Source organism: Lepus europaeus, unplaced genomic scaffold (genome assembly GCF_033115175.1).
Source record: "Lepus europaeus isolate LE1 unplaced genomic scaffold, mLepTim1.pri SCAFFOLD_494, whole genome shotgun sequence".
NCBI classification, from domain to species: Eukaryota; Metazoa; Chordata; class Mammalia; order Lagomorpha; family Leporidae; genus Lepus; species Lepus europaeus.
This window is the reverse complement of record NW_026909370.1, coordinates 1-65254: the sequence shown is the minus strand read 5'-3', so window position 1 is coordinate 65254 and position 65254 is coordinate 1. Positions and strand designations below refer to the sequence as shown.

The following is a 65254-nucleotide window of genomic DNA, read 5'->3' as shown; positions in this document are numbered from 1 at the left end:
GACAGTGAAAGAGAGCGAGACTAAGAGAAAGGTCTTCCTTTTTCCGTTGGTTCACCCCCAAGTGGCCACTTTGCTTGTGAGCTTTCGTTATCCTCCTCCTCTTCTTAGTCTTGTGTGCCTTCTACAGTCTCATGTGATTGCCCTTACTCCTTTGCCTGATTCATTATTTATTGACATTCACCATATTATTACCTCATTGCTTTACTCCCATTCTTAAACACAACCCTCATCCCAACTTATTAGAGATGATACAACAGTTTTAAGGATAGATTCTGGAGCCATGTTGCCTGGCTTTGAACACAACAGGTCTCCCAGTGATTAGCTTTGTGACTTTGGAAAAGTTATTTAGCTTGGATTCAATCTCCTCATCTGTAAAGCTGGCTTAAAGAATTGTGCGATGGACGTAACAGAAAATAGAGACGGGTGACTCCACAGTCTTTCCCTGGATGACAGCGAGAATGATGGTGGTCTATAAGGCAGAAGCACAGCAGTCAGAAAGAAGAGCCCGTTTGCGGGAGATGTGTTCGGTGTTAGGCACTTTTTATTGGTGAGCATAAAGTAACCCGAGTGGACATATCCACCAGGCAGGTGAGCAGACAGGTATCTGTTTTATTGCTGCTCCTGCTTCTAGGAAAATGTGTACCTAAAACAAACAGGTTCATTGTTGCTGAGGACTGAGGACAGAGTGAAAGGTAAGCACTCACAGCAATTCAGAGTTGAAGCTAAATACAAGTCATTTAGCACCTTCTTGTAAACATGTGTCGATTATGAGTACCTTCCCACTTTTTAAAAAGTGCACAGAAGAATGCAGGATAAAATGTGAAAGTATGAACCCCCACACACCCTCATCACCCCCTGGTCCCCACTCTATCACCCATAACCCAGGTGTGCGTCTTTCCTTCCAACCTCCTCTCACTTTTTTCCCTATGGAGGTAATGCTTGGCTCCTGGCTCAGTGATCGGCACTTTTACCCTATGCCGTACTCCAAAAGGCTTTCCACATCAGCACATTAGTCCCTCTGATTTTAAATTGTCTGTATCCATTCCGTACTTGGAAAGATTTCAGCAGAGGGCGCTTTGCTAAAGCACTGGTATTACCTGTCATAGGGTTTCATTATTCTTATTTGTGACAATACATTTTGCCCATTTTTTTCTTGAATTATTTATCCTTTTCTCACTGATTTATGGAAGTCACTTTAGACACCTGAGTTATTTTGGTGAAAATACTTAATATTCAAAGTGATTGACTGTCTTCACTGTCAAAGAGACTGGACAGAGATGAAGTGAAGCTTCTGAGAGGATGCCTCACTGTCTGTGTCAGTGGCCCCACATTATTTATTGAGTGAGCAAACCGGGAAGCAGAGAGCTATGGACCTCAAGAGCACTGGTGTTTATTAGAAAACTGATAATATTTCTGTATTTCAGTTCTCCCCCATGAGGGTGCCATGATTTTCCCCTCGTTCTGTTCATTCTTTTCCAACCTATTCAAGGATGTGAACTGTGTTCCTTTACAGAAATTTCCAAGGAAACTCTATTTCTTTCATTGATGAAAATGTATGGGAAGCATACCGCTGGGCTGAGACACTGAGATCGGAAATGGGGCAGCTGGGACTCGAACCGGTGCCCATCTGGGATGCCCGTGTCACAGGCGGCAGCTTAACCCGCCGCTACACCACAGCGCCAGCCCTGCCTTGCGGTCTTGACAGGAGTTTGTCAGCCGCTTGCCTGGATGTCAGAGCTGAATGGAAAATAGCATGTTCATACATTTGGCCTGGGGCAAAAAAAAAAAGAGTTGAGCACTTTGTCGAGAGCTAATTCACTTACGCTGCAGGTCATTCTCTTTGGGTCAAATTCAGGGGGTTTTAGTACATTCCGATCGTGCACTCTGCATCACGCTCAATTTTGGAGCATTTCTGTCACCCCCAGAAGGAACTCTTACCCTGTAGTTATCATCTCCCCTTACCCTGTGCACCCTCCAGCCACGGGCAACCGCTACTGCCCTGTCTCCATTTCTAGATTCCTTTGCGTTGGACATTTCAGGTGCAGAGAGTGTAGTCTTTTAAAACTATATAGGGGGCTGCGCAGACTGATGAGGTCTTTGCTAATTATATACTGAAGTGATCTTCTGTATATAAAGAGAATTGGAAATGAAAAAAAAAAAAAAAACAACAACCTGGTGTTAAAATGGAAACGGCATAGAAAATTAATTATTTTGAAAAAAAAAATTATGTGGGATCTCTGTCTTTAATGTGCTGTACATTGCTATTTAATGTTATAATTAGTAATCCAATGGTAGTTTTTTCACTCGATGTTGCTATGGGGGCAAAATGTTGAAACCTTTACCTAATATATACTAAATTGATCTTCTGTATACAAAGAGAATTGAAAATGAATCTTTACATGAATGGAAGGGGAGGGGGAGCGGGAGGGGGGAGGGTTGCGGGCGGGAGGGAAGTTGTGGGAGGGGGGAAGCCATTGTAACCTACAAGCTATACTTTGGAAATTTATATTCATTAAATAAAAGTTTAATAAAAAAAAAAAAAAAAAGGAGGCAACATTTGAAAAAAAAAAAAAAAAAACTATATAGGGGGCTAATCCTCTGCCTTGCGGCACCGGCACACCAGGTTCTAGTCCCGGTTGGGGCGCCGGACTCTATTCCGGTTGCCCCTCTTCCAGGCCAGCTCTCTGCTATGGCCCGGGAACGCAGTAGCAGGTGGCCCGAGTCCTTGGGCCCCTGCACCCCCGTGGGAGACCCAAAGAAGCTCCTGGCTCCTGGCTTCGGATCGGCGCGGCGGGTTAGAGGCTCAGCTTGGTCACCTGGCTACACACACACAGCCCTGCTGCGCCCCCGGCCCAGGGAAACAGCGCAAAGAGACGGCCACTCCCGACGTCCCCCCGCCCCACCCCCAAACCCCGCTCCTGGGGGATCAGAGTCACCGCCTTCCACAGGCCTCCTCGGCTTAGGAGGCAGAGGGGTCGCACACAGGTTCAGGACAGACGGCTAGACACGGCCAGCAAGCTGCAGCCTTGACCTCTGCCCTGTGACCTTGGCCAAGTCCTGAGCCGCAGCCCGGACCTGCCGCGTTTGCAACCTCGGCTGACCCTCGCTTCCCGTAGCAGACGCCTCGTGCTCTCATTAACCACGCGAGCCCGGTCCCGCTGCCCGGCCCTGCCCGCCCCAAAGCTCGCTCTCAGCCCACCCCAGCCCGACGCGGCCCCTCACCTGTCGGCGGCGAGTAGGCCCGGGCCGGGGACCCCAGGGCTGGCCCCGGCCCCACGGGCCGAGTCAGGAGGCGGCGCCCCCGGTCCCGCAGCCGGAGGCAGCTCCTCCACATCTCCACAGGGAGCTGGGGAGCACGCGGGGCGCGAGACCAAGCCGCGCTGTCCGGCTGTCCGGACACCTCTCACGCCTCCCCGGATCCCCTCAGCCGCCTCTGGACGCCGCCATCTTCCGCATGAGCCCTACGGCGCCCCGTAGCCGCGGCGCGCCTCCTGCGCACACCTCGCAAACGCTCCTCGCCCCGCCCCTCCGCGCCGCGCCTCCGGAATAAGACTACAATTCCCAGAAGGCCGCTCGCGCTCCCCGCCACGTGTTTTCTCTGCTCGCCAATGGGCGGAAGCGCCGCGTGAGCTTGCTCCCGCCCTCCCCGGCGCTCCGGAGCCAAGTGGAGGGCAAGTGGGGTAGGGGGCCGAGCTCAGGACTGGGAGGCCTTGCCTGCGGGTTCCGGAGGGCGGGGGCGGCCGGAGCGCTCGGTGCGCAGCGAGCGGGCGCCCCCCCCCCCCCCCCAGCGCGCGAGCTCACTGTGCCCCAAACCGCCAGGCACCCGCGCGGCGGCGGCGGCGGTGGCGGTTCCTCTCCCCTCCCCTGCCCCCAGCCCTGGCTCCGGGGGACCCCGCAATGCCGGTGCGCACCGAGTGCCCCCGCCGGCCTCGCTCATCCCGCCGCCGCCCATCGCACCCAGCAGCCCGGCGTGGCCACCAGAAGAGCAAGGGGAATTCGTACGACGTAGAGGTGGTGTTGCAGGACCCTCTGGGCCGGGGGCCCCCCGCCTGCTAAGACCCTGAGGGAGCCTCCCCCACCCGAAACCAGAAACCCGCTGTCCAGGGTCCTCGTCTAGGGGGCCCTCCTCCTGCTGGAGTTTGTTGCTGAGAGAGCAAGATCTCCCTGTGCAGCCCACGACCGCTGGTTGCTCAGCCCGGGCACGTTCAGCCCGGGTGCTGTTAGCATCTTGCTTCCTGCCGTGCCGCCCCCCACCTCGGCTTCCGTCTCCTTGGCCTGGCCCCGGGCGGCCCCTGGGCTCCTGAAGACCCTCTCTTGCCTGTTGCCTGCACACAAGCCTCCTCCCAGCCTGGCCCAATCTGATTTCACGTCCACTCACCTCCCCGTCTTTGACCTGGATTTCTGAGTTCTGCCGCCAGTCCCTGACCCGCTTGGGAGCTGCAGTTTGACCTGCCTGGTCCTTGGTGGGTGCCACCCCCTCTCTCACATCGCTGGGAGCACCCCCTCCCCAGAACACACGCTGTTCCTTAGCCTGACACCCAGCTGCCTAGGCTGGACCTCAGAGCCCCCAGACCCCCAGACCCCTGTCCTCTTGAAAGCCCTTCCAGAAGCCAGGAGGCCCTGTGTGCTTCCTGCTCCCCATGTGAGAGTGATCTGTTTCTGGTGTTGGCCTTGTAACAGGTTTAAATCTTTTTTTATTTTTTTTTTATTTTATTTTTTTTGACAGGCAGAGTGGACAGTGAGAGAGACAGAGAGAAAGGTCTTCCTTTTGCCATTGGTTCACCCTCCAATGGCTGCCCGCGGTAGGCACGCTGCGGCCGGCGCACTGCGCTGATCCGATGCCAGGAGCCAAGTGCTTCTCCTGGTCTCCCTTGGGGTGCAGGGCCCAAGCACTTGGGCCATCCTCCACTGTACTCCCTGGCCACAGCAGAGAGCTGGCCTGGAAGAGGGGCAACCGGGACAGGATCGGTGCCCCGACCGGGACTAGAACCCGGTGTGCTGGCGCCGCAAGGCGGAGGATTAGCCTAGTGAGCCGCAGCACCGGCCACAGGTTTAAATCTTGAAAGGAAGTTTTCCCTTCCGCTAGCTGGCGTGCATTCCTCAATCTTTTTCTTTTTTTATCCTGTGTTTTGCGGGAATAAACAGTTCTCTCTGGTTTGGATTGGCAGAGCTGGGTCCTCCTAGCTTTGCTCTATAAGCTTAAAGGTCGATCATAAGCCGTGATGTCTCTGTTGTGGAGGCAAAACGATTGTGGCTGACGTTGTCGGTCCTCGGGACTGTATGTCTGGTCTGGTGGTCTCTTCTGCCTAAGACGTGAGACTGCAGGGTTGTAGGCTTCTGTTTTGTCTTAACTAATGACATTCAGGATGTACATTTTTTTTCAAGATTATTTATTTGAGAGACAGAGTTACAGACAGAGGGAGGGACAGAGAGATCTTCCATGTGCTGGTTCACTCCCCAAATGGACACAATGGCCAGAGCTGGGCCGAACTGAAGCCAGCAGCCTCTTCTGGGACCCCAAAGTAAGTGCAGGGACCCAAGCACTTGAACCATCCTCTGTTGCTTTCCCAGGTACCTTAGCAGGGAGTTGGATCAGAAGTGGTGCAGCCAGAACTCGAACCGGAGCCCATATGGGGTGCTGGCTCTGCAGGCGGAGGTCTAGCCTACTATGCCACAGCACTAGCCCCAAGTCATGCTTGCCCCAAGTCATGCATTTTCCATGAACTTTCTGAAGCACCCTTATGTTTCATCTCCTCAGAATAAAACTATTTGGGGCTGGCACTGTGGCGCAGTGGGTTAAAGCACTGGCCTGAAGCGCCGGCATCCCCTATTGGTACCGGTTCTAGACCCGGTTGCTCCACTTCCGATCTGGCTCTCTGCTATCGCCTGGGAAAGCAGTAGAAGTGGGCACAAGTCCTTGTACCTGCGTGGGAGAACTGCACTCCCGGGCCACAGCAGAGGGCTAGACTGGAAGAGGAACAACCGAGACAGAATCCGGGGCCCTGACCGGGACTAGAACCAGGGGTGCCGGTGCCACAGGCAGAGGATTAGCCTAGTGAGCTGCAGCACCGGCCAGAGGTCTGCTCTTAATTGTCCTTAGCCTGCATCTGTCTGTGCGGAGGTGCTCTGGGCACGCGTCCATCCTAGTCCTTTGGCCCCTTGCTGCCCGCCTGCGGAGGTGCTCCGGGCACGCGTCCGCCCTGGTCCTTTGGCCCCTTGCTGCCCGCCCTCACGGGCTGGAGTCCAGTGCTCTGACCCGAGTGCAGGGCTGTGGCAGTGGCCGGAGGGTCTGACCCAGGCTCCCCCGGGCATTACTGGGCTTTAGCCGCCCCATCAGGAGCCAAGGCCGCAGCTGGCAAGGCTGTGACCAGGTGAGTGCCCCCGGGCGCCCACAGCCAGCTCGGACACCAGGCCCCATCACCATCCTCTTTTTGCTTCCAGGGCAAGTTTCTGGCTTTTTACCAGTACGCAAAATCATTTAATTCAGATGACTTCGATTATGAAGAGCTGAAGAATGGAGATTATGTCTTTATGCGATGGAAGGTGAGCTCCCCCTTCCCCGGCCCGTGTTCTCCGCCGCCTCCCGTGGGCCAGCGCTGGTAATGCACCCCACACACATGCTCTGCCCCAGGGCGTGCCTGGGGGACTGCTGGGTCCTCCATGGCTCTGGTTAGTGGTTGGCTGGGGAACTCCTGCCTGGGTGCACGTGCTGACACTGTTGCATCTTCTCCCTCTCCCTGCTCTCACCCCAGGAATCCCTTTGAGCCTGCAGGCTGAATCACCCACGTGCACTGTAGATTTGGGGTGGAGCCAGACGTTTCTCTGAGTGTAGTCACCCATTGGACGGCCTTAATGCCATCAGAGTGACTGGTCTCCCCCCCAACTCCTTGCCACATCCTTTCCCTGGGGCCCTCTGCTCCCCTCCAGCTCAGGAAGTGAGGGACCAGGAATGGAATGTGGGTTTTCCACTCAGCCGCCCGCGGAGCGCTCCGTGTCGGCGCGGCTGTCGCCTGAGAAGTGGCTCTGTGCTCCCTGCCTGGGTAAGCGCGGGCAAAGCCGGGAAGCAAGCTTGTGAAGCTGCACCCAGCTCCTGCTCCTCCTGCTCCCGATCCGTGGGAGGACTCGGGAGGCCTCGCCAGCTCTCAGGCCGACGCGTCATCTAGGGTCCTCACGCAGGCCTCCTCGGGGGAGAGGGCAGGAGCGTCCCTCAGGCCGTCTGTGTTGCTGGGCACAGAGTCCGTGCCCAGCCTGCCCCTGTCTAGTGGGACGTGTGCCCGCTGAACCTGTTCAGCGCTCCAAGGGGCTGCCAGAATCCATCAGCTCCTGCTCAGGGCATACTGCGTGTGCCCCAGCAGCCTGAGTCACTGTATCCTGAAAACCCCGTCAATGACCCATCTGTGCCTGTGGGTCCCGTGGCTCCTCTTCAACTGGCAGCCTTTGTGGCTACCAGTCCAGGCGACTCAGCCTCTGGAGAGGGCCCAGGACCTGGGCCAGCTGACCTCCAGCCTCCCTTGGCTCTCTAGCCCTGGTCTTCCCACTCCTCGAATGCGCCACCTGAATCACCTGATGCTCTCACACCCCAAGCAGACCCCGGTGGCTTTGATGACCTGGGGTCTTCTGCTCCCTCCCAGATGCTGGCCTCGCTTCGAGAGTCCACTGTGAGTTTGGTTGCTTTTCTGGACATGGATTCAGCTCGAGGGCTGCCCCCAGTCCAGAACAGCTTGCTGCTCCGTACCAGTATTTCAATAGGCTTACTCGACAACAAAGGCTACCAGTGCCCACTCCCGTGCTAGACAGGGATCAGGATCAGCCCCTGGCTCTGCCTCCTCGACTGGAAGGAAAGGTTCACCCGTCATTTGAAGCACTCATTCCGCCTCTACACAGAGTTCACAAGCAAACAAGTTGACTGTTTCACCCCTGATCCCCAAGAAAGATCTAGCTCGGCGTCGACGACTTCCTAAGGTTGGTGTTGGAACTCCAGACAAAGCGGCAAAGCTTCAGGGTCAAAATCAAGTTTTGCCGGCTGACTATGTGGTCTATCCTGGTGGTTTTCCTAAGGAATCCCAGGAGAACCCAGGGGAACCTGCACAGCTCTCTGAGCAGGCAGAACCATCTCAATTCCTGCTAGAGGGCCAGACTCCAAATCCAGAGACTCAGGAGCCCATCCAATCCTCCTCCCCACAGCAAGAAGCCCAAGCTCCACCTCCACAGCCCATTGAAACCGATGAACCTGCTTCAACCCAGCAAGAGGTCCCAGTTCCAGAACTACAGCAGCCCGAGGAAGAAGCATCTCCATGGCAGCAGGAGGCCCCAGCTCAGAATCCATTTGCTACTGCAGAAGTAGTAGGTCAGGCATCAGTGTATCACGATCTTCACACTCCATCCTCACCTCAGATTGTAGCTCTCCAAGCAAACTTCCACAGCGTCACTCTGAAACCTGCAGACACGGAGCTGACAGCAGCCTCAGAGGCCGGTGAGGAAGTTCAATCTACTCCAAGCACGGAGCAGGCTCCAGCGCAGCCTCTGGAGCATCCTGAGGAAGTGGGCCTCCCCTCAACCCAACAACAGGCCCCAGTGCAGACTCCAGAATTCCCTGGGAAGGTGGAATCTTGGACTCAAGAGGGTCTAACTCAGACTTCAGAGCTCCCTGAGGAGACTGGGCCTTTCTCTACCCAAAACGATGCCACAGCTCAGCCTTCAGAGTATGCTGAGGAAGTCAGCCCAGCTGTAGCCCAGCAGGGGGTCCCAGCTCAGCCTCCTGGCCTGCCTGTGACCACTGAATATTCCCCCAGCAGTCAGGAGCAGCCTGTTCAGCCTTCTGAGTCTCCCAAGATCGAACCTTCTAGAAGCCAACTGGAAGCCCCGGAGAAGCCTTCGGCACTCCCTGTGGAAGTCAAATCTCCAGTACAGCAAGATCCCCGAGCTCAAGCGCTTGACTCTCCTGAGGAGAATATCATAGCTCAGACAACACAGATTCAGAAGGGGACGGACTGGTCTCTAGATCAGAATCAAGTTCACCGTTATAACTTGCCCAACGTTACCATCAAGCCTGCAGATGTGGCGCTGACCATAACTCCGGAGTCTACCATGGAGCAGGACTCTTCTCCAGTGCAGCAGGAGGGCTCTGCTCAGACTCCAGCCCCTCCTGTGGAGACAGAACCTTCTAGTGAACAGGAGCAGCCCGCTCAGTATGTTGAGTCTTCTATAGAGAAAAAACCCTCTCCAGCCCAGCAGGAGACCCCATATCAAACTCTGGGCCCTTCCCTGGAGACAGAAGCTTCTCCAGCCCAGCAGGAACCCCCAGAGCAGACTCTGATCCCTTCTGCAGAGACAGAACCTTCTCCATTCCAGCAGGGACCCAGAGCTCACACTCCACGCCCTTCCGTGGAGGCAGAACCTTCTCCCCGTGAACAGGAGCAGATAGCTCAGTATGCCGAGGCTCTGGTGGAGACTCAGCCTCCTCCAGGCCCTCCCGTGGAGACAGAGCCTTCTCTCAGAGAACAGGAGCAGATTGCTCAGTATGCGGAGGCTCTGGTGGAGACTCAAGCTCCTCCAGGCCAGCTGGAGGCCCTAGCTCTGACTCCAGTCCCACCTATGGAGACCGAACCTTATATCAGTGAGCAGGAGCAACCAATGCGGCCCTCTGAGTCTTCTGTCTTCTCTCCAGAAGATTCAACCTCTTCAGAAGTCCCAGCCCAGCATCCAAGTCCTCACGCAGTGACCATTTTACCTCCAGGTCACCATCAAGTTCAGCAGTACGACTTGCCCAGTGTGACTACTAAACCTCCAGACCTGCAGCTGACCCTAACACCAAAACCTGCAGCAGAAATGGAAACATTTCCAGTCAGCCATGAGGTCACAACAACTCAGGCCTCAGTCCCAGCTCTGCCTCCAAAGCCTCTTGAAGAGGTTGAACCACTGCCAATTCAGTCTCAAGAAGTTATTCAGGATGAGAAACCATATACGACCCAGCAGGAGGAAACAGCTGAAAATGTACAGACCCCCGAGGAGGCTGGACCTTCTCCAATCCATCAGGAAGCCCAAGATCAAGCCTCAGTGTTCCCTATGGAGCCTGAGCCTTTGAAAGACCAGGAGGCACACACAGCTCAGCAGCCAAAGCCCCCGGAAGAGGATGAGCACTCCCCAGTCACAGGGGTCCCAGCTCAGCCTGAAGAACTGAAGGAACCTTCACCAAGCCAGCAGGGGATTTCCGTTCCACCTCTAGACCACCCCATGAGTGCGTACCAATTACCGCTCCAACAGGGAGACACAAACCAGCCTTCAGTAATCTTCCCAGAGATTAGTGATGCTATTCCAATGAATATGACATTTTCACCTCTTATTCCGGAGGAAATACTCAGAACTCAGCATTTAAGGTTGTCCAAAACCACACCAAAACATGTGGATATTGACCTTGCCAGAACCCTAAAGCCCACTCCAGAAGTTGATCCTTACCCCAGTCAGCAGGAAGGACCTGCCCAGCCTACAGTTCCCACCAAGCGAGTTGAATTTTCTCCAACCCAGCGTGGGCCTCCTCTTGCCCAGCCTCCGGCACTGCATGAAAAGATGGAACCTTCTCCAGCTGAGCCTCTAGAGCCCCTCAAGAATGCAAAACATGCTCCAGTGCAAAATGTAGCCCCAGCCAAGCCACAAGACTTCCCTAACACTCAATCGTCCGCAACCCAGCAGGAGCTTCAAACTCAGCAACCAAACCTGACCAAAGTCACAGGTCAACTGATGCAGGCCAGCCGCTCCTGGCAAACGGAACCTGAAGGAGGGAGTGGGAATGAAAAGAGGGACAAGGGCGCAGAGAATGGAGCCAAGACAAAAGTCTGATCAAGGCTCGTTTATTCCAGTGTCTCTGCGATATTTTATACATAACCAGCTGCAGCTCAAGGCAACACAGAAGTGAACAACACAGGCAAGCAACTTAACAGGCTTTTTGCAACACAATCATAACATAGTTAATTTTGGCGGAGTGTTCTTGTTTGATCGTTCTCCTGGAGCATGGGAATAGGTGACTTCTTTTCCTCCCAGGAATTCCACAAGCCAAGACTGACCTTGACTTGTCTATGACTTGTTTATGGGCTGCCTACAGTCAACCTGTGGACGTGGAGCTCACCATAACTACACAACCTGGAATGGAAGGTGGACTTTCTCCAATCATGCAGGAGGCCCCAGTTCAGCTTCCAGGGCCATCTAAGGAGGGTATAGCACAACCCCCAGGATATCAGGGCGTGGCAGTTCCACCACCAGCTCAGGATCAAGCTCAGTTTCCAAAATCGCCCCACATCACATTTCAACCTTTTGATCTGGCGCTTACAATAACTCCGCAGCCCATTACAGAGGCTGGACTTGCCACAAATGTGCAGGAGGCTCCACCTAAAGGAGCTGTAGCTCAGCCACCAGTGCATCATGGGATGACAGTTCCAACATTAGGTCAGGATCAAAATCAACCTCCACTATCACCCAATGTCACAAATCAACCTTTGGACCTGACACTTACCATTACTACAGAACCTACTACAGAGGCTGAGCATCCTACAGACCTGAGCAAGACCACAGCTCCATCTCCAAACCTGACTCCAGTCACAACGCAACCTTTGTTCCTGGGACTTACCATAACTCCAGAAACCAGTAGTATGGTGACTGAACCCTCTGCAGACATGCAGGAGACCTCAAGTCCACATCCCAATCTCCAATACATTAAGAGGTGACATTTCCTGCGCTGGGTCAAAATCAAGCTCAATGTCCAACATTGCCTAATATCACAGTTCAGCCTTTGGACACAGCACTTACCATAAATGAAAAGCATACCAGGAAGGCTGAACATTCTACAGCCCTGAAGAGGACTAAAGTACCTCCCGTGCACCATGAGGAGGTACTTTCACAACCAGACCAGGTTCAGGTGCAGCATCCAACCCTGACAGAAGTCACAGTTCAACCTTTGGATGTAGAACTTACCCTAACTCCAGAATCCATTGTGGAGGGTGAACCACTTCCAACCACCCAGGAGACTCCAGGGCAGCCTCCAGGGCCACAAAATGAAGCGGTCTATCAGCCTCCAGTTTATTATGAGATGGTAGTTCCAAAACCAAGTCAAGATCTAACTCCGCATCCAATGTCACCCAGTGCCACAGCTGAACCTTCGAAGCTAGAGGCAATCATAACTCAGGTACCCACTACACAGGATGAACATTCTACAGCCTTCAAGTCTGTATCTCCTCCTCCTTATCCAATGTACCCTGAGGTGACATTTTCACCTCCAGTCCAGATTCAGACTCAAACTCAGCATACAAACCTGCCTCAAGTCACAGTTAAGCCTCTGGGCTTGGAAATTACCCACACCACAATGTACTACAGAGGTTAAACCTTCTACTACCACGCAAATGACCCTAACTCCTTCTACAGAGCCACTAAAGGAGCTCGTACCTCAATCCCCAGGGGACAATGAGATGACAGTTCCAACAGCAGGTCAGCATCAAGTTCAGCACCCACTATCACCCAGTGTCATAGCTCAGCCTTCCAAGATGGAGCTTACCAGAACTCTGGTACCCACTACAAAAGCTGGCCACTCTCCATCCCTGAAGAAGACTACAGATCTACATCCAAGCCAGGTTCAGACTCAGCACCCAACCCTAACTGAAGTCACAGATCAGCCCCTGAATGCGGCTGCCACCATAAATGCATGTGAGCTCTGTTCCTGCAGAAATGAGACACTTTCATGCACTGGCCTCAGCCCAGTGCAGAAGCTTCACAAAGTTCCTGTACCAGAGCCCAACAGCTACAACGGCACCTTCAGCACATTGTAAGAATCTCCCTTCCTCATAGTTCCCTACAGCCAGCCTGTCTCAGCAGCTTTTCCTCAAGATCTTCTGAGCCTTCCTCAAGTCCCCACCTTATGTTGACTGTGTGTGTGTGTGTGGGTTGTTTTTTTTTGGGGGGGGCGCGGGGGGGGACAGGCAGAATTAGACAGTGAAAGAGAGCGAGACTAAGAGAAAGGTCTTCCTTTTTCCGTTGGTTCACCCCCCAAGTGGCCACTTTGCTTGTGAGCTTTCGTTATCCTCCTCCTCTTCTTAGTCTTGTGTGCCTTCTACAGTCTCATGTGATTGCCCTTACTCCTTTGCCTGATTCATTATTTATTGACATTCACCATATTATTACCTCATTGCTTTACTCCCATTCTTAAACACAACCCTCATCCCAACTTATTAGAGATGATACAACAGTTTTAAGGATAGATTCTGGAGCCATGTTGCCTGGCTTTGAACACAACAGGTCTCCCAGTGATTAGCTTTGTGACTTTGGAAAAGTTATTTAGCTTGGATTCAATCTCCTCATCTGTAAAGCTGGCTTAAAGAATTGTGCGATGGACGTAACAGAAAATAGAGACGGGTGACTCCACAGTCTTTCCCTGGATGACAGCGAGAATGATGGTGGTCTATAAGGCAGAAGCACAGCAGTCAGAAAGAAGAGCCCGTTTGCGGGAGATGTGTTCGGTGTTAGGCACTTTTTATTGGTGAGCATAAAGTAACCCGAGTGGACATATCCACCAGGCAGGTGAGCAGACAGGTATCTGTTTTATTGCTGCTCCTGCTTCTAGGAAAATGTGTACCTAAAACAAACAGGTTCATTGTTGCTGAGGACTGAGGACAGAGTGAAAGGTAAGCACTCACAGCAATTCAGAGTTGAAGCTAAATACAAGTCATTTAGCACCTTCTTGTAAACATGTGTCGATTATGAGTACCTTCCCACTTTTTAAAAAGTGCACAGAAGAATGCAGGATAAAATGTGAAAGTATGAACCCCCACACACCCTCATCACCCCCTGGTCCCCACTCTATCACCCATAACCCAGGTGTGCGTCTTTCCTTCCAACCTCCTCTCACTTTTTTCCCTATGGAGGTAATGCTTGGCTCCTGGCTCAGTGATCGGCACTTTTACCCTATGCCGTACTCCAAAAGGCTTTCCACATCAGCACATTAGTCCCTCTGATTTTAAATTGTCTGTATCCATTCCGTACTTGGAAAGATTTCAGCAGAGGGCGCTTTGCTAAAGCACTGGTATTACCTGTCATAGGGTTTCATTATTCTTATTTGTGACAATACATTTTGCCCATTTTTTTCTTGAATTATTTATCCTTTTCTCACTGATTTATGGAAGTCACTTTAGACACCTGAGTTATTTTGGTGAAAATACTTAATATTCAAAGTGATTGACTGTCTTCACTGTCAAAGAGACTGGACAGAGATGAAGTGAAGCTTCTGAGAGGATGCCTCACTGTCTGTGTCAGTGGCCCCACATTATTTATTGAGTGAGCAAACCGGGAAGCAGAGAGCTATGGACCTCAAGAGCACTGGTGTTTATTAGAAAACTGATAATATTTCTGTATTTCAGTTCTCCCCCATGAGGGTGCCATGATTTTCCCCTCGTTCTGTTCATTCTTTTCCAACCTATTCAAGGATGTGAACTGTGTTCCTTTACAGAAATTTCCAAGGAAACTCTATTTCTTTCATTGATGAAAATGTATGGGAAGCATACCGCTGGGCTGAGACACTGAGATCGGAAATGGGGCAGCTGGGACTCGAACCGGTGCCCATCTGGGATGCCCGTGTCACAGGCGGCAGCTTAACCCGCCGCTACACCACAGCGCCAGCCCTGCCTTGCGGTCTTGACAGGAGTTTGTCAGCCGCTTGCCTGGATGTCAGAGCTGAATGGAAAATAGCATGTTCATACATTTGGCCTGGGGCAAAAAAAAAAAGAGTTGAGCACTTTGTCGAGAGCTAATTCACTTACGCTGCAGGTCATTCTCTTTGGGTCAAATTCAGGGGGTTTTAGTACATTCCGATCGTGCACTCTGCATCACGCTCAATTTTGGAGCATTTCTGTCACCCCCAGAAGGAACTCTTACCCTGTAGTTATCATCTCCCCTTACCCTGTGCACCCTCCAGCCACGGGCAACCGCTACTGCCCTGTCTCCATTTCTAGATTCCTTTGCGTTGGACATTTCAGGTGCAGAGAGTGTAGTCTTTTAAAACTATATAGGGGGCTGCGCAGACTGATGAGGTCTTTGCTAATTATATACTGAAGTGATCTTCTGTATATAAAGAGAATTGGAAATGAAAAAAAAAAAAAAACAACAACCTGGTGTTAAAATGGAAACGGCATAGAAAATTAATTATTTTGAAAAAAAAAATTATGTGGGATCTCTGTCTTTAATGTGCTGTACATTGCTATTTAATGTTATAATTAGTAATCCAATGGTAGTTTTTTCACTCGATGTTGCTATGGGGGCAAAATGTTGAAACCTTTACCTAATATATACTAAATTGATCTTCTGTATACAAAGAGAATTGAAAATGAATCTTTACATGAATGGAAGGGGAGGGGGAGCGGGAGGGGGGAGGGTTGCGGGCGGGAGGGAAGTTGTGGGAGGGGGGAAGCCATTGTAACCTACAAGCTATACTTTGGAAATTTATATTCATTAAATAAAAGTTTAATAAAAAAAAAAAAAAAAGGAGGCAACATTTGAAAAAAAAAAAAAAAAAACTATATAGGGGGCTAATCCTCTGCCTTGCGGCACCGGCACACCAGGTTCTAGTCCCGGTTGGGGCGCCGGACTCTATTCCGGTTGCCCCTCTTCCAGGCCAGCTCTCTGCTATGGCCCGGGAACGCAGTAGCAGGTGGCCCGAGTCCTTGGGCCCCTGCACCCCCGTGGGAGACCCAAAGAAGCTCCTGGCTCCTGGCTTCGGATCGGCGCGGCGGGTTAGAGGCTCAGCTTGGTCACCTGGCTACACACACACAGCCCTGCTGCGCCCCCGGCCCAGGGAAACAGCGCAAAGAGACGGCCACTCCCGACGTCCCCCCGCCCCACCCCCAAACCCCGCTCCTGGGGGATCAGAGTCACCGCCTTCCACAGGCCTCCTCGGCTTAGGAGGCAGAGGGGTCGCACACAGGTTCAGGACAGACGGCTAGACACGGCCAGCAAGCTGCAGCCTTGACCTCTGCCCTGTGACCTTGGCCAAGTCCTGAGCCGCAGCCCGGACCTGCCGCGTTTGCAACCTCGGCTGACCCTCGCTTCCCGTAGCAGACGCCTCGTGCTCTCATTAACCACGCGAGCCCGGTCCCGCTGCCCGGCCCTGCCCGCCCCAAAGCTCGCTCTCAGCCCACCCCAGCCCGACGCGGCCCCTCACCTGTCGGCGGCGCGTAGGCCCGGGCCGGGGACCCCAGGGCTGGCCCCGGCCCCACGGGCCGAGTCAGGAGGCGGCGCCCCCGGTCCCGCAGCCGGAGGCAGCTCCTCCACATCTCCACAGGGAGCTGGGGAGCACGCGGGGCGCGAGACCAAGCCGCGCTGTCCGGCTGTCCGGACACCTCTCACGCCTCCCCGGATCCCCTCAGCCGCCTCTGGACGCCGCCATCTTCCGCATGAGCCCTACGGCGCCCCGTAGCCGCGGCGCGCCTCCTGCGCACACCTCGCAAACGCTCCTCGCCCCGCCCCTCCGCGCCGCGCCTCCGGAATAAGACTACAATTCCCAGAAGGCCGCTCGCGCTCCCCGCCACGTGTTTTCTCTGCTCGCCAATGGGCGGAAGCGCCGCGTGAGCTTGCTCCCGCCCTCCCCGGCGCTCCGGAGCCAAGTGGAGGGCAAGTGGGGTAGGGGGCCGAGCTCAGGACTGGGAGGCCTTGCCTGCGGGTTCCGGAGGGCGGGGGCGGCCGGAGCGCTCGGTGCGCAGCGAGCGGGCGCCCCCCCCCCCCCCAGCGCGCGAGCTCACTGTGCCCCAAACCGCCAGGCACCCGCGCGGCGGCGGCGGCGGTGGCGGTTCCTCTCCCCTCCCCTGCCCCCAGCCCTGGCTCCGGGGGACCCCGCAATGCCGGTGCGCACCGAGTGCCCCCGCCGGCCTCGCTCATCCCGCCGCCGCCCATCGCACCCAGCAGCCCGGCGTGGCCACCAGAAGAGCAAGGGGAATTCGTACGACGTAGAGGTGGTGTTGCAGGACCCTCTGGGCCGGGGGCCCCCCGCCTGCTAAGACCCTGAGGGAGCCTCCCCCACCCGAAACCAGAAACCCGCTGTCCAGGGTCCTCGTCTAGGGGGCCCTCCTCCTGCTGGAGTTTGTTGCTGAGAGAGCAAGATCTCCCTGTGCAGCCCACGACCGCTGGTTGCTCAGCCCGGGCACGTTCAGCCCGGGTGCTGTTAGCATCTTGCTTCCTGCCGTGCCGCCCCCCACCTCGGCTTCCGTCTCCTTGGCCTGGCCCCGGGCGGCCCCTGGGCTCCTGAAGACCCTCTCTTGCCTGTTGCCTGCACACAAGCCTCCTCCCAGCCTGGCCCAATCTGATTTCACGTCCACTCACCTCCCCGTCTTTGACCTGGATTTCTGAGTTCTGCCGCCAGTCCCTGACCCGCTTGGGAGCTGCAGTTTGACCTGCCTGGTCCTTGGCGGGTGCCACCCCCTCTCTCACATCGCTGGGAGCACCCCCTCCCCAGAACACACGCTGTTCCTTAGCCTGACACCCAGCTGCCTAGGCTGGACCTCAGAGCCCCCAGACCCCCAGACCCCTGTCCTCTTGAAAGCCCTTCCAGAAGCCAGGAGGCCCTGTGTGCTTCCTGCTCCCCATGTGAGAGTGATCTGTTTCTGGTGTTGGCCTTGTAACAGGTTTAAATCTTTTTTTATTTTTTTTTTATTTTATTTTTTTTGACAGGCAGAGTGGACAGTGAGAGAGACAGAGAGAAAGGTCTTCCTTTTGCCATTGGTTCACCCTCCAATGGCTGCCCGCGGTAGGCACGCTGCGGCCGGCGCACTGCGCTGATCCGATGCCAGGAGCCAAGTGCTTCTCCTGGTCTCCCTTGGGGTGCAGGGCCCAAGCACTTGGGCCATCCTCCACTGTACTCCCTGGCCACAGCAGAGAGCTGGCCTGGAAGAGGGGCAACCGGGACAGGATCGGTGCCCCGACCGGGACTAGAACCCGGTGTGCTGGCGCCGCAAGGCGGAGGATTAGCCTAGTGAGCCGCAGCACCGGCCACAGGTTTAAATCTTGAAAGGAAGTTTTCCCTTCCGCTAGCTGGCGTGCATTCCTCAATCTTTTTCTTTTTTTATCCTGTGTTTTGCGGGAATAAACAGTTCTCTCTGGTTTGGATTGGCAGAGCTGGGTCCTCCTAGCTTTGCTCTATAAGCTTAAAGGTCGATCATAAGCCGTGATGTCTCTGTTGTGGAGGCAAAACGATTGTGGCTGACGTTGTCGGTCCTCGGGACTGTATGTCTGGTCTGGTGGTCTCTTCTGCCTAAGACGTGAGACTGCAGGGTTGTAGGCTTCTGTTTTGTCTTAACTAATGACATTCAGGATGTACATTTTTTTTCAAGATTATTTATTTGAGAGACAGAGTTACAGACAGAGGGAGGGACAGAGAGATCTTCCATGTGCTGGTTCACTCCCCAAATGGACACAATGGCCAGAGCTGGGCCGAACTGAAGCCAGCAGCCTCTTCTGGGACCCCAAAGTAAGTGCAGGGACCCAAGCACTTGAACCATCCTCTGTTGCTTTCCCAGGTACCTTAGCAGGGAGTTGGATCAGAAGTGGTGCAGCCAGAACTCGAACCGGAGCCCATATGGGGTGCTGGCTCTGCAGGCGGAGGTCTAGCCTACTATGCCACAGCACTAGCCCCAAGTCATGCTTGCCCCAAGTCATGCATTTTCCATGAACTTTCTGAAGCACCCTTATGTTTCATCTCCTCAGAATAAAACTATTTGGGGCTGGCACTGTGGCGCAGTGGGTTAAAGCACTGGCCTGAAGCGCCGGCATCCCCTATTGGTACCGGTTCTAGACCCGGTTGCTCCACTTCCGATCTGGCTCTCTGCTATCGCCTGGGAAAGCAGTAGAAGTGGGCACAAGTCCTTGTACCTGCGTGGGAGAACTGCACTCCCGGGCCACAGCAGAGGGCTAGACTGGAAGAGGAACAACCGAGACAGAATCCGGGGCCCTGACCGGGACTAGAACCAGGGGTGCCGGTGCCACAGGCAGAGGATTAGCCTAGTGAGCTGCAGCACCGGCCAGAGGTCTGCTCTTAATTGTCCTTAGCCTGCATCTGTCTGTGCGGAGGTGCTCTGGGCACGCGTCCATCCTAGTCCTTTGGCCCCTTGCTGCCCGCCTGCGGAGGTGCTCCGGGCACGCGTCCGCCCTGGTCCTTTGGCCCCTTGCTGCCCGCCCTCACGGGCTGGAGTCCAGTGCTCTGACCCGAGTGCAGGGCTGTGGCAGTGGCCGGAGGGTCTGACCCAGGCTCCCCCGGGCATTACTGGGCTTTAGCCGCCCCATCAGGAGCCAAGGCCGCAGCTGGCAAGGCTGTGACCAGGTGAGTGCCCCCGGGCGCCCACAGCCAGCTCGGACACCAGGCCCCATCACCATCCTCTTTTTGCTTCCAGGGCAAGTTTCTGGCTTTTTACCAGTACGCAAAATCATTTAATTCAGATGACTTCGATTATGAAGAGCTGAAGAATGGAGATTATGTCTTTATGCGATGGAAGGTGAGCTCCCCCTTCCCCGGCCCGTGTTCTCCGCCGCCTCCCGTGGGCCAGCGCTGGTAATGCACCCCACACACATGCTCTGCCCCAGGGCGTGCCTGGGGGACTGCTGGGTCCTCCATGGCTCTGGTTAGTGGTTGGCTGGGGAACTCCTGCCTGGGTGCACGTGCTGACACTGTTGCATCTTCTCCCTCTCCCTGCTCTCACCCCAGGAATCCCTTTGAGCCTGCAGGCTGAATCACCCACGTGCACTGTAGATTTGGGGTGGAGCCAGACGTTTCTCTGAGTGTAGTCACCCATTGGACCGCCTTAATGCCATCAGAGTGACTGGTCTCCCCCCCAACTCCTTGCCACATCCTTTCCCTGGGGCCCTCTGCTCCCCTCCAGCTCAGGAAGTGAGGGACCAGGAATGGAATGTGGGTTTTCCACTCAGCCGCCCTCGGAGCGCTCCGTGTCGGCGCGGCTGTCGCCTGAGAAGTGGCTCTGTGCTCCCTGCCTGGGTAAGCGCGGGCAAAGCCGGGAAGCAAGCTTGTGAAGCTGCACCCAGCTCCTGCTCCTCCTGCTCCCGATCCGTGGGAGGACTCGGGAGGCCTCGCCAGCTCTCAGGCCGACGCGTCATCTAGGGTCCTCACGCAGGCCTCCTCGGGGGAGAGGGCAGGAGCGTCCCTCAGGCCGTCTGTGTTGCTGGGCACAGAGTCCGTGCCCAGCCTGCCCCTGTCTAGTGGGACGTGTGCCCGCTGAACCTGTTCAGCGCTCCAAGGGGCTGCCAGAATCCATCAGCTCCTGCTCAGGGCATACTGCGTGTGCCCCAGCAGCCTGAGTCACTGTATCCTGAAAACCCCGTCAATGACCCATCTGTGCCTGTGGGTCCCGTGGCTCCTCTTCAACTGGCAGCCTTTGTGGCTACCAGTCCAGGCGACTCAGCCTCTGGAGAGGGCCCAGGACCTGGGCCAGCTGACCTCCAGCCTCCCTTGGCTCTCTAGCCCTGGTCTTCCCACTCCTCGAATGCGCCACCTGAATCACCTGATGCTCTCACACCCCAAGCAGACCCCGGTGGCTTTGATGACCTGGGGTCTTCTGCTCCCTCCCAGATGCTGGCCTCGCTTCGAGAGTCCACTGTGAGTTTGGTTGCTTTTCTGGACATGGATTCAGCTCGAGGGCTGCCCCCAGTCCAGAACAGCTTGCTGCTCCGTACCAGTATTTCAATAGGCTTACTCGACAACAAAGGCTACCAGTGCCCACTCCCGTGCTAGACAGGGATCAGGATCAGCCCCTGGCTCTGCCTCCTCGACTGGAAGGAAAGGTTCACCCGTCATTTGAAGCACTCATTCCGCCTCTACACAGAGTTCACAAGCAAACAAGTTGACTGTTTCACCCCTGATCCCCAAGAAAGATCTAGCTCGGCGTCGACGACTTCCTAAGGTTGGTGTTGGAACTCCAGACAAAGCGGCAAAGCTTCAGGGTCAAAATCAAGTTTTGCCGGCTGACTATGTGGTCTATCCTGGTGGTTTTCCTAAGGAATCCCAGGAGAACCCAGGGGAACCTGCACAGCTCTCTGAGCAGGCAGAACCATCTCAATTCCTGCTAGAGGGCCAGACTCCAAATCCAGAGACTCAGGAGCCCATCCAATCCTCCTCCCCACAGCAAGAAGCCCAAGCTCCACCTCCACAGCCCATTGAAACCGATGAACCTGCTTCAACCCAGCAAGAGGTCCCAGTTCCAGAACTACAGCAGCCCGAGGAAGAAGCATCTCCATGGCAGCAGGAGGCCCCAGCTCAGAATCCATTTGCTACTGCAGAAGTAGTAGGTCAGGCATCAGTGTATCACGATCTTCACACTCCATCCTCACCTCAGATTGTAGCTCTCCAAGCAAACTTCCACAGCGTCACTCTGAAACCTGCAGACACGGAGCTGACAGCAGCCTCAGAGGCCGGTGAGGAAGTTCAATCTACTCCAAGCACGGAGCAGGCTCCAGCGCAGCCTCTGGAGCATCCTGAGGAAGTGGGCCTCCCCTCAACCCAACAACAGGCCCCAGTGCAGACTCCAGAATTCCCTGGGAAGGTGGAATCTTGGACTCAAGAGGGTCTAACTCAGACTTCAGAGCTCCCTGAGGAGACTGGGCCTTTCTCTACCCAAAACGATGCCACAGCTCAGCCTTCAGAGTATGCTGAGGAAGTCAGCCCAGCTGTAGCCCAGCAGGGGGTCCCAGCTCAGCCTCCTGGCCTGCCTGTGACCACTGAATATTCCCCCAGCAGTCAGGAGCAGCCTGTTCAGCCTTCTGAGTCTCCCAAGATCGAACCTTCTAGAAGCCAACTGGAAGCCCCGGAGAAGCCTTCGGCACTCCCTGTGGAAGTCAAATCTCCAGTACAGCAAGATCCCCGAGCTCAAGCGCTTGACTCTCCTGAGGAGAATATCATAGCTCAGACAACACAGATTCAGAAGGGGACGGACTGGTCTCTAGATCAGAATCAAGTTCACCGTTATAACTTGCCCAACGTTACCATCAAGCCTGCAGATGTGGCGCTGACCATAACTCCGGAGTCTACCATGGAGCAGGACTCTTCTCCAGTGCAGCAGGAGGGCTCTGCTCAGACTCCAGCCCCTCCTGTGGAGACAGAACCTTCTAGTGAACAGGAGCAGCCCGCTCAGTATGTTGAGTCTTCTATAGAGAAAAAACCCTCTCCAGCCCAGCAGGAGACCCCATATCAAACTCTGGGCCCTTCCCTGGAGACAGAAGCTTCTCCAGCCCAGCAGGAACCCCCAGAGCAGACTCTGATCCCTTCTGCAGAGACAGAACCTTCTCCATTCCAGCAGGGACCCAGAGCTCACACTCCACGCCCTTCCGTGGAGGCAGAACCTTCTCCCCGTGAACAGGAGCAGATAGCTCAGTATGCAGAGGCTCTGGTGGAGACTCAGCCTCCTCCAGGCCCTCCCGTGGAGACAGAGCCTTCTCTCAGAGAACAGGAGCAGATTGCTCAGTATGCGGAGGCTCTGGTGGAGACTCAAGCTCCTCCAGGCCAGCTGGAGGCCCTAGCTCTGACTCCAGTCCCACCTATGGAGACCGAACCTTATATCAGTGAGCAGGAGCAACCAATGCGGCCCTCTGAGTCTTCTGTCTTCTCTCCAGAAGATTCAACCTCTTCAGAAGTCCCAGCCCAGCATCCAAGTCCTCACGCAGTGACCATTTTACCTCCAGGTCACCATCAAGTTCAGCAGTACGACTTGCCCAGTGTGACTACTAAACCTCCAGACCTGCAGCTGACCCTAACACCAAAACCTGCAGCAGAAATGGAAACATTTCCAGTCAGCCATGAGGTCACAACAACTCAGGCCTCAGTCCCAGCTCTGCCTCCAAAGCCTCTTGAAGAGGTTGAACCACTGCCAATTCAGTCTCAAGAAGTTATTCAGGATGAGAAACCATATACGACCCAGCAGGAGGAAACAGCTGAAAATGTACAGACCCCCGAGGAGGCTGGACCTTCTCCAATCCATCAGGAAGCCCAAGATCAAGCCTCAGTGTTCCCTATGGAGCCTGAGCCTTTGAAAGACCAGGAGGCAGACACAGCTCAGCAGCCAAAGCCCCCGGAAGAGGATGAGCACTCCCCAGTCACAGGGGTCCCAGCTCAGCCTGAAGAACTGAAGGAACCTTCACCAAGCCAGCAGGGGATTTCCGTTCCACCTCTAGACCACCCCATGAGTGCGTACCAATTACCGCTCCAACAGGGAGACACAAACCAGCCTTCAGTAATCTTCCCAGAGATTAGTGATGCTATTCCAATGAATATGACATTTTCACCTCTTATTCCGGAGGAAATACTCAGAACTCAGCATTTAAGGTTGTCCAAAACCACACCAAAACATGTGGATATTGACCTTGCCAGAACCCTAAAGCCCACTCCAGAAGTTGATCCTTACCCCAGTCAGCAGGAAGGACCTGCCCAGCCTACAGTTCCCACCAAGCGAGTTGAATTTTCTCCAACCCAGCGTGGGCCTCCTCTTGCCCAGCCTCCGGCACTGCATGAAAAGATGGAACCTTCTCCAGCTGAGCCTCTAGAGCCCCTCAAGAATGCAAAACATGCTCCAGTGCAAAATGTAGCCCCAGCCAAGCCGCAAGACTTCCCTAACACTCAATCGTCTGCAACCCAGCAGAGGCTTCAAACAGCAACCAAACCTGACCAAAGTCACAGGTCAACTGATGCGGGCCAGCCGCTCCTGGCAAACGGAACCTGAAGGAGGGAGTGGGAATGAAAAGAGGGACAAGGGCGCAGAGAATGGAGCCAAGACAAAAGTCTGATCAAGGCTCGTTTATTCCAGTGTCTCTGCGATATTTTATACATAACCAGCTGCAGCTCAAGGCAACACAGAAGTGAACAACACAGGCAAGCAACTTAACAGGCTTTTTGCAACACAATCATAACATAGTTAATTTTGGCGGAGTGTTCTTGTTTGATCGTTCTCCTGGAGCATGGGAATAGGTGACTTCTTTTCCTCCCAGGAATTCCACAAGCCAAGACTGACCTTGACTTGTCTATGACTTGTTTATGGGCTGCCTACAGTCAACCTGTGGACGTGGAGCTCACCATAACTACACAACCTGGAATGGAAGGTGGACTTTCTCCAATCATGCAGGAGGCCCCAGTTCAGCTTCCAGGGCCATCTAAGGAGGGTATAGCACAACCCCCAGGATATCAGGGGGTGGCAGTTCCACCACCAGCTCAGGATCAAGCTCAGTTTCCAAAATCGCCCCACATCACATTTCAACCTTTTGATCTGGCGCTTACAATAACTCCGCAGCCCATTACAGAGGCTGGACTTGCCACAAATGTGCAGGAGGCTCCACCTAAAGGAGCTGTAGCTCAGCCACCAGTGCATCATGGGATGACAGTTCCAACATTAGGTCAGGATCAAAATCAACCTCCACTATCACCCAATGTCACAAATCAACCTTTGGACCTGACACTTACCATTACTACAGAACCTACTACAGAGGCTGAGCATCCTACAGACCTGAGCAAGACCACAGCTCCATCTCCAAACCTGACTCCAGTCACAACGCAACCTTTGTTCCTGGGACTTACCATAACTCCAGAAACCAGTAGTATGGTGACTGAACCCTCTGCAGACATGCAGGAGACCTCAAGTCCACATCCCAATCTCCAATACATTAAGAGGTGACATTTCCTGCGCTGGGTCAAAATCAAGCTCAATGTCCAACATTGCCTAATATCACAGTTCAGCCTTTGGACACAGCACTTACCATAAATGAAAAGCATACCAGGAAGGCTGAACATTCTACAGCCCTGAAGAGGACTAAAGTACCTCCCGTGCACCATGAGGAGGTACTTTCACAACCAGACCAGGTTCAGGTGCAGCATCCAACCCTGACAGAAGTCACAGTTCAACCTTTGGATGTAGAACTTACCCTAACTCCAGAATCCATTGTGGAGGGTGAACCACTTCCAACCACCCAGGAGACTCCAGGGCAGCCTCCAGGGCCACAAAATGAAGCGGTCTATCAGCCTCCAGTTTATTATGAGATGGTAGTTCCAAAACCAAGTCAAGATCTAACTCCGCATCCAATGTCACCCAGTGCCACAGCTGAACCTTCGAAGCTAGAGGCAATCATAACTCAGGTACCCACTACACAGGATGAACATTCTACAGCCTTCAAGTCTGTATCTCCTCCTCCTTATCCAATGTACCCTGAGGTGACATTTTCACCTCCAGTCCAGATTCAGACTCAAACTCAGCATACAAACCTGCCTCAAGTCACAGTTAAGCCTCTGGGCTTGGAAATTACCCACACCACAATGTACTACAGAGGTTAAACCTTCTACTACCACGCAAATGACCCTAACTCCTTCTACAGAGCCACTAAAGGAGCTCGTACCTCAATCCCCAGGGGACAATGAGATGACAGTTCCAACAGCAGGTCAGCATCAAGTTCAGCACCCACTATCACCCAGTGTCATAGCTCAGCCTTCCAAGATGGAGCTTACCAGAACTCTGGTACCCACTACAAAAGCTGGCCACTCTCCATCCCTGAAGAAGACTACAGATCTACATCCAAGCCAGGTTCAGACTCAGCACTCAACCCTAACTGAAGTCACAGATCAACCCCTGAATGCGGCTGCCACCATAAATGCATGTGAGCTCTGTTCCTGCAGAAATGAGACACTTTCATGCACTGGCCTCAGCCCAGTGCAGAAGCTTCACAAAGTTCCTGTACCAGAGCCCAACAGCTACAACGGCACCTTCAGCACATTGTAAGAATCTCCCTTCCTCATAGTTCCCTACAGCCAGCCTGTCTCAGCAGCTTTTCCTCAAGATCTTCTGAGCCTTCCTCAAGTCCCCACCTTATGTTGACTGTGTGTGTGTGTGTGGGTTGTTTTTTTTTGGGGGGGGCGCGGGGGGGGACAGGCAGAATTAGACAGTGAAAGAGAGCGAGACTAAGAGAAAGGTCTTCCTTTTTCCGTTGGTTCACCCCCCAAGTGGCCACTTTGCTTGTGAGCTTTCGTTATCCTCCTCCTCTTCTTAGTCTTGTGTGCCTTCTACAGTCTCATGTGATTGCCCTTACTCCTTTGCCTGATTCATTATTTATTGACATTCACCATATTATTACCTCATTGCTTTACTCCCATTCTTAAACACAACCCTCATCCCAACTTATTAGAGATGATACAACAGTTTTAAGGATAGATTCTGGAGCCATGTTGCCTGGCTTTGAACACAACAGGTCTCCCAGTGATTAGCTTTGTGACTTTGGAAAAGTTATTTAGCTTGGATTCAATCTCCTCATCTGTAAAGCTGGCTTAAAGAATTGTGCGATGGACGTAACAGAAAATAGAGACGGGTGACTCCACAGTCTTTCCCTGGATGACAGCGAGAATGATGGTGGTCTATAAGGCAGAAGCACAGCAGTCAGAAAGAAGAGCCCGTTTGCGGGAGATGTGTTCGGTGTTAGGCACTTTTTATTGGTGAGCATAAAGTAACCCGAGTGGACATATCCACCAGGCAGGTGAGCAGACAGGTATCTGTTTTATTGCTGCTCCTGCTTCTAGGAAAATGTGTACCTAAAACAAACAGGTTCATTGTTGCTGAGGACTGAGGACAGAGTGAAAGGTAAGCACTCACAGCAATTCAGAGTTGAAGCTAAATACAAGTCATTTAGCACCTTCTTGTAAACATGTGTCGATTATGAGTACCTTCCCACTTTTTAAAAAGTGCACAGAAGAATGCAGGATAAAATGTGAAAGTATGAACCCCCACACACCCTCATCACCCCCTGGTCCCCACTCTATCACCCATAACCCAGGTGTGCGTCTTTCCTTCCAACCTCCTCTCACTTTTTTCCCTATGGAGGTAATGCTTGGCTCCTGGCTCAGTGATCGGCACTTTTACCCTATGCCGTACTCCAAAAGGCTTTCCACATCAGCACATTAGTCCCTCTGATTTTAAATTGTCTGTATCCATTCCGTACTTGGAAAGATTTCAGCAGAGGGCGCTTTGCTAAAGCACTGGTATTACCTGTCATAGGGTTTCATTATTCTTATTTGTGACAATACATTTTGCCCATTTTTTTCTTGAATTATTTATCCTTTTCTCACTGATTTATGGAAGTCACTTTAGACACCTGAGTTATTTTGGTGAAAATACTTAATATTCAAAGTGATTGACTGTCTTCACTGTCAAAGAGACTGGACAGAGATGAAGTGAAGCTTCTGAGAGGATGCCTCACTGTCTGTGTCAGTGGCCCCACATTATTTATTGAGTGAGCAAACCGGGAAGCAGAGAGCTATGGACCTCAAGAGCACTGGTGTTTATTAGAAAACTGATAATATTTCTGTATTTCAGTTCTCCCCCATGAGGGTGCCATGATTTTCCCCTCGTTCTGTTCATTCTTTTCCAACCTATTCAAGGATGTGAACTGTGTTCCTTTACAGAAATTTCCAAGGAAACTCTATTTCTTTCATTGATGAAAATGTATGGGAAGCATACCGCTGGGCTGAGACACTGAGATCGGAAATGGGGCAGCTGGGACTCGAACCGGTGCCCATCTGGGATGCCCGTGTCACAGGCGGCAGCTTAACCCGCCGCTACACCACAGCGCCAGCCCTGCCTTGCGGTCTTGACAGGAGTTTGTCAGCCGCTTGCCTGGATGTCAGAGCTGAATGGAAAATAGCATGTTCATACATTTGGCCTGGGGCAAAAAAAAAAAGAGTTGAGCACTTTGTCGAGAGCTAATTCACTTACGCTGCAGGTCATTCTCTTTGGGTCAAATTCAGGGGGTTTTAGTACATTCCGATCGTGCACTCTGCATCACGCTCAATTTTGGAGCATTTCTGTCACCCCCAGAAGGAACTCTTACCCTGTAGTTATCATCTCCCCTTACCCTGTGCACCCTCCAGCCACGGGCAACCGCTACTGCCCTGTCTCCATTTCTAGATTCCTTTGCGTTGGACATTTCAGGTGCAGAGAGTGTAGTCTTTTAAAACTATATAGGGGGCTGCGCAGACTGATGAGGTCTTTGCTAATTATATACTGAAGTGATCTTCTGTATATAAAGAGAATTGGAAATGAAAAAAAAAAAAAAAACAACAACCTGGTGTTAAAATGGAAACGGCATAGAAAATTAATTATTTTGAAAAAAAAAATTATGTGGGATCTCTGTCTTTAATGTGCTGTACATTGCTATTTAATGTTATAATTAGTAATCCAATGGTAGTTTTTTCACTCGATGTTGCTATGGGGGCAAAATGTTGAAACCTTTACCTAATATATACTAAATTGATCTTCTGTATACAAAGAGAATTGAAAATGAATCTTTACATGAATGGAAGGGGAGGGGGAGCGGGAGGGGGGAGGGTTGCGGGCGGGAGGGAAGTTGTGGGAGGGGGGAAGCCATTGTAACCTACAAGCTATACTTTGGAAATTTATATTCATTAAATAAAAGTTTAATAAAAAAAAAAAAAAAAGGAGGCAACATTTGAAAAAAAAAAAAAAAACTATATAGGGGGCTAATCCTCTGCCTTGCGGCACCGGCACACCAGGTTCTAGTCCCGGTTGGGGCGCCGGACTCTATTCCGGTTGCCCCTCTTCCAGGCCAGCTCTCTGCTATGGCCCGGGAACGCAGTAGCAGGTGGCCCGAGTCCTTGGGCCCCTGCACCCCCGTGGGAGACCCAAAGAAGCTCCTGGCTCCTGGCTTCGGATCGGCGCGGCGGGTTAGAGGCTCAGCTTGGTCACCTGGCTACACACACACAGCCCTGCTGCGCCCCCGGCCCAGGGAAACAGCGCAAAGAGACGGCCACTCCCGACGTCCCCCCGCCCCACCCCCAAACCCCGCTCCTGGGGGATCAGAGTCACCGCCTTCCACAGGCCTCCTCGGCTTAGGAGGCAGAGGGGTCGCACACAGGTTCAGGACAGACGGCTAGACACGGCCAGCAAGCTGCAGCCTTGACCTCTGCCCTGTGACCTTGGCCAAGTCCTGAGCCGCAGCCCGGACCTGCCGCGTTTGCAACCTCGGCTGACCCTCGCTTCCCGTAGCAGACGCCTCGTGCTCTCATTAACCACGCGAGCCCGGTCCCGCTGCCCGGCCCTGCCCGCCCCAAAGCTCGCTCTCAGCCCACCCCAGCCCGACGCGGCCCCTCACCTGTCGGCGGCGCGTAGGCCCGGGCCGGGGACCCCAGGGCTGGCCCCGGCCCCACGGGCCGAGTCAGGAGGCGGCGCCCCCGGTCCCGCAGCCGGAGGCAGCTCCTCCACATCTCCACAGGGAGCTGGGGAGCACGCGGGGCGCGAGACCAAGCCGCGCTGTCCGGCTGTCCGGACACCTCTCACGCCTCCCCGGATCCCCTCAGCCGCCTCTGGACGCCGCCATCTTCCGCATGAGCCCTACGGCGCCCCGTAGCCGCGGCGCGCCTCCTGCGCACACCTCGCAAACGCTCCTCGCCCCGCCCCTCCGCGCCGCGCCTCCGGAATAAGACTACAATTCCCAGAAGGCCGCTCGCGCTCCCCGCCACGTGTTTTCTCTGCTCGCCAATGGGCGGAAGCGCCGCGTGAGCTTGCTCCCGCCCTCCCCGGCGCTCCGGAGCCAAGTGGAGGGCAAGTGGGGTAGGGGGCCGAGCTCAGGACTGGGAGGCCTTGCCTGCGGGTTCCGGAGGGCGGGGGCGGCCGGAGCGCTCGGTGCGCAGCGAGCGGGCGCCCCCCCCCCCCCCAGCGCGCGAGCTCACTGTGCCCCAAACCGCCAGGCACCCGCGCGGCGGCGGCGGCGGTGGCGGTTCCTCTCCCCTCCCCTGCCCCCAGCCCTGGCTCCGGGGGACCCCGCAATGCCGGTGCGCACCGAGTGCCCCCGCCGGCCTCGCTCATCCCGCCGCCGCCCATCGCACCCAGCAGCCCGGCGTGGCCACCAGAAGAGCAAGGGGAATTCGTACGACGTAGAGGTGGTGTTGCAGGACCCTCTGGGCCGGGGGCCCCCCGCCTGCTAAGACCCTGAGGGAGCCTCCCCCACCCGAAACCAGAAACCCGCTGTCCAGGGTCCTCGTCTAGGGGGCCCTCCTCCTGCTGGAGTTTGTTGCTGAGAGAGCAAGATCTCCCTGTGCAGCCCACGACCGCTGGTTGCTCAGCCCGGGCACGTTCAGCCCGGGTGCTGTTAGCATCTTGCTTCCTGCCGTGCCGCCCCCCACCTCGGCTTCCGTCTCCTTGGCCTGGCCCCGGGCGGCCCCTGGGCTCCTGAAGACCCTCTCTTGCCTGTTGCCTGCACACAAGCCTCCTCCCAGCCTGGCCCAATCTGATTTCACGTCCACTCACCTCCCCGTCTTTGACCTGGATTTCTGAGTTCTGCCGCCAGTCCCTGACCCGCTTGGGAGCTGCAGTTTGACCTGCCTGGTCCTTGGTGGGTGCCACCCCCTCTCTCACATCGCTGGGAGCACCCCCTCCCCAGAACACACGCTGTTCCTTAGCCTGACACCCAGCTGCCTAGGCTGGACCTCAGAGCCCCCAGACCCCCAGACCCCTGTCCTCTTGAAAGCCCTTCCAGAAGCCAGGAGGCCCTGTGTGCTTCCTGCTCCCCATGTGAGAGTGATCTGTTTCTGGTGTTGGCCTTGTAACAGGTTTAAATCTTTTTTTATTTTTTTTTTATTTTATTTTTTTTGACAGGCAGAGTGGACAGTGAGAGAGACAGAGAGAAAGGTCTTCCTTTTGCCATTGGTTCACCCTCCAATGGCTGCCCGCGGTAGGCACGCTGCGGCCGGCGCACTGCGCTGATCCGATGCCAGGAGCCAAGTGCTTCTCCTGGTCTCCCTTGGGGTGCAGGGCCCAAGCACTTGGGCCATCCTCCACTGTACTCCCTGGCCACAGCAGAGAGCTGGCCTGGAAGAGGGGCAACCGGGACAGGATCGGTGCCCCGACCGGGACTAGAACCCGGTGTGCTGGCGCCGCAAGGCGGAGGATTAGCCTAGTGAGCCGCAGCACCGGCCACAGGTTTAAATCTTGAAAGGAAGTTTTCCCTTCCGCTAGCTGGCGTGTATTCCTCAATCTTTTTCTTTTTTTATCCTGTGTTTTGCGGGAATAAACAGTTCTCTCTGGTTTGGATTGGCAGAGCTGGGTCCTCCTAGCTTTGCTCTATAAGCTTAAAGGTCGATCATAAGCCGTGATGTCTCTGTTGTGGAGGCAAAACGATTGTGGCTGACGTTGTCGGTCCTCGGGACTGTATGTCTGGTCTGGTGGTCTCTTCTGCCTAAGACGTGAGACTGCAGGGTTGTAGGCTTCTGTTTTGTCTTAACTAATGACATTCAGGATGTACATTTTTTTTCAAGATTATTTATTTGAGAGACAGAGTTACAGACAGAGGGAGGGACAGAGAGATCTTCCATGTGCTGGTTCACTCCCCAAATGGACACAATGGCCAGAGCTGGGCCGAACTGAAGCCAGCAGCCTCTTCTGGGACCCCAAAGTAAGTGCAGGGACCCAAGCACTTGAACCATCCTCTGTTGCTTTCCCAGGTACCTTAGCAGGGAGTTGGATCAGAAGTGGTGCAGCCAGAACTCGAACCGGAGCCCATATGGGGTGCTGGCTCTGCAGGCGGAGGTCTAGCCTACTATGCCACAGCACTAGCCCCAAGTCATGCTTGCCCCAAGTCATGCATTTTCCATGAACTTTCTGAAGCACCCTTATGTTTCATCTCCTCAGAATAAAACTATTTGGGGCTGGCACTGTGGCGCAGTGGGTTAAAGCACTGGCCTGAAGCGCCGGCATCCCCTATTGGTACCGGTTCTAGACCCGGTTGCTCCACTTCCGATCTGGCTCTCTGCTATCGCCTGGGAAAGCAGTAGAAGTGGGCACAAGTCCTTGTACCTGCGTGGGAGAACTGCACTCCCGGGCCACAGCAGAGGGCTAGACTGGAAGAGGAACAACCGAGACAGAATCCGGGGCCCTGACCGGGACTAGAACCAGGGGTGCCGGTGCCACAGGCAGAGGATTAGCCTAGTGAGCTGCAGCACCGGCCAGAGGTCTGCTCTTAATTGTCCTTAGCCTGCATCTGTCTGTGCGGAGGTGCTCTGGGCACGCGTCCATCCTAGTCCTTTGGCCCCTTGCTGCCCGCCTGCGGAGGTGCTCCGGGCACGCGTCCGCCCTGGTCCTTTGGCCCCTTGCTGCCCGCCCTCACGGGCTGGAGTCCAGTGCTCTGACCCGAGTGCAGGGCTGTGGCAGTGGCCGGAGGGTCTGACCCAGGCTCCCCCGGGCATTACTGGGCTTTAGCCGCCCCATCAGGAGCCAAGGCCGCAGCTGGCAAGGCTGTGACCAGGTGAGTGCCCCCGGGCGCCCACAGCCAGCTCGGACACCAGGCCCCATCACCATCCTCTTTTTGCTTCCAGGGCAAGTTTCTGGCTTTTTACCAGTACGCAAAATCATTTAATTCAGATGACTTCGATTATGAAGAGCTGAAGAATGGAGATTATGTCTTTATGCGATGGAAGGTGAGCTCCCCCTTCCCCGGCCCGTGTTCTCCGCCGCCTCCCGTGGGCCAGCGCTGGTAATGCACCCCACACACATGCTCTGCCCCAGGGCGTGCCTGGGGGACTGCTGGGTCCTCCATGGCTCTGGTTAGTGGTTGGCTGGGGAACTCCTGCCTGGGTGCACGTGCTGACACTGTTGCATCTTCTCCCTCTCCCTGCTCTCACCCCAGGAATCCCTTTGAGCCTGCAGGCTGAATCACCCACGTGCACTGTAGATTTGGGGTGGAGCCAGACGTTTCTCTGAGTGTAGTCACCCATTGGACCGCCTTAATGCCATCAGAGTGACTGGTCTCCCCCCCAACTCCTTGCCACATCCTTTCCCTGGGGCCCTCTGCTCCCCTCCAGCTCAGGAAGTGAGGGACCAGGAATGGAATGTGGGTTTTCCACTCAGCCGCCCTCGGAGCGCTCCGTGTCGGCGCGGCTGTCGCCTGAGAAGTGGCTCTGTGCTCCCTGCCTGGGTAAGCGCGGGCAAAGCCGGGAAGCAAGCTTGTGAAGCTGCACCCAGCTCCTGCTCCTCCTGCTCCCGATCCGTGGGAGGACTCGGGAGGCCTCGCCAGCTCTCAGGCCGACGCGTCATCTAGGGTCCTCACGCAGGCCTCCTCGGGGGAGAGGGCAGGAGCGTCCCTCAGGCCGTCTGTGTTGCTGGGCACAGAGTCCGTGCCCAGCCTGCCCCTGTCTAGTGGGACGTGTGCCCGCTGAACCTGTTCAGCGCTCCAAGGGGCTGCCAGAATCCATCAGCTCCTGCTCAGGGCATACTGCGTGTGCCCCAGCAGCCTGAGTCACTGTATCCTGAAAACCCCGTCAATGACCCATCTGTGCCTGTGGGTCCCGTGGCTCCTCTTCAACTGGCAGCCTTTGTGGCTACCAGTCCAGGCGACTCAGCCTCTGGAGAGGGCCCAGGACCTGGGCCAGCTGACCTCCAGCCTCCCTTGGCTCTCTAGCCCTGGTCTTCCCACTCCTCGAATGCGCCACCTGAATCACCTGATGCTCTCACACCCCAAGCAGACCCCGGTGGCTTTGATGACCTGGGGTCTTCTGCTCCCTCCCAGATGCTGGCCTCGCTTCGAGAGTCCACTGTGAGTTTGGTTGCTTTTCTGGACATGGATTCAGCTCGAGGGCTGCCCCCAGTCCAGAACAGCTTGCTGCTCCGTACCAGTATTTCAATAGGCTTACTCGACAACAAAGGCTACCAGTGCCCACTCCCGTGCTAGACAGGGATCAGGATCAGCCCCTGGCTCTGCCTCCTCGACTGGAAGGAAAGGTTCACCCGTCATTTGAAGCACTCATTCCGCCTCTACACAGAGTTCACAAGCAAACAAGTTAACTGTTTCACCCCTGATCCCCAAGAAAGATCTAGCTCGGCGTCGACGACTTCCTAAGGTTGGTGTTGGAACTCCAGACAAAGCGGCAAAGCTTCAGGGTCAAAATCAAGTTTTGCCGGCTGACTATGTGGTCTATCCTGGTGGTTTTCCTAAGGAATCCCAGGAGAACCCAGGGGAACCTGCACAGCTCTCTGAGCAGGCAGAACCATCTCAATTCCTGCTAGAGGGCCAGACTCCAAATCCAGAGACTCAGGAGCCCATCCAATCCTCCTCCCCACAGCAAGAAGCCCAAGCTCCACCTCCACAGCCCATTGAAACCGATGAGCCTGCTTCAACCCAGCAAGAGGTCCCAGTTCCAGAACTACAGCAGCCCGAGGAAGAAGCATCTCCATGGCAGCAGGAGGCCCCAGCTCAGAATCTATTTGCTACTGCAGAAGTAGTAGGTCAGGCATCAGTGTATCACGATCTTCACACTCCATCCTCACCTCAGATTGTAGCTCTCCAAACAAGCTTCCCCAGTGTCACACTGAAACCTGCAGACACGGAGCTGACAGCAGCCTCAGAGGCCGGTGAGGAAGTTCAATCTACTCCAAGCACGGAGCAGGCTCCAGCGCAGCCTCTGGAGCATCCTGAGGAAGTGGGCCTCCCCTCAACCCAACAACAGGCCCCAGTGCAGACTCCAGAATTCCCTGGGAAGGTGGAATCTTGGACTCAAGAGGGTCTAGCTCAGACTTCAGAGCTCCCTGAGGAGACTGGGCCTTTCTCTACCCAAAACGATGCCACAGCTCAGCCTTCAGAGTATGCTGAGGAGGTCAGCCCAGCTGTAGCCCAGCAGGGGGTCCCAGCTCAGCCTCCTGGCCTGCCTGTGACCACTGAATATTCCCCCAGCAGTCAGGAGCAGCCTGTTCAGCCTTCTGAGTCTCCCAAGATCGAACCTTCTAGAAGCCAACTGGAAGCCCCGGAGAAGCCTTCGGCACTCCCTGTGGAAGTCAAATCTCCAGTACAGCAAGATCCCCGAGCTCAAGCGCTTGACTCTCCTGAGGAGAATATCATAGCTCAGACAACACAGATTCAGAAGGGGACGGACTGGTCTCTAGATCAGAATCAAGTTCACCGTTATAACTTGCCCAACGTTACCATCAAGCCTGCAGATGTGGCGCTGACCATAACTCCGGAGTCTACCATGGAGCAGGACTCTTCTCCAGTGCAGCAGGAGGGCTCTGCTCAGACTCCAGCCCCTCCTGTGGAGACAGAACCTTCTAGTGAACAGGAGCAGCCCGCTCAGTATGTTGAGTCTTCTATAGAGAAAAAACCCTCTCCAGCCCAGCAGGAGACCCCATATCAAACTCTGGGCCCTTCCCTGGAGACAGAAGCTTCTCCAGCCCAGCAGGAACCCCCAGAGCAGACTCTGATCCCTTCTGCAGAGACAGAACCTTCTCCATTCCAGCAGGGACCCAGAGCTCACACTCCACGCCCTTCCGTGGAGGCAGAACCTTCTCCCCGTGAACAGGAGCAGATAGCTCAGTATGCAGAGGCTCTGGTGGAGACTCAGCCTCCTCCAGGCCCTCCCGTGGAGACAGAGCCTTCTCTCAGAGAACAGGAGCAGATTGCTCAGTATGCGGAGGCTCTGGTGGAGACTCAAGCTCCTCCAGGCCAGCTGGAGGCCCTAGCTCTGACTCCAGTCCCACCTATGGAGACCGAACCTTATATCAGTGAGCAGGAGCAACCAATGCGGCCCTCTGAGTCTTCTGTCTTCTCTCCAGAAGATTCAACCTCTTCAGAAGTCCCAGCCCAGCATCCAAGTCCTCACGCAGTGACCATTTTACCTCCAGGTCACCATCAAGTTCAGCAGTACGACTTGCCCAGTGTGACTACTAAACCTCCAGACCTGCAGCTGACCCTAACACCAAAACCTGCAGCAGAAATGGAAACATTTCCAGTCAGCCATGAGGTCACAACAACTCAGGCCTCAGTCCCAGCTCTGCCTCCAAAGCCTCTTGAAGAGGTTGAACCACTGCCAATTCAGTCTCAAGAAGTTATTCAGGATGAGAAACCATATACGACCCAGCAGGAGGAAACAGCTGAAAATGTACAGACCCCCGAGGAGGCCGGACCTTCTCCAATCCATCAGGAAGCCCAAGATCAAGCCTCAGTGTTCCCTATGGAGCCTGAGCCTTTGAAAGACCAGGAGGCAGACACAGCTCAGCAGCCAAAGCCCCCGGAAGAGGATGAGCACTCCCCAGTCACAGGGGTCCCAGCTCAGCCTGAAGAACTGAAGGAACCTTCACCAAGCCAGCAGGGGATTTCCGTTCCACCTCTAGACCACCCCATGAGTGCGTACCAATTACCGCTCCAACAGGGAGACACAAACCAGCCTTCAGTAATCTTCCCAGAGATTAGTGATGCTATTCCAATGAATATGACATTTTCACCTCTTATTCCGGAGGAAATACTCAGAACTCAGCATTTAAGGTTGTCCAAAACCACACCAAAACATGTGGATATTGACCTTGCCAGAACCCTAAAGCCCACTCCAGAAGTTGATCCTTACCCCAGTCAGCAGGAAGGACCTGCCCAGCCTACAGTTCCCACCAAGCGAGTTGAATTTTCTCCAACCCAGCGTGGGCCTCCTCTTGCCCAGCCTCCGGCACTGCATGAAAAGATGGAACCTTCTCCAGCTGAGCCTCTAGAGCCCCTCAAGAATGCAAAACATGCTCCAGTGCAAAATGTAGCCCCAGCCAAGCCGCAAGACTTCCCTAACACTCAATCGTCTGCAACCCAGCAGAGGCTTCAAACAGCAACCAAACCTGACCAATGTCACAGGTCAACCTTTGGACGTGGAGCTCACCTAACTACACAACCTGGAATGAAAGGTGGACTTTCTCCAATCATGCAGGAGGCCCCAGTTCAGCTTCCAGGGCCATCTAAGGAGGGTATAGCACAACCCCCAGGATATCAGGGGGTGGCAGTTCCACCACCAGCTCAGAATCAAGCTCAGTTTCCAAAATCGCCCCACATCACATTTCAACCTTTTGATCTGGCGCTTACAATAACTCCGCAGCCCATTACAGAGGCTGGACTTGCCACAAATGTGCAGGAGACTCCACCTAAAGAAACTGTAGCTCAGCCACCAGTGCATCATGGGATGACAGTTCCAACATTAGGTCAGGATCAAAATCAACCTCCACTATCACCCAATGTCACAAATCAACCTTTAGACCTGGCACTTACCATTACTACAGAACCTACTACAGAGGCTGAGCATCCTACAGACCTGAGCAAGACTACAGCTCCATCTCCAAACCTGACTCCAGTCACAACGCAACCTTTGTTCCTGGGACTTACCATAACTCCAGAAACCAGTAGTATGGTGACTGAACCCTCTACAGACATGCAGGAGACCTCAAGTCCACATCCCAAGGAGGGTGTAACCCAATCTCCAATACATTAAGAGGTGACAGTTCCAACGCTGGGTCAAAATCAAACTCAATATCCAACATTGCCTAATATCACAGTTCAGCCTTTGGACACAACACTTACCATAAATGCAAAGCGTACCAGGAAGGCTGAACATTCTACAGCCCTGAAGAGGACTAAAGTACCTCCCGTGCACCATGAGGAGGTACTTTCACAACCAGACCAGGTTCAGGCTCAGCATCCAACCCTGACAGAAGTCACAGTTCAACCTTTGGATGTAGAACTTACCCTAACTCCAGAATCCATTGTGGAGGGTGAACCACTTCCAACCACCCAGGAGACTCCAGGGCAGCCTCCAGGGCCACAAAATGAAGCGGTCTATCAGCCTCCAGTTTATTATGAGATGGTAGTTCCAAAACCAAGTCAAGATCAAACTCCACATCCAATGTCACCCAGTGCCACAGCTGAACCTTCGAAGCTAGAGGCAAGCATAACTCAGGTACCCACTTCACAGGATGAACATTCTACAGCCTTGAAATCTATATCTCCTCCTCCTTATCCAATGTACCCTGAGGTGACATTTTCACCTCCAGTCCAGATTCAGACTCAGCATACAAACCTACCTCATGTCACAGTTAAGCCTTGGGACCTGGAAATTACCCAAACTCCACAACGTACTACAGAGGTTAAACCTTCTACTACCACGCAAATGACCCTAACTCCTTCTACAGAGCCACTAAAGGAGCTCGTACCTCAATCCCCAGGGGACAATGAGATGACAGTTCCAACAGCAGGTCAGCATCAATCTCAGCACCCAACCTCACCCAGTGTCATAGCTCAGCCTTCCAAGATGGAGCTTACCAGAACTCTGGTACCCACTACAAAAGCTGGCCATTCTCCATCCCTGAAGAAGACTACAGATCTACATCCAAGCCAGGTTCAGACTCAGCACTCAACCCTAACTGAAGTCACAGATCAACCCCTGAATGTGGCTGCCACCATAAATGTATGTGAGCTCTGTTCCTGCAGAAATGAGACACTTTCATGCACTGGCCTCAGCCCAGTGCAGAAGCTTCACAAAGTTCCTGTACCAGAGCCCAACAGCTACAACGGCACCTTCAGCACATTGTAAGAATCTCCCTTCCTCATAGTTCCCTACAGCCAGCCTGTCTCAGCAGCTTTTCCTCAAGATCTTCTGAGCCTTCCTCAAGTCCCCACCTTATGTTGACTGTGTGTGTGTGTGTGTGGGTTGTTTTTTTTTTTTGGGGGGGGGGGGCGGGGGGACAGGCAGAATTAGACAGTGAAAGAGAGCGAGACTAAGAGAAAGGTCTTCCTTTTTCCGTTGGTTCACCCCCCAAGTGGCCACTTTGCTTGTGAGCTTTCGTTATCCTCCTCCTCTTAGTCTTGTGTGCCTTCTACAGTCTCATGTGATTGCCCTTACTCCTTTGCCTGATTATTTATTGACATTCACCATATTATTACCTTGTTGCTTTACTCCCATTCTGAAACACAACCCTCATCCCAACTTATTAGAGATGATAGAACAGTTTTAAGGATAGATCCTGGAGCCAGGCTACCTGGCTTTGAACACAACAGGTCTCTCAGTGATTAGCTTTGTGACTTTGGAAAAGTTATTTAGCTTGGATTCAATCTCCTCATCTGTAAAGCTGGCTTAAAGAATTGTGCGATGGACGTAACAGAAAATAGAACGGGTGACTCCACAGTCTTTCCCTGGATGACAGCGAGAATGATGGTGGTCTGTAAGGCAGAAGCACAGCAGTCAGAAAGAAGAGCCCGTTTGCGGGAGATGTGTTCGGTGTTAGGCACTTTTTATTGGTGAGCATAAAGTAACCCGAGTGGACATATCCACCAGGCAGGTGAGCAGACAGGTATCTGTTTTATTGCTGCTCCTGCTTCCAGGAAAATGTGTACCTAAAACAAACAGGTTCATTGTTGCTGAGGACTGAGGACAGAGTGAAAGGTAAGCACTCACAGCAATTCAGAGTTGAAGCTAAATACAAGTCATTTAGCACCTTCTTGTAAACATGTGTCGATTATAAGTACCTTCCCACTTTTAAAAAGTGCAAAGAATGCAGGATAAAATGTGAAAGTATGAACCCCCACACACCCTCATCACCCCCTGGTCCCCACTCTATCACCCGTAACCCAGGTGTGCGTCTTTCCTTCCAACCTCCTCTCACTTTTTTCCCTATGGAGGTAATGCTTGGCTCCTGGCTCAGTGATCGGCACTTTTACCCTATGCTGTATTCCAAAAGGCTTTCCCACATCAGCACATTAGTCCCTCTGATTTTAAATTGTCTGTATCCATTCCGTACTTGGAAAGATTTCAGCAGAGGGTGCTTGGCCAAAGCACTGGTATTACCTGTCATAGGCTTTCATTATTCTTATTTGTGACAATACATTTTGCCCATTTTTTCTTGAATTATTTATCCTTTTCTCACTGATTTATAGAAGTCACTTTAGAGTTATTTTGGTGAAAATACTTAATATTCAAAGTGATTGACTGTCTTTACTGTCAAAGAGACTGGACAGAGATGCAGTGAAGCTTCTGAGAGGATGCCTCACTGTCTGTGTCAGTGGCCCCACATTATTTATTGAGTGAGCAAACCAGGAAGCAGAGAGCTATGGACCTCAAGAGCACTGGTGTTTATTAGAGAGCTGATAATATTTCTGTATTTCAGTTCTCCCCCATGAGGGTGCCATGATTTTCCCCTCATTCTGTTCATTCTTTTCCAACCTAATTCAAGGATGTGAACTGTGTTCCTTTACAGAAATTTCCAAGGAAACTCAATTTCTTTCATTGATGAAAATGTATGGAAAGCATACCGCTGGGCTGAGACACTGTGAGTACACGCTCCCAAACATGAATACAAAAAACTAACTGCATTGTAAGAGCTTTCTTTTTTTTCTTTTTTTTCTTTTGACAGGCAGCAGAGTGGACAGTGAGAGAGAGAGACAGAGAGGAAGGTCTTCCTTTTTGCCGTTGGTTCACCCTCCAATGGCCGCCGTGGACGGCGCATCTCGGTGATCCGAAGCCAGGAGCCAAGTGCTTCTCCTGCTCTCCCTTGCGGTTGTGTGCTTCTCCTGGTCTCCCTTGCGGGTGCAGGGCCCGAGCACTTGGGCCATCCTCCACTGCGTTCCCGGGCCATAGCAGAGAGCTGGCCTGGAAGAGGGGCAACCGGAATAGAGTCCGGCGCCCCAACCGGACTAGAACCTGGTGTGCCGGTGCCGCAAGGCAGAGGATTAGCCTGTTAAGCCACGGCGCCGACCAAGAGCTTTCTTGTTCAAGTATTTTGAGGTCAGTATGTCTGAGAAAAAGTATTCCCCTCTCCAGTCACATCAATGTCTGTTGATTATAATTCTATGGTTATTTTAACCAGGCACAGAATTTGAAATAAGAGGACGATGCTGCGGCTCCGGCACCGGCACTCCAGGTTCTAGTCCCCGTTAGGCTGCCGGTTCTGTCCCAGTTGCTCTTCTTCCAGTCCAGCTTCTGCTGTGGCCCAGCCAGCCAGTGGAGGATGGTGCTTGGGCCCTGCACGCGCATGAGAGACCAGGAGGAAGCACCTGGCTCCTGGCTTGAGTCAGCACAGCGCGCTGGCCGTGGCAGCCATTTGGGGATGAACCAAGGGAAGGAAGACCTTTCTCTCTCTCTCTGTCTCTCTCTCTCTCACTAACTATGCCTGTCAAAAAAAAAAAAAAAAAAAAAAGAAATAAGAAACTACTTATATTTATTTGTATTTATCAGTAATACCTGATTATATTCTTAGTAGCTAAAAAGTGATAGGGATAGTGAAAAGTTTTGTTGTGTCCTAACTCCCTACCTATGAGGTAATAATCACTGCTCTGAGTCTGGCATATATCCTTCCAAAAACTTACCTACAAGCATATTTACATAGAGCATAATAGGTGTGTTGTGTGGTTTAATAGGTGTGTTGTGTGGTTTCTTTCTTTTTTAACCTAAATAGTAACATCCTGCAACTTGGTTCTCCCACTCATGGTTTCTCCTGGATTTCTTTCCCTCCTGGTCCTCAGCTGGTTACCGTATTTATGTAAGCTCCTGCATGATATTCTATAGTATGGATGGCCATTTCACAGTTTACTTAATAATCCCTCTATTGATGGATTTTGGATTATGTCCACTTCTGATGCATTACTGCAATGAACATCCTTGTGCATACTTGTGGACATGGACAAGCATTTTGCAAAATAGAGGTCGAGAAAGAAAATGGAGAGGCTAGCGCTGAGGTGTAGTGGGAAAAGCCACCGTCTGCTGTGCCAGCATCCCATATGGGCGCTGGTTCAAGTCCTGGCTGCTCTACTTCTGATCCAGCTCTCTGCTATGGCCAGGGAAAGCAGCAGAAGATGGCCCAAATCCTTGGGCCCCTATACCCGTATGGGAGACCTGGAAGAAGTTCCTCGCTCCTGGCTTTGGAAATGCCTAGCTCCGGCCATTGCGATCTTTCGGGGAGTGAACGAGCGGATTCAAGACTGACCTCTCTCTCTCTCTCTCTCCCTCCCTCTTCCTCTCTCTGTAACTCTGCCTTTCAAATAAATCAAAAGTAATCAAGTATGAATACTTGATAAGACCTTAAGACGAAGGCAAAAAAGAGACAAGTGGGGTCTCATCAAACTAAAAACCTTCTTACAGCAGCGCAACAATCAATCAACAGAGCAAAGGCACAACCCACAGAATGGGAGAAAATACTTGCAAACTCTGCCCCTGATGAGGGGTTAATTACTGGAATACACAAAGAAGCAACTTCAGCGCAAATACAGCGCCCAAATGAGCCAGAGAGAGAGCAGGAGGTGTACAGACACCCCTCAGAGGAGGACACACAGACGCCCAGCAGGGACCCGAGCAAAGGCTCAGCACGGCGCATCGTCACGGGAGCGCAGAGCCAGCCCGGCAAGAGAGCGTCTCCCTTGTCGGATGCAGGAGATAACGCACACCCCGAGGAGGTGGAGGGAGGGCACCCTCGGAGGCTGTGGGTGGGAATCTGCGCAGTCGTGGTGCAAGGCTACACAAAGGCTTCTCCAGGAACTACAGCTAAAACCACCACAGGTGGCCAGCGCCATGGCGTAGTGGGTGAGGCTCCGCCCGCAGTGCCGGCATCCCATATGGGCACCAGATCCAGTCCCGGCTGCTCCACTTCCATCCAGCTCTCTGCTGTGGCCTGGGAAAGCAGTAGAAGATGGCCCAAGTGCTTGGGACCCTGCCTCCACGTGGGAGACCCAGAGGAAGCTCCTGGCTCCTGGCTTCAGCTCGGCTCAGCTCCGGCCATTGTGGCCAATTGGAGAGTGAACCAGTGGATGGAAGACGCTCCCACCCCCCACCTCTGCTTCTCTCTGTGTAACTCTTTCAAATAATAAATACATCTTTAAAAAAACAAAAAAAGGAAGAAACTCAGCCTGCTGCAGCTTTATTGAATTTCTGTCCAGCCCTGCTGAGACCACATGGTTCTGTGTTCCTTACACGGCTGTGGGCTGAAACCCTCCCAGCCCCGGGACTCCCATGGTAACTGATTTGAGTTCTCATGGCGTGTGCGATGCACTGAAACATCACATGGTACCCCGTAAGAGCATATAATATTTATATATCACCTAAAAAGGTTTTATAAATAGATTTTTTCAAAGATTTATTTATTTATTTGAAAGTCAGAGTTTGACAGAGAGAGAAGAAGTAGAGAGAGAGAGAGGTCTTCCATCCATTGATTCACTCCCCAGATGGCTGCAATGGCCGGAGCTGTGCCGATCCGAAGCCAGGAGCCAGGAGCTTCTTCTGGGTCTCCCACGTGGGTGCAGGGGCCCAAGGACTTGGGCCATCCTCCACTGATTCCCCAGGTCACGGCAGAGAGTTGGATGGAAAGAGGAGCAGCCGGGACTCGAACCAGTGCCCATATGGGATGCCGGCACTGCAGGCAGCCGCCTTACCCACTACGCCATAGCGCCAGCCCCCTATATAGTTTTAAAAGACTACACTCTCTCCACCTGAAATGTCCAACGCAGAGGAATCTAGAATGGAGACAGGGCAGTAGCGGTTGCCCATGGCTGGAGGGTGCACAGGGTAAGGGGAGATGATAACTACAGGGTAAGAGTTCCATCTGGGGGTGACAGAAATGCTCCAAAATTGAGTGTGATGCAGAGTGCACGATCGGAATGTACTAAAACCCCCTGAATTTGACCCAAAGAGAATGACCTGCAGCGTAAGTGAATTAGCTCTCGACAAAGTGCTCAACTCTTATTTTTTTGCCCCAGGCCAAATGTATGAACATGCTATTTTCCATTCAGCTCTGACATCCAGGCCAGCGGCTGACAAACTCCTGTCAAGACCGCAAGGCAGGGCTGGCGCTGTGGTGTAGCGGCGGGTTAAGCTGCCGCCTGTGACACGGGCATCCCAGATGGGCACCGGTTCGAGTCCCAGCTGCCCCGTTTCTGATCCAGATCCCTGCTGTAGCCTGGGAAAGCAGTAGCAGATGGCCCGAGTCCTTGGGCCCCTGCACCCCCGTGGGAGACCCAAAGAAGCTCCTGGCTCCTGGCTTCGGATTGGCGCGGCGGGTTAGAGGCTCAGCTTGGTCACCTGGCTACACACACAGAGCCCTGCTGCGCCCCCGGCCCATGGAAACAGCGCAAAGAGACGGCCACTCCCGACGTCCCCCCGCCCCACCCCCAAACCCCGCTCCTGGGGGATCAGAGTCACCGCCTTCCACAGGCCTCCTCGGCTTAGGAGGCAGAGGGGTCGCACACAGGTTCAGGACAGACGGCTAGACACGGCCAGCAAGCTGCAGCCTTGACCTCTGCCCTGTGACCTTGGCCAAGTCCTGAGCCGCAGCCCGAACCTGCCGCGTTTGCAACCTCGGCTGACCCTCGCTTCCCGTAGCAGACGCCTCGTGCTCTCATTAACCACGCGAGCCCGGTCCCGCTGCCCGGCCCTGCGCGCCCCAAAGCTCGCTCTCAGCCCACCCCAGCCCGATGCGGCCCCTCACCTGTCGGCGGCGCGTAGGCCCGGGCCGGGGACCCCAGGGCTGGCCCCGGCCCCACGGGCCGAGTCAGGAGGCAGCGCCCCCGGTCCCGCAGCCGGAGGCAGCTCCTCCACATCTCCACAGGGAGCTGGGGGAGCACGCGGGGCGCGAGACCAAGCCGCGCTGTCCGGCTGTCCGGACACCTCTCACGCCTCCCCGGATTCCCTCAGCCGCCTCTGGACGCCGCCATCTTCCGCATGAGCCCTACGGCGCTCCGTAGCCGCCGCGCGCCTCCTGCGCACACCCCGCCCCCCGCCGGAGAACCTGCATCACAAACGCTCCTCGCCCCGCCCCTCCGCGCCGCGCCTCCGGAATAAGACTACAATTCCCAGAAGGCCGCTCGCGCTCCCCGCCACGTGTTTTCTCTGCTCGCCAATGGGCGGAAGCGCCGCGTGAGCTTGCTCCCGCCCTCCCGGGAGCTCCGGAGCCAATCGGAAAGCGTGTTGTGTGTGTGTGTGTGTGTTGTGTGTGTGTGCGCCCGCGCGTGCTCCAGCGCAAGTGGAGTAGGGGGCCAAGCTCAGGACCGGGAGGCTCTGCTCGCAGGGCCCGGGGGCCGGGGGCGGCCGGAGCGCTCGGTGCGCAGCGAGCGGGCGGCCCCCTCCCGCGCCTGCCCCGCGCGTGCGCGCTCGGCCCCTCCCTCCCCGGTCCCCTCCTCGGCTCCCGCGCGGCGGCGGCGGCGGCGGTTCCTCTCTCCTCCCCCTGCCCCCAGCCCTGGCTCCGGGGGACCCCGCGATGCCGGTGCGCACCGAGTGCCCCCCGCCGGCCGGTGCGTCGGCCTCGTCCGCGGCCTCGCTCATCCCGCCGCCGCCCATCAACACCCAGCAGCCCGGCGTGGCCACCAGCCTGCTCTACAGCGGCTCCAAGTTCCGTGGCCACCAGAAGAGCAAGGGGAATTCGTACGACGTAGAGGTGGTGCTGCAGGTGAGCGCCGGCCGCGCCGGGGCCTCCTCGCGGCGCTCACGGGCCGGGCCGGCCTTCGGCTCCTCGAGCCCCGCAGAGCCGCGGCCCAGGCCCCGCACCGCCCGGGGCCTCCTGCACCCGGGACCTGCCCAGCTGGTGTCTCACACGCTGCGAGCCCTGAGCCCGATCTGCCTGGCCGGGACCCCAGCACTCTGCCAGACTTGAAACCCGTGACCGGCCCGCCTGGGGATCCGGAAGCCGGCACCCCCCGCGCGCACCTCCCCAACTCCCTTGGCAGGGCCGGTGGCCCTCTGGGCCGGGGCCTCCCGCCTGCTAAGACCCTGAGGGAGCCTCCCCCACCCGAAACCAGAAACCCGCTGTCCAGGGTCCTCGTCTAGGGGGCCCTCCTCCTGCTGGAGTTTGTTGCTGGGAGAGCAAGATATCCCTGTGCAGCCCACGACCGCTGGTTGCTCAGCCCGGGCACGTTCAGCCCGGGTGCTGTTAGCATCTTGCTTCCTGCCGTGCCGCCCCCCACCTCGGCTTCCGTCTCCTTGGCCTGGCCCCGGGCGGCCCCTGGGCTCCTGAAGACCCTCTCTTGCCTGTTGCCTGCACACAAGCCTCCTCCCAGCCTGGCCCAATCTGATTTCACGTCCACTCACCTCCCCGTCTTTGACCTGGATTTCTGAGTTCTGCCGCCAGTCCCTGACCCGCTTCGGAGCTGCAGTTTGACCTGCCTGGTCCTTGGCGGGTGCCACCCCCTCTCTCACATCGCTGGGAGCACCCCCTCCCCAGAACACACGCTGTTCCTTAGCCTGACACCCAGCTGCCTAGGCTGGACCTCAGAGCCCCCAGACCCCCAGACCCCTGTCCCCTTGAAAGCCCTTCCAGAAGCCAGGAGGCCCTGTGTGCTTCCTGCTCCCCTGTGAGAGTGATCTGTTTCTGGTGTTGGCCTTGTAACAGGTTTAAATCTTGAAAGGAGGTTTTCGCTTCCACTAACTGGAGAGCATTCCTTAATCTCTCTTTTTTTTTTCCCTGTGCTTTGCGGGAATAAACAGTTCTCTCTGGTTTGGATTGGCAGAGCTGGGTCCTCCTAGCTTTGCTCTAGAAGCTTAAAGGTCGATCATAAGCCGTGATGTCTCTGTTGTGGAGGCAAAACGATTGTGGCTGACGTTGTCGGTCCTCGGGACTGTATGTCTGGTCTGGTGGTCTCTTCTGCCTAAGACGTGAGACTGCAGGGTTGTAGGCTTCTGTTTTGTCTTAACTAATGACATTCAGGATGTCCCTGGCATGGGACAGGTTTGCAATGGTCTCTTTATTTTTAAATATTTATTTATTCTGAAAGGCAGGGTTACAGAGAGGCAGAGAGAGAGAAAGATCTTCCATCTGCTGGTTCTCTCTCCAGATGGCTGCATTGGCCGGAGCTGGGCTGATCCAAATCCGGGAGCCTGGAGCTTCTTCCGGGTCTCCCACACAGGTACAGGGGCCCAAGGACTTGGGCCATCTTGTACTGTCTTCCCAGGCCACAGCAGAGAGCTCGACCAGAAGTGGAACAGCCAATACTCGAACTGGCACCCACCTGGGATGCCGGCACTGCAGGCGGTGGCTTTACTCGCTGAGCCACAGCGCTGATCCCTGCTGTGGTTTGAAGTCTGTGCCCACTGTTTAATGTGGTGCTTTCCACTGCGGCAGGGGACAGCCACCAGGGTAGCCAGTGTCAGAGAAGTCTGCAGTGCCCGCCCTCTCCCACGGGGCGCCAGCCTCCTCCTGGACAAGTGGAAGTGGAGATGGAGTTGAGGCACAGCTGCTAGGTCCCAGGCGACCCAGAACAGAGTGGACACCTGGCCAGTGGCTGGCAGCCACCTGTGGAGGATGGCCGGTGCGGGGGTAGAGGCCACGCCCGGGAAGGTGGCCGCCCGCCTCTGGGCCAGCCAGCCTCTTGTTCATCACCAGGCCCAGGCCGCGGCGCGTGAATTGCCCCACCATCTGGTTTTGCAGCCGGGACGTGTCTGCCTGACTCAGCTCTCCCAGGCCTTCTCCTCTCCCAACACGGCCGCTCTCTTACTTGGAAGAAACCTTGGAATTCGAGATTCTGATTCACCTGTGTCAGGGGTGCGGTTGGGCCCCCAGCTGGTATTCTCGCGGAGTTGTGCAGCCGTCACCACAACTCCGTTTTAGAAAGTCTTCATCACCCCAAAGGGAGACTTCATCCCCTGTAGCCGTCACCTCCTTCCAGTCTTTGAAGAGTGCTCACTGGGGACATTTCGTGTACATGGACTCGACGCGCCACGTGTGCGTGTTCTTGACTGGTGTCTTTAGCGTGATGTTTCCAGGGTTTCGTTCAGACCATAGCGCGTGTCAGCACTTCGTCCCTTCTTATCATCGCGTTGTCCTTAGAGCCATTGTCCACTGACCACTTGATGGACATCGGGTCATATCCACTCTGGCTTTCTTGAATAATGCTGGTGTAACATTGGTATGTAGGATTTTTTAAAAAGATTTTTATTTATTTATTTGAAAGAGTTACAGAGAGAGAAGACAGACAGAGATCTTCCATCTGCTGGTTCATTCCCCAAATGACTGCAACAGCCAGAGCTGGGCCCAGCTGAAGCCAGGAGCTTCTTCCAGGTCTCCCACATGGGTACAGGGGCCTGAACACTTGGGCCATCTTCTACTGCTTTCCCAGGCCATAGTAGAGAGCTGGATCGGAAGTGGAGCAGCCGGGACGCGAACCAGCGCCCTTAAGGGTTGCCAGCACTGCAGGTGGCGGCTTCACCCACTACGCCACTGTGCCGGCCCTGGGAGTACAGGTTTTTTTATGGGGACGTATGCCTTCACTTCCCTTGGATAGACAGGCGCCAGGGAGTGGGATTTCGGGTCAGGTGGTAACTGTGTAACACTCTGAGAAGCGACTTCTGCAGCAGCAGTACCACTTCCCAGTCTGTCTTGCGGCTTGTCCGTGTCCCTGCTGGCACCTTGCTTCCTGTGGTCCTCCTAGCGGGTGTGCAGTAGCTTCTCTGGTTTCCGTTCTGACTTCCCCGATGGCTGCTGATGGGATACATCCTTGTTTTGTTTTGTTTTGTTTTGTTTTAGTTTCTGGTCTGTGAGGCTCTCAGTGGGTCTTGGTTCGACCCCTGTCAATAGGACGACTCTAACCTCTGCCATCTTGAGGTTTTGTTTTGTTTGTAAGACTTATTTATTTATTTGAAAGTCAGTGCTAGAGAGAGCCAGAGAGAGAAAGAGGGAGAGGTCTTCCATCCGCTGGTTCACTCCCCAAATGGCTGCAAAGGCCAAAGCTGGGCCAATCTGAAGCCAGGCGCCAGGAGCTTCTTCTGGGTCTCCCACACAGGCACAGGGGCCCAAGGACTTGGGCCATCTTCTGCTTTCCCAGGCCACAGCAGAGAGCTGGATCAGAAGTGGAGCATCCGGGACTCAAACCAGCACCCATATGGGATGCTGGCCCTGCTTGTGGTGGCTTTACCTACTGCGCCACAGTGCCGGCCCCGGCTCATAATTTTATTAGCAGGTGTCCCTGCCACCCGCCACCCTCTCTAGCGGCTGTGAAACTCCCAAACTCTATGGAATTCAGGGAGAATCGCCCACAGGACACGAGGCCGCAAGTCAGAGCTGTGGGTGTACGAGTGTGGCTCAGCCGTTCCAAACGCTTCCCCAGTGCCAAGGTCAGCAGATGACGGTACCTACAAGTGCTCTGGCAGGTTTCGCAGGGAACACCTTTGTCACCAGCACCAAGCCTGGAGGCACCTCAGCGTCCCTGCGGTGCTGGCATCCTCTGGCTGCCCGAGTTCATTGCCGCGTGGAAGCCTTGCCTTAGTGTCGGATGTATGGAGTTAACCAGAAGTAGTTGCCGTCTCAGACGTAATAAATGGCACAAAAACTTGTCCGGTTTCTTGGCCCGAGCCCTCGTGTATGTGAAACATCTCAGCGTGTGCTCCAGGGACCAACGTGCTTTAATCCGGGGGTTTCCTGTGCCAGGGATCCCGCTCAGGATGACACCACGGGTGCAGGTGGACCATGCGAGTTCGGCCACAAAGTAACCATGCTGGTCTCAGAGCCACTGGGGGTCCAGGGCTGTGGCACAGCTGGTTAACACCCTGGCCTGAAGTGCTGACATCCCATATAGGTACCGGTTCGAGACCCGGCTGCTCCACTTCCAATCCAGCTCCCTGCTATGGCCTGGGAAAGCAGTAGAAGATGGCCCAAGTCCTTGGGCCCCTGCACCCACGTGGGAGACCTGGAGGAAGCTCCTGGCTCCTGCCTTCGGATCGGCGCAGCTCAGGCTGTTGCGGCCAATTGGGGAGTGAACCAGTGGATGGAAGACTCTCTCTCTCTCTCTCTCTAACTGCCTCTCCTATCTTTGTGTAACTATGACTTTCGAATAAAAATAAATCTTAAAAAAAAATCACTGGAGTTGTCACATCACACCTCAAGGCACGTGGAGCTGGTGTTGTTGCAGGCTGGCCTCTGGCGGGGCCCGCGGTGGGCCCGGTAACCTTCCATCTTCCCTCACAGCCAACCCTGACATCCCTGGCCCGTCTGGCTCAGTCTCAGAGACTGGACCCTGCACGCAGAGCTGCCAGCCACTGGGTAGCAACAGCCCTTCCTCGCTTATGCGCCCCTTTGAAAGCTCTTGATCCCTAACCTAATGGCTCCAAGGGCAACAAGTTTACTGAACACCCAGCAGGGTTGACCAGGTCTCTCAGGGGCAGGGGAGGCCAGCATGGAAGAAGAGGAAATTGGCTGGTGGGTGGGCATCAGCTGGCGGCTGCCACCCTCAGAATCCACTGTGCCCTCCGCGCCTCTTCCTCCTGGGATCCTGGCTCTTGTCGTTAAGAAACACGAGCGTGTGGACAGGGCGGGCACTCACAGGGTGGTCAGGGTGCTTGACTGGCATCTTAGTTTGTGGCTGGCCCGTGGTGTGCCACGGGGGTTTGCTAAGAAGCTGCTCTGGAGTCTTCTGCCCATGTGTGGGGCGGTCACGCAGCACCGACGTAGAAATGGACTATGGAGAGAAGTGAGCTGGGGTCAGCGGTGGCAGGCACCACGTGCACGGGTCGAGAAGGCTCGTGCCACAGCCTGCAGCCCAGCCGGAGCCCTGAGTGGTCCGTGAGTGGTCCAAGGTCCTCAGCTGCAGGGAGCTGACAGCGTTCTGGGACCAGCTGGCTTTGTATACAGGCCATTTGGCGCATGTGTACAGGGGACTCCTGAGGGCCCCGGGGGCTGGTGGGGGAGCCTTGGGCTTGGGCTTCCCCAGCCTGGCCTGGCAGGATCTCGCAGCACCCCGGCGTGTCCCCCGCTGGATATGTTGTTCATCTGCGTGTCTTCTCTTTGCAGCACGTGGACACAGGGAACTCTTACCTTTGTGGCTACTTGAAGATTAAAGGCCTCACCGAGGTAAGCTTCTGTCCACTCCAACCAGAGCCCAGAAGGGGCCAACTTGCCGCAGCCTCGCAGGGAGAGGGGCAGGCCGTCCCCACCCGGGACCCGAGCAGAGCGCGTGGTCGGTCACCAAGCACCTGTACCGTGTGGGGAGCGGGCAGCATTGTGGTCCTGGCGTGTCCTGTTGGGAAGTCATTCAGAGGAAGCTCTGTAAATAATGTCCCAGTGTGACCGACACTGTCAGTGTTGTTTTTAAGTCCTTTTTTTTGCGGGGGAGGACAAAGGGTGCAAGAACACAGCTACTGCCTTCATCATAAGCTATTTTATTTGGAAGGCAGAGACAGGCAGAGATCTCTCTCCTATGCTGGCTCACGCGCCAAGTACTCACGGTATGTGTGGCTGAGCCAGGCCGAGGCTGAGAGCCAAGAGCTCAGTCCAGGTGCACCGCGTGGGTGGCTGAAACTCAGGTATCTGAGCCATCGCCGGCGGCCTCCCGGGGGTACAGCAGGAAGCTGGAATCAAAAGCAGAGTCAGGAGGTGAATCCAGGCCCCCTCCCACCCCGTATGGGATGTGGATGTCGCAAGTAGGGTTTTAACTGCCACTACACATGCTCTCCCCCTTGGAAGATTTTTTTTTTTTAAGATTATTTTATTCATTTATTTGAAATGCAGAGTTACAGAGAGGCAGAGGCAGAGAGAGAGAAAGAAAGAGAGACAGAGAAAGAGGTCTTCCATTTGCTGGTTCAATCCCCAGATGGCCGCAATGGCCAGAGCTGGGCCGACCTGAAGCCAGGAGCCTGGAGCTGCCTCCAGGTCTCCCACATGGGTGCAGGGGCTCAAGGACCTGGACTATCTTCTACTGCTTTCCCAGGCCATAAACAGAGAGCTGACTTGGAAGTGGAGCAGCCGGGTCTCGAACCGGTGCATATGGGATGCCAGCACCACAGGCGGAGGCTTAGCCTACTACGCCACAGCCCTGGTTCCTGAAGTTCTTTAAACCCCATAGTTCACTGGAACCATGAAAGTGACTGGTTTCCAATCTGCTGTGTGAGTAAAGTGTTTTACTTTCTTTGAACCAACTTTAAATAAGTGGGTGTGTGTGTGTTTGGTTGGTTTTTTTTTTTTTTTTTTTTTTTTTTTTAGAAAACGAGAGAAAGCTTCCATCCCCTGGTTCACTCCCCGAGTGCCTGCAGCAGCTGGGCCCGGGACGGCAGCAGTAGGAGGCAGGAGCACCACCCAGGGCTTCCCCGGGGGTGGCAGGACCCCTGTCACCTGAGCGTATCCCTAGCTGCCCCCCAGGGTCTACATTAGGCAGAAGCTGGAGTCAGGAATTGGAGCCGGGTATCGAACCCAGCAGTCAGAGCTGTGCCAATCCGAAGCCAGGGGCTTCTTCCGGGTCTCCCACATAGGTGCAGGGGCCCAAGGACGTGGGCCATCTTCTACTGCCTTCCCAGGCTATAGCAGAGAGCTGGATCAGAAGTGGAGCGGCCGGGTCTCGAACCGGTGCCCATATGGGATGTCGGTGCTTCAGGCCAGGGCGTTAACCCACTGAGCCACAGTGACAGCCCCCCTGAAAGACTTTTTTTAAACTATCCATCTAATATATGTTTACCATTGATAGTTAGCAAACTGCGGGAAACTGTAGCAAATCTTTGAACTAGTCTTACAATACCCATTATTTTGCTGTCTGTAAAGCATAGGATGTTGTATGAAATATGTTTTAATTAGTTTAAATGATTTGGGTTTAGTTAGTAGTCATCATCTTCCTCACGTGCATTGCATAAAAAAGTTTATTTTTTTAAAGATTTATTTGTTTATTTGAAAGGCAGAGTTACATAGAGGCAGAGATAGAGAAAGAGGGAGAGAGATCTTCTATCCGCTGGTTCACTCCCCAGATGGCCGCAACGGCCGGAGCTGTGCCGATCCAAGACAGGAGCCAGGAGCTTCTGCCAAGTCGCCCTTGCAGGTGCAGGAGCCCAAGCACTTGGGCCATCTTCCACTGCTTTCCCAGGCCACAGCAGAGAGCTGGATCGGAAGTGGAGTAGCCAGGACTCGAACTGGTGCCCACATGGGGTGCTGGTGCTGCAAACGGCAGCTTTTACCCTCTACGCCACAGTGCCAGCCCCCAGAAAATGTTTAAGTGGGAGATAAATTATGTCTTAAAATGTGTTTATGTACCCCCTAGAAAGCAAACCCCAAAGCTGTAAGGAATAGTGTGCTGTGTCTACATTTGGGGAGGGGAGCGCTTTCCTGGAGCCCCGCCTTGGGGGAGGGGTCATGGTCAGGGGTGGGTTTGGAAGCGCCAGCTGAGGTTGTGCCACACTTGCTCAGAAGCAGGGAGACTGACCACCCGAACCACACAGCAACCAAACCCACCGGAGACTACTGCGTCACGGGTGCCAGCTCCTCCGCAGGACAGGGAATGGAGTTCTCCTTGACATATCGGCTCACTCAGCGCCCCTCCCTGACAATCGGGGTCTGCAGGGAAAGCCATCAGCCACCGCCCCTTCCGGGTGAGCCCGGAGCCTGTGGCTTGGGCGACCTCAGCAGCTGCCCGTGGCAGGCAGAGCCTGCCTGGGGGATGGGGCTGGCTACAGCACTCCTGATGCTGGCGCGGGCTCTCCTTGGCTCTGTCAGTCATCCCCAGTTTGGCTGGAGTCCACTGCTTGAATTTACAGGGCCTGACCCAAGAAGTACAGTCGTCCGCTGGTACCCATGGGCGCCCCAGCGGCCAACATCCGCAGATGCTCCAGGCCCTGGCACCTCCTGCTCTATGCGCCAAGTTCCCTCTAAGATGGCGTACACGCAGTGCCACGCAGTGCTGTGGGAATAGTTGTGTTGTGTAGGGAACAGTCATCAAAAGAAAAATCTGTACTTGTTCAGCAGTGCCGTGATTGTGTTTTGTTTTGGTTAAATGCTCTGGTCCAAGCTTGGCTGACTGCATGGATGCACAGTCCGTGGATGGAGGGACACTGTCCATCTTTCTGGTGACTTCTGTGCATTGTTTAATCGTCAGAGTTTGGGGGACCTGGGCTGGGGTCACCTGTTAAAACACTACCTGAAGAGTTTGGAAGAGAGACATCCATGCAGAATCACTGGTCCAGGGCCGGCGCTGTGGTGTAGCGGGTAAAACTGCCTCCTGCAGTGCCACCATCACATATGGTCACCGGTTCAAGTCCTAGCTGCTCCACGTCCCATCCAGCTCTCTGCTGTGCCCTGGGAAAGCAGTGGAAGATGGCCCAAGTCCTTGGGCCCCTGCACCCACGTGGGACCAGGAAGAAGCTCCTGGCTTCAGCCTGGCCCAGCCCTGGCCATTGTGGCCATTTAGGGAGTGAGTCAGTGGATGGAAGATCGATCAATCTCTCTCTCTCTCTCTCTCTCTCTGCCTTTGGAATAAATACACAAATGAGCCTCTCAGAACTCAGAGTGCACTCTCAGAGCGCCCTGGAGGTAGGTGTCCTCACAGAGCAGGCCTTGTCAGCCAGCTGAGGCCGCAGCGGTGGCATCCTGTGTCCTGGAAGCCCCGAGCCGGGGGTTGCATGGCGGCAGCGGCTCCCCAGCAGGTCCTGAGCTGTGTTTGTGCACGGTCAGAGAGGCTTCTGTGGGGCCCGGAGGGGAGACACGGCCACACCTCTGTGGTCCTGGGACCCTCGCCTGCAGTTCCCGTGCCTAAATCTTGGGCAGCCCACTCCTGAGGAGCTGCAGGGGCGTGGCCAGCCAGGCCCAGGGCTGGTTTGGTTTTTCTGGGTGGGTGGCATTGACAAACGCAGAGAAATGGCAGATTTTTTTTAATGTGCTTTCTCTTAGGGTAATTTTTTTCCCCAAATCTTTCATGCCTGTTCATTAGCACATGAACAAATAGCAAAATAAAATTATGTGTTCTACAAAGCATTTCAAAGTCTAATTAAGCGTGGGACAGCTCGGTTATCAGCACTGGGATGCTTCAGGGTCGTGGTTTCACACTGCATACGATGAAATGAACACGGTAGCCCTGGTAGATCCAGCACCCGGGGTGGGGGTGTCTGCCAGAAGGTGTACCCCCCCGGGTTGGGGGGAGGAGAGCTGAGCCAGGCCAGGGAGCAGTGGGCTGCTCTCCGGAGAGCTGGACCGGAGGGGCCACAGGGCTGAGCCAGGCCAGAAAGCAATGGGCTTCTCTGGCCAGGGAGAGACTCGGCCGTCCAGGTTGTGATCTGGGTTTCCCGCACGGGCAGTGAGCGGGCGTGGCCCACATGTCTGAGCACTGGGAAGGCGCACCGGCAGGGTCGGTTCCCTGGGGAAAGGGTCAGAGGCTCAGGCAGCCCCTGTCCTCATGTCTGGTTTCCACCGTAGGAGTATCCGACCCTCACGACCTTCTTTGAAGGAGAAATAATCAGCAAAAAGCACCCTTTCCTAACTCGCAAGTGGGATGCGGACGAAGATGTGGACCGGAAACACTGGGTGAGTCGCGCTCCGGCGTCCCCGGCCCCGCTGGGACACCCCTGGAATTCCAGGCTCCCCACTGTGTAGCTGCCGAGGACAGAGCTGTCTCCGCTCCAGTGGCGCTGAGTCTCAGAACAGCTGAGCGCCGCTGCCCCGGGTCCTGCCAGCCTCTGTCTTCAGAAAGGTGGGCCACGAAGACAGCGGGTTTCTGTTTAACACCAGGGAGCCCAGCAGCCTTGCTGTGTGTAGACCAAGCAGAAAAGAGCGAGGCAGCAGCCGGATTCTAGAGCCCGGCATCTCGTCTCTGCCCGGGTCCAGCACCCGGCCTGCAGGGGGAGCCCTGGGAGCAGCCCCTTGTCTGCCCTTGTCTCCACACAGGAGCAGCTCTGCCTCTGACTACTGAGGGTTTTTTTTTTTTTTTGGGGGGGGGGTGGTTTGAGTTTGGAAAGGAATGGCTATGAACACTGAGTTACTATTATTCAATTGAAGTTTGAACTTTGTAAAACTTTTTTTTTTGAAAGCTCCACGTTTTGACTGTTGCAGCAAACGCGCACAGCTCAGTGGGTGCCTGTGTCTCCAGAGATGACAGAAGTACCCAAAGGCTCAGGCAGCCCAGGTGGTGTGCACTGGTGCATGGCATCGGCAGGCAGAGTCGGGAGGGCCCCTGGGTGCCATCTGCCCCACACCTGCCCGGCACGGAAAGGTCTTCCTAGGAGTAAAGCTGGCTGGTGCCCATTCCACTTAGTCTCTCATTTCAAATTGGTCCCGCGAAAGGCCGAGTGTTCGGGCCCTGCGATGACTCCCTGGTAGGTTAGGCTGCCTGCAAATCCAGCACTTGGAGAGCAGCTCTAATTTTCCCATCGGCTTCCACTAATATACTGTCCAAGACTCCGGCCTCCGTTAGGCCACACGGAAACCTTTGGAGCGAGAGAGGGACCAAGAAGGCCGCCAGTGGCGCTGGCACACCACTGAGTGTGGTTAGGGCGAGGGAGCCAGGCCGGCAGAGCGTCTCCTCCCTGCCGTTCTGGCAGCCCTGGCTTCGCTTGGCATAACCTCCCCAGCTCAGGAGGGCCCCACGTTCCCGGAGCTCTGTGCTGTGCCTTTGCCTGGGACTTAGGGTGTCTCCTAAACCTCCCCCGGCCTCATTTTCCCCCGATAAACTAGAATGAGAGACACATTGTGGTCCTCTCTCAGTGGTCTTGACACGGTGCTACTACAGAGTCAAGATTCCGTGCACAAAGGTACTGCAGAAGTGTCTGGAGAAGTGGGATTAAAGATAAGCTTTGCTGGGCGCAGGTGTTTGGCAGAGCAGTCACGATGCCCACATTCTGTCCCAAAGTATCAGGGTCTGTCCTGGCCGCACTTCTGGCCCCAGCTTCCTGCTCACACGCACGCTGGAAGGCAGCAGGTAGTGGCTCAAGTGTTACTGGGCTCGCCACCACCCATTGGGAGATAGGGATGGAGTTCCCAGCTCCTGGCCTTGGCCGGGCCCAGCCCTGGCTGTTAGGGGGCATTTGAGGAGTGAACCAGCAGAAGATCTCTCTCAGTCTCTGTCTCTGCCTTTCCAATAACTGAAAGTAAATAAATAAAAGATAGGTTTATTTGGTTCAAAGGTTTTTTATTTTACATGTATTATATTTATATGTATATTTGAGAAGCAGAGGTAGAGAGGACCCATCTTCTAGTTCATTGTCCAAGTACCTGCAACAGCGGAGGCTGGGCCAGGCCGAAGCAGGAGCTGGGAGCTCATTGCGTGCCCACCAGACAGTTGGCTGAGACCAGACTGCTTGAGCTACCCGCCATTGGGCACATAGCAGGAAGCTGGAATTGGGAGTGGAGCTGGGACTCTGATAACGGGATGCGGGCGACCCAAACAGCGTCTTAACCCCTAGGCAATTGGCAGCCCCCATGCCAACAGGCTTTAAACCCCACGTGTAGATTTTTCAAGATGTACATTTTTTTTTTCAAGATTATTTATTTGAGAGACAGAGTTACAGACAGAGGGAGAGATCTTCCATCTGCTGGCTCACTCCCCAAATGGACACAATGGCCAGAGCTGGGCCGAACTGAAGCCAGCAGCTTCTTCCAGGTCTCCAAAGTGGGTGCAGGGGCCCAAGCACTTGAACCATCCTCTGTTGCTTTCCCAGGTACCTTAGCAGGGAGTTGGATCGGAAGTGGTGCAGCCAGAACTCGAACTGGAGCCCATATGGGATGCCAGCACTGCAGGCAGATCCTAGCCCACTACTCCACAGCACTAGCCCCAAGTCATGCATTTTCCATGAACTTTTTGAAGCACCCTCATGTTTCATCTCCTCAGAATAAAACTATTTGGGGCTGGCACTGTGGCACAACGGGTTAAAGCACTGGCCTGAAGCATCGGCATCCCATATGGGCACTGGTTCTAGACTCGGCTGCTCCACTTCCGATCTGGCTCTCTGCTATGGCCTGGGAAAGCAGTAGAAGAGGGCTCAGGTCCCTGTATCCACGTGGGAGACCTGGAAAAAGCTCCTGGCTCCTGGCTTCGGATCGGCCCAGCTCCGGCCGTTGCGGCCATCTGGGGAGTGAACCAGCGGATGGAAGACCTCTCTCTGTCTCTACCTCTCTCTGTAACTCTTTCAAATAAATAAAATAAATCTTAAAAAAAAAGATATAACAGGATCTACAACTTAAATCTGTTTTTTATGTAAGATGTTTTCTTAGGAAATCAATACGTGCTGATTTTTAAAGATTTGAAGAAAATATGAAAGGAAAAAATACCACCTGTAGTGACAATACCTAAAGCTAAAACAGTGATTGATCTCTGCCTGAGTCGCTTCTGAGATACATACATACAGATATACACACTTTTTTTGTCTTTTTACAAAAATAGGATCAAAAGATACCAGTTCTGTTTTGTTTTGTTGTCATTTACTGAACTTGAAATATAGAAGTGACCCAAAAGAGATCCTGCAGCCATGGTTCACTCCCCAAATGACCCCCAGCAGGCAGGGCTGGACCAAGCCGCAGCCAGGAGCCAGGAGCCCTGCCTGGTGCTTGGGCTGCCCTAGGCTACCTCCCAGGCTGCACTGTTAGCAGGGGGCTTGGTCAGAGCTGAAGGCAGGACTCAACACTTGGCACTCTGATGCCGCGCGGGGGCGGGGCATTCCAAACAGCAGCCTAGCCCACTGCACCCCAGTGCCCGGCCCAGAAGGGTAGAGGTTTGCACCCTGTTGCTAGTCTCCTTTTGTGGCTTGGCCAGTTTCTAGCTAAGGCACAGGCCCAAACGCCCCTACTGCCGTGGGAGTCTGCGCTCCGCCGGCCCTCACCTGGGGCTGGCAGGCTCCCGACTCCTCCGCCTAACTCTTTGCTCCTGCAGATTACTTACAGAGGTCTGCTCTTAATTGTCCTTAGCCTGCATCTGTCTGTGCGGAGGTGCTCTGGGCATGCGTCCGTCCTAGTCCTTTGGCCCCTTGCTGCCCGCCCTCACGGGCTGGAGTCCAGTGCTCTGACCCGAGTGCAGGGCTGCGGCAGTGGCCGGAGGGTCTGACCCAGGCTCCCCCGGCATTACTGGGCTTTAGCCGCCCCATCAAGAGCCAAGGCCGCAGCTGGCAAGGCTGTGACCAGGTGAGTGCCCCCGGGCGCCCACAGCCAGCTCGGACACCAGGGCCCATCACCATCCTCTTTTTGCTTCCAGGGCAAGTTTCTGGCTTTTTACCAGTACGCAAAATCATTTAATTCAGATGACTTCGATTATGAAGAGCTGAAGAATGGAGATTATGTCTTTATGCGATGGAAGGTGAGCTCCCCCTTCCCCGGCCCGTGATCTCCGCCGCCTCCCGTGGGCCAGCGCTGGTAATGCACCCCACACACCTGCTCTGCCCCAGGGCGTGCTCTGGGGGACTGCTGGGTCCTCCATGGCTCTGGTTAGTGGTTGGCTGGGGAACTCCTGCCTGGGTGCACGTGCTGACACTGTTGCATCTTCTCCCTCTCCCTGCTCTCACCCCAGGAATCCCTTTGAGCCTGCAGGCTGAATCACCCACGTGCACTGTAGATTTGGGGTGGAGCCAGACGTTTCTCTGAGTGTAGTCACCCATTGGACCGCCTTAATGCCATCAGAGTGACTGGTCTCCCCCCCCAACTCCTCGCCACATCCTTTCCCCGGGGCCCTCTGCTCCCCTCCAGCTCAGGAAGTGAGGGACCAGGAATGGAATGTGGGTTTTCCACTCAGCCGCCCGCGGAGCGCTCCGTGTCGGCGCGGCTGTCGCCTGAGAAGTGGCTCTGTGCTCCCTGCCTGGGTAAGCGCGGGCAAAGCCGGGAAGCAAGCTTGTGAAGCTGCACCCAGCTCCTGCTCCTCCTGCTCCCGATCCGTGGGAGGACTCGGGAGGCCTCGCCAGCTCTCAGGCCGACGCGTCATCTGGGGTCCTCCTGCAGGCCTCCTCTGGGGGGAGGGCAGGAGCGTCCCTCAGGCCGTCTGTGTTGCTGGGCACAGAGTCCATGCCCAGCCTGCCCCTGTCTAGTGGGACGTGTGCCCGCTGAACCTGTTCAGGGAAGTGTCTTGTGCTCATTTTAAGAACAATTTTTGAAAACCACAATTTTTAGAGGCTGAATAGGGAGGGAGGTGAGGGTCTTAGAATTTTTAAATGGCAATGGAATTGTTCTGTGTCCAAAGGATTTCTTAGGATGACCGACCCGCGGGCCATGGGCCGTTAGCAGCCCTCCCGAGGCCTGGGGCCTCGGACCTTCTCTGTCCAGGAGAGCAGAGGCCAGGACACAGGCTTTCTGCTGGGCTCTGGCCGGAAACCCATGCTCGCCTCTTCTCCTGGAGTGCCCAGAGAGGGTGTCCGCGGGGCTGGTGGTGACCTAGCCACCCTGAGAATAAGCCGCAGGCCCACAGGTGATGGGAACCTGGCCCTTCCAGGCCGTTCCGTCCATGCTCTCTGAAGACAGACATCAGGCAGGTGCTGGTGTTTCCAGTGTTTGGTACTTGTTTTTTTTTAAGGTTGTTTATTCGAAAGGCAGAGCTACAGAAAGAGAGCTCTTCCACCCACTGGCTCATTCCCCAGTGGCTGCAACAGTCAGGGCTGGGCCAGCCTGAAGCCAGGAGCCCGGAGCCCTATCTGGGTCCCCCACATGGGTGACAGGGGCCCAGGCCTCAGGCCATCCTCTGGCGACTCCCTAGGCACATTAGCAGGGGACGGGAGACGGTACCCTTTGAGCGGCTGATCCAAATGAACTCACGGTGCAGCTTGCCGCCAGAGACCACATGCTCGTGTTTTTTCTCTTGCGTGTGTTCAGAGTGCCCCGGGGCTGAGCAGGGCGGCACCGGGAGTGGCAGAGGATGCTGCCTGCTAACGCCCCGGCCTTCGTCTGCCTGCAGGAGCAGTTCCTGGTCCCAGACCATACAATCAAAGACATCAGCGGTGCTTCCTTTGCTGGCTTCTACTACATCTGCTTTCAGAAATCGGCTGCCTCCATAGAGGGCTACTACTACCATCGGAGCTCAGAATGGTGAGGCCCCGGGGGCCGGGGGTCCCCGCTGGAGGTTGGCTGACCCCTTCACCCCACCCCACCCCTGGCTCTCCCTGGTTCATCAAACCCAAAGGAAAAACCTCGGCCCACATCTGCGTAGGCTTTGCGCTTTATCTACACACCGCAGGCCCGTCGCCATGACCTCAGGGGCTCCTAACGGGCTCGTCCCCCTCCACAGAGAGCAGAGCAGGCAGGACCGCGAGGCAGTGTCGGGGGAAGAAACTCGTCTCTGACCCTCTGCTGGACCTCCAGCAGGGCTAGCTCGCTCTCGCTGGCTCCTATTCTCACTCTTCCCAGGTTGAGTTTGTAACTGAGATGTGCTCTAACCCGGTGTGGGCAGCAGGAAGGTGGGTGCCAGCCGCCTCTTTAGTTCTCTGTTTCTGGGACGTGGGTCCCGCACGCCCCTGCTGTCATCCGATGCCCTGGTTGACAGCCTCCCCTGTGTCTCAGCCAGGGAAAAGGATAGAGCCCTGAAGTACTGACCTTTGCCACCTTTTGGGAGACCTTGGTAGCCTCCTTGCCGCACTTTTTTTTTTTTTTTTTTTTGATTGATTGATTGATCGATTTGAAAGGCAGAGTTACAGAGAGGCAGAGGCGGGGGGGGGGGGGTGTCTATCTGCTGGTTCACTCCCCAAATGGCCGCAGCAGCAGGAGCTGGGCCAATCAAGAGCCAGGAGCCTCTTTCAGGTACAGGGGCCCAAGGACTTGGGCCATCTTATACTGCTTTCCCAGGCCATAGCAGAGAGCTGGATCAGAAGTGGAGTGGCCGGGTCTCGAACCAGTGTCCATATGGGACGCTGGCACTGCAGGCGGCGGCTTTACCCGCTACACCACAGCGCCGGCCCCCTTCTTGCTGTACTTTTAAGCACCTGGCCGTCCCTAGAGGCTGGACCCTATCGTGAAGCTCCTGAAAAGTGTGTTAACCCCTGGAGTCGAGTCCCTGGGAGGGCTGTGGCTTCAGCGCCAGAGCACGCTGCGTTTCTCAGCATCGTCCGTGGTCCCTGGGAACACACTTGGAACTTCACAGAGGCTGTGTCCTAAGTTTTGGGTCATACACATGGCCCCCAGCTTGAGGTGAACTTGCCAGAAAAGGGAAATGAAGACAGTGCCAGGGGCCTGGTCTTGGTGTTTGACGTCGCGAACCCAGCGCTACGGGGCTTCTCCCATTAGCAAGTAGCACTGCAGCAGAGCGCACCCACAGCCCGAGGTGCACCTGCCGCGATGCTGAGCGTGGGGGCGCTTTCTCACGCTTCAGTGCCTCCTCACTGAGCCCCCCCTCGAACTCCGTGCCCAGCGGCAGCCAGGTTACACTGGCGAGTAATGAGTGTGTCAGGCTTGCAGCGACTGCGCGGTTCTTGAGTGAGCGTCAAAGCTTGCCCTAGCCCTGTCTCAGAAAGACAGCAGCCTCACTGAGCCAGTGCTCCTGGGCCGTCCCATCAGGGGCCTCTGGTGCGCTCACGGAGCAGTGCAGGCGCCAGCGTCCGAGCCTTGCCCTGTGCACAAGAGGGAACCCCACGTACCCCCTCAGCCGTCATGCCCAAGCCCGCTATCCCCAGCCCTGGGCCATGCTGCTCCTCCCTCCCTCCCTCCCTCCCTCTCTCTCTCCCTCCCTCTCTCTCTGCTCCTCCCTCCCTCCCTCTCCCTCTCTCTCTCTCCCTCTCTCCCTCTCCCTCCCTCCCTCCCTCTCTCTCTCTGCTCCTCCCTCCCTCCCTCCCTCTCCCTCTCTCTCTCTCCCTCTCTCCCTCTCTCCCTCTCTCTCTCTGTCCCTCCCTCCCTCCCTCTCTCTCTCTCTCTGCTCCTCCCTCCCTCCCTCCCTCTCCCTCCCTCTCTCTCTCTGCTCCTCCCTCCCTCCCTCTCCCTCTCTCTCTCTCCCTCTCTCCCTCTCCCTCCCTCCCTCCCTCTCCCTCTTTCTCTCTCCCTCTCTCCCTCTCCCTCCCTCCCTCTCTCTCTGCCCCTCCCTCCCTCTCCCTCTCTCTCCCTCCCTCCCTCCCTCTCTCTCTCCCTCCCTCTCTCTCTCTGCTCCTCCCTCCCTCCCTCTCCCTCTCTCTCTCTCCCTCTCTCTCTCCCTCTCTCCCTCTCCCTCCCTCCCTCTCTCTCTGCTCCTCCCTCCCTCCCTCCCTCTCCCTCTCTCTCTCTCCCTCCCTCCCTCTCTCTCTCCCTCTCTCTGCCCCTCCCTCCCTCCCTCTCCCTCTCCCTCTCTCTCTCTCTCTCTCTCTCTCTCTCTCTGCTCCTCCCTCCCTCCAGAACTTCCCCTTCACTGCCAAATGACTTCCCGTTTCTGCACGCACGCAGCGTGAGCAGTAGCACGGAGCCGCCGCGCACACGGGGCTGAGTTTCCACTTTCAGTTCCAGGGCTGGAGCCGCGCGGGCGCAGGCTTCTGTGTGTAGCACTCTGAGGTTGGGTTTCTCCGCCCCCTCCCTGACACCTGCCGCCACGCCTGCCCCGAAGCCGCCCCCTGTGGGGATGGCCCCCAACCCTGCCACATAATATTGATTGGTGTATTCCCAGTGACTAATGCACGTTCCATTCCCAATCAGTTTTGGGGTTCTCTTCCTCGCACTGCTGCGTGGAACAAGTAGGGAGAAGCTGACCCCTCAGCTGCTGCCCTGACCATGCCAGGGCTGTCGGGCCTGTGTTCAGTTGTGTGCCCCTGTTCTTCCTTCCTTCCCGTGACCCCGCGTGACCTCCACGTGACCATCCACAGTGGTCTCCATTTTTTTTTTTAAAGATTTATTTATCTATTTGAAAGTCAGTTACAGAGAGAGAGAGAGAGAAAGAGAGAGGTCTTCCATCTGCTGGTTGACTCAGTTGGCTGCAATGGCTGGAGCTGTGCCAATCCAAAGCCAGGAGCCAGGAGCTTCTTCTGGGTCTCCCACATGGGTACAGGGGCCCAAGCACTTGGGCCATCTTCTACTGCTTTCCCAGGCCACAGCTGGGAGCTGGATTGGAAAAGGAGCAGCCGGGACTAGAACCGGCACCCATGTGGGATTTCGGCACCGCAGGTGGTGGCTTTACCTGCTACGCTACAGCGCCAGCCCCAGTGGTTTCCGAGTTTAACACTGTACCTCGGGACGTGGGAGCGTGGAAGTGAACGGTGGGATAAAGCGTAGGGTTGGCTGTGTTGAGAACTCTCTGTGTCTGTCCGTGAAGGCTGCAGGGACTTCACAGTGTCACGGACAGGGCTGCAGCGCCACGAGCTGAGATAGACCTGGGGCTTCCGGCTGCAGCTCCCCTGGGGCTCCCCATCCCCCCCCCCCCCCCCCCCCCCCGGTCCTCGTCTCTCTGGGACTAGAACAGATAGCCTAGAGACAGGGGTCAAACAACAAGAGGCCAAGAGGGAACCTCAGCCAGCCAGGCTCCACTGGGAAAGTACGAGGCGCTTCCAGAACCCCCTGGGAAAACGGTGTTAAAACATAAGTTTATTTTGGTGCCCAAATTTTCGAACTCCACTGCATAGGATGAGTCTTCAAACAGTTCATGGAAAAGGTGTTATTACCCAAAAAGGGGGCAGAATTGTACCCAAATAAGCTTTCCTGCTCAATCCCAATTCCCAGCGTCTTAGGTGGCCTGCTCCTATGGCGGGGTGCTCGGCGGGGGCAGGGGGTAGCCTGGAGCGGCAGCCATGGCCCGGGCGCGTGGGGTGACCGCCTTGCGTGTGCGTGTCTCCCCCTCCCCCTCTGCAGGTACCAGTCCCTCAACCTGACCCACGTTCCCGAACACAGCGCGCCTATCTACGAATTCCGGTGACAGCGGGTCCGGCCGGCATCCCAATAAAAATGAACTTGGCAGAAAAGACCTTAGCCAGGAAACTTGTGTCCCTGCCAGAGCCAGGAGGAGGAGCAAGTTCCCGTCTCTTCGAGAGCATGGACGAGAACCCACAGAAGCCAGCCGAGGAGCTCGCGCGGGCAGGCGTGGGCAGGCGCGGGCAGGCGGGGCCGCCGGCCCCATTCTCCCTCCCCTCTGGCAGCCTGGCCTCTGTGTGCTTTTCAGCGACCTTAAATGCACTTCGTTCCCTGCACAGCTAACTTCTGCATCCCGGAAATGCCCACTCCTGCCCGGTCCTGGGCCCCGCCTCCCGCCCAGCAGGTCAGCTCCCGCGTAGCCTTGGTGCTCAGTGGTCCCTCCCCACTCCCCATCCCCCCCGCCCCCTTTTGCGTGGCCCTGGAGCTGGGGGGGGGGGGGGTGGCGAGCTACAGAGTGAGGTGGAGGCCGTGGCCGATGGGATCCGTGCCGGGTCTCATCGGTCTTCGGGGTTCCTGTCGCCTCGTGTGTTGCCGAGGCCAAGCCAGTAGGTGGCTGGCATGCTGCGGGGGGTGTTTGGGGCGGGGCGGGGTGGGGGGGTCACTCCAGTTAAGGCTTCCAGATCCCCTGGCAGGAGCAGGTCCCAGCCCCGCGGCCTCAGCACGCTTGCTCCAGACTTTGGAACTCAAGGGCAATACGAAACCTAAAAAAAAATGAGATTTTTTTTATGACAAAATTATTTTTATTGGTCCCTTGAACGAGGACCCTGTGGCAAATGCACAACTATTCAGAATTACATTTTATCGTTTTCACATTGAAAACAGCAAATGTCGACTTAGTAATTTTTATATCTATATGTATATGTGTACATATATTTAAGCAACCAGCAGTTTTGAGAGACGCGTGGTCCCGGTGCAGGCGTTATACGGCATCGGTGAGACGACAGGGCCGGACCCCAGGGCCTGTGCGGGGTGGGGTGTGGGGGTGCGGTTTA

At 55.1% G+C, this 65254-nt stretch overlaps 2 protein-coding genes, 1 long non-coding RNA gene and 1 pseudogene across 4 annotated transcripts; all 4 read left to right on the top strand.

The window, feature by feature from the left end:
• The first annotated feature begins 19421 nt into the window (after positions 1–19421).
• On the top strand, positions 19422–28290 carry LOC133755461 (leucine-rich repeat-containing protein 37A3-like). Of its 2 annotated transcripts, none has more exons than XR_009865407.1 (2): positions 19422–19511; positions 27452–28290. XR_009865407.1 is itself a non-coding variant. In XM_062185569.1 (2 exons), the coding sequence occupies exon 1, from the start codon at positions 22056–22058 to the stop codon at positions 23736–23738; it is 1683 nt and encodes a 560-aa protein (XP_062041553.1). In that variant the 3' UTR covers positions 23739–25774; positions 27452–28290. The 2 variants fall into 2 exon arrangements, 1 of the variants encoding a protein (XP_062041553.1); XM_062185569.1 differs by lacking the exon at positions 19422–19511 and adding an exon at positions 22056–25774.
• Positions 28291–32386: 4096 nt separating this feature from the next.
• LOC133755463 (uncharacterized) lies at positions 32387–41253 on the top strand. The gene is made up of 3 exons (XR_009865408.1): positions 32387–32476; positions 40047–40118; positions 41244–41253. It is a non-coding gene; the product is annotated as an uncharacterized LOC133755463 (long non-coding RNA).
• LOC133755462 (leucine-rich repeat-containing protein 37A-like) lies at positions 35021–38204 on the top strand. The gene has a single exon (XM_062185571.1). The coding sequence runs from the start codon at positions 35021–35023 to the stop codon at positions 37286–37288; it is 2268 nt and encodes a 755-aa protein (XP_062041555.1). The 3' UTR covers positions 37289–38204.
• Positions 41254–44247: 2994 nt separating the features above from the next.
• Positions 44248–64825, top strand: LOC133755460 (glucose-induced degradation protein 4 homolog; annotated as a pseudogene).
• The last annotated feature ends 429 nt before the right edge of the window (positions 64826–65254 follow it).

Bases quoted from the DNA above. Each gene is read 5' to 3' on its own strand.
- LOC133755462 (XM_062185571.1), top strand. From the start codon at position 35,021: ATGGAGCAGGACTCTTCTCCAGTGCAGCAGGAGGGCTCTGCTCAGACT.
- LOC133755461 (XM_062185569.1), top strand. From the start codon at position 22,056: ATGGAGCAGGACTCTTCTCCAGTGCAGCAGGAGGGCTCTGCTCAGACT.